At 40.9% G+C, this 60,948-nt stretch overlaps 2 protein-coding genes and 1 pseudogene across 2 annotated transcripts; 2 read left to right on the top strand and 1 right to left on the bottom strand.

The window, feature by feature from the left end:
- Window positions 1-6,619: 6,619 nt before the first annotated feature.
- Window positions 6,620-12,039, top strand: LOC122010865 (DNA polymerase alpha catalytic subunit-like). The gene is made up of 8 exons (XM_042567334.1): window positions 6,620-6,631; window positions 6,830-6,904; window positions 9,016-9,180; window positions 9,289-9,372; window positions 9,571-9,645; window positions 10,801-10,865; window positions 11,527-11,617; window positions 11,719-12,039. The coding sequence occupies exons 1-8, from the start codon at window positions 6,620-6,622 to the stop codon at window positions 12,037-12,039; spliced, it is 888 nt and encodes a 295-aa protein (XP_042423268.1).
- Window positions 12,040-15,749: 3,710 nt separating this feature from the next.
- LOC122009183 (DNA polymerase alpha catalytic subunit-like) lies at window positions 15,750-31,825 on the top strand. Its single transcript, XM_042565235.1, has 24 exons — window positions 15,750-15,898; window positions 15,976-16,090; window positions 19,560-19,739; window positions 19,828-19,941; window positions 20,073-20,192; window positions 20,280-20,600; window positions 20,698-20,790; window positions 24,500-24,618; window positions 24,709-24,781; window positions 24,899-24,955; window positions 25,459-25,551; window positions 25,701-25,823; window positions 25,912-26,009; window positions 26,126-26,171; window positions 26,326-26,439; window positions 26,522-26,602; window positions 29,757-29,864; window positions 29,951-30,040; window positions 30,129-30,205; window positions 30,291-30,510; window positions 30,659-30,712; window positions 30,816-30,935; window positions 31,050-31,124; window positions 31,269-31,825. The coding sequence occupies exons 1-24, from the start codon at window positions 15,750-15,752 to the stop codon at window positions 31,416-31,418; spliced, it is 2,790 nt and encodes a 929-aa protein (XP_042421169.1). The 3' UTR covers window positions 31,419-31,825.
- On the bottom strand, window positions 28,028-28,203 carry LOC122013050 (annotated as a pseudogene).
- Window positions 31,826-60,948: the final 29,123 nt, after the last annotated feature.

Raw genomic sequence — 60,948 nt, 5'->3', positions numbered from 1 at the left:
GGATCCAACAATTTTAAGATGAATCTTTTCCGTGCAATCTTGATGGATTCATCATCGATGATTCTTGTTCCACCGATGTATGGTGAAAAATCAGAGAAGTTTACAAGTATCAATTTCAAGAGGTGATAGTAAAAGATGTTTTACCTAACCATGTTGAACCTTGTGAGGTTCTTACGTGAAGATGTCCTCTCGATATCTCAAGGTGAGATTGATAAAGGAAAGAGGACGGTATATGATGCTTGGGGGCATAATGACTTATTATGTTAAAATTATGTCCTCACTAGCTTAGACAACACGTTATACAATGTGTATAATTCAATGTCAATTGTAAAGGAATTATGAGAATTTCTCGAAAGGAAGTACAAAACAGAAGATGTCGGACTGAAGAAATTCATCATCAGCAAATTCTTAGATTTTAAGATGATTGATTTTAAAATTGTGACAACTCAAGTCCAAGAGTTGCAGTTAATCCTACATAATCTGTATGTCGAGGGCATGACAATGAATGAGTCCTTTAAAGTTGCCGCGATAATTGAGAAACTTCCACCTTTGTGGAGGGAATTCAAAAATTATCTAAAGCGCAAGTGAAAGGATATGAGGCTTGAGAATCTGATTATAAGATTGTGAATTGAAGAAGACAATTACAAGCAATCAGAATCAACAAAAATGCTTATATTTACAAGGCAAATTGATGGAATCAAACGCTGGCAAGAAGAGAAAGTATCTCAGCAGAGGGCAAAGTTAAGGGAGGGCCAAGAAGTTCCAAGGAACATATCATAATTGTGGCAAACTGAATCACAAGGTCAAAGACTGTTGACGTCCAAAGAAAGTCAATCAAGTGCAAATGATTGAAGATAAGTCAATGCCAATAGACATTTTAGAATTAGACTTGCCTGCCCGTTGTATTTGAAGCTAACTTGGTGGACAATCCAAGGTAGTGGTGGGTCGATACTAGTGCCACACGACACATTTGCTCTGATAAAGTCTAGTTTTCAACTTATACCCCTATTAATGGGAGAAAACTAATCATGGGTAATTTTGCAACTTCCAATATTGTTGGTCTTGGAAAGGTGGTACTGAAGATGACGTCAAGCAAAGAAGTGATACTAATCGATGTGCTTTATGTTCTCGACATCCGAAAGAATCTAGTGTAGGGTCGGCTCTTGTCAAAGCTAGTTTCAGACTAGTGTTTGAGCCAAATACGCATAGGCAGAGAGGGTTTATGGAGATCGATCTATTTAAAATGTATATAATGGTTGTACACCGTGAATTCAATGACAATAGAATTATAAATTTTGCTTATTTTGTTGAGTGTTATAATTGATGGTATGCTAGACTTGGATATGTAAATTATAACACTGTGCGACGACTTGTGAATTTAAATTTATTGCCAACATTTAATGTTGAAGGGGAGCTTTGGCGCAATGGTAAAGTTGTTGCCATGTGATCAAAAGGTCACGGGTTCGAATCCTGGAAATAGCCTCTTGCAAAAAGCAGGGTAAGGCTGCGTACAATGGATCCTTCCCCGGGACCTCGCATGGCGGGAGCTTCGTGCACCGGGCTGCCCTTTGTCAACATTTAATGTTGATCCAACATATAAATGTGAAATGTGTTGAAGCTAAAATGACAAAATTATCTTTCATTTAGTGGAAAGAAGCACGACCTCTCTAAAATTAATTTACAGTGACATATGTGATTTAAAATTTGTGCAAATTAGAGGCAAAAAGTACTTTGTTATTTTTATTGATGATTGCATTAGATATTGTTATGTGTATCTATTGAAAGGCAAAGATGAAACCTTAGGCTACGTTTGGTTGGGTATAATGTAATCGAGCTTGGAATGTAATGTAATCTTGATTACATTACTACGCTTGGTAATGTAACATATGTAATCTTTGATTACAAGGGTGATTATATTCTTTTGTTTGGTGTTCATTTTTTTTTTATAAGGAATGTAATTCGTATTATTATAAAATGACAAAAATATCCCGCGACTTCTACCGGTGGCCGTTGCACTTCTGTCGAAGCTTGTGGCAGCCATCGACAACCAGTGGCCGGCAACTGTCGGCCGCTGCCACCGGCAACCGTCGCCAGCGGGCAACTAGGGCAAGAGGCGGGCGGCGGCAGACGGCGGTGGCGGACTAGGGGTATATTCGACATTCAAATTTTGGTTAAACGATGGTCTCGTAATGTAATCGGATTACATAGTATTTGTTTTGTAATCCAGATTACAAAATTTTACTACCTTTTGTAATCGAGATTACATTACATTATAAGTTTAAAAGTAAACCAAATAAAATAATCAGGCTTGTAATGTAATCTTGATTACATTACAAGACACATCACATCCTACCAAACGCCACCTTAGAAGCATTAAAAAATTATAAGAATGAAATTAAGAATCAACTTGATCAACGAATTAAAAGAATTCGAAGTGATCGAGGAGGAGAATATGATGGTTCATTTGATGAATTTTGTACAGAATATGACATTATTCATCAAACTATAGCCCCTTACTCTCCTCATTCAAATGAGATTGCCGATCGTAAAATTCAAATTTTTAAAGAAATGATGAATGCTATGTTGTTAAGTTCGGGCTTGTCCCAAAATTTATGGGGGGAAGCTATTTTATTGGCAAGTTGTGTCTAAATAAAATCCCTCACAAAAGGAAAAACAAAACTTCTTATGAGTTATGGAACAGTCATAAGCCTTCTTATAAATATTTAAAAGTGTGGGGGTGTTTGGCTAAAGTGGAAGTACCTAAGCGAAAGCAAACCCAAATATGATCAAAGACTATCAATTGCATTTTTATTGGATATGTCAATAATAGTAGTGCATATTAAGTTTTGGTACACAAATCAACAGTTCTTTATGTATATGTTGGAACAATAATTGAATTAAGGAATGTTATTTTTTTGAAAATATCTTTTCTTGCAAAGATAGGAAAGAAGAAAGTTCAAATAAAATAATTTATGTAATTACGAATATGGATAATTTTGAAAATAATGAAGAACCAAGACACACTAAGAGGGCTAAAATAGTAAATTCATTTGGTCTTGATTTGACTTATATGTTGGAAATTGAACCAAGGACAATAAGTGAAATTTTATCAAGTCCCAAGGCTCCCTTTTGGAAAGAAGCCATCAATAGTGAAATAAATTCCATCATGCAAAATCATATTTGGGAATTGGTGAATATTCCATATAGAATCAAGCCTTTAGGATATAAATGGATTCTAAAGAAGAAATATAAGGCATGAAACTATTGAAAAGTATAAGGCAAGACTAGTGTCAAAGGGATTCAAACAAAAGGAATGTGTTGACTTCTTTGATACCTATTTACCAATAACAAGGATCACATACATCCGAGTATTCATTGCTATTGCTGCAATACATAACCTTGAGATACATCAAATCGATGTGAAACAACCTTTCTAAATGGTGAATTAGAAGAAGAAATATATATAGAGCAATTTGAAGAATTTGTGGTTCTAAAAAATAAGGTGTGTAGATTCGTGAAATCACTATACGGGCTAAAACAAGCATCGAAAGTGACATGAGAAATTTGACAAAATTATGATGTCAAATGAATTTAAAATAAACGAGTGCAATATATATATATATATATATATATATATATCAAAGGTACACTTGACTCGTTTGTCATTATCTGAATGATATGCTCATCATGAGTAATAATCATGATATATCATTACTACTAAGAAGATGTTGACCCAAAATTTTGATACAAAAGATATGGGTATAGTAAACGTTATACTCGGAATTAAGATCGATAAGATATTAGATGGAATTATCCTTTCACATTCTTATTATATTGAGACAGTACTAAGGAAATTTAATAAATATGATCTTTCTCTTGTAGAAACACCGATGGACTTAAGCTTGCATTTGGCTAAGAATCATAGTGAACCTGTATCCCAATTAGAATATTCGAGAATAATTGGCATTTGATGTATATCAGTAACTGCACACGTTCGGATATTGTATATGCGGCCAATAAATTAAGTGGATTTACAATTAATCTAAATGATGAAATATTGGAAGGCATTAACAAGGGTTCTTAAATATATAAGATATATTGAGTATGAATTACATTATACGAGATATCGAGTAGTATTAGAAGGCTATTGTGATTCAAATTGAATATCTGATATAAGACTTTAAATCCATCAATGGATATGTATTTACCATTGGTGTTGGAGCAATGCCATGGAAATTCACAAAACAAATGTGCATAGCTCGATCAACCATGGAATTTGAGCTTATAGCGTTAGATAAAGTCGTAGAAGAAGCTTAATGACTTCGTAATCTCTTAGAAGATATCTCATGTTGGGAAAAGCTAGCGCTTGTCGTGATAATACATTGTGATAATCAATCGGTAATTGCTAAGACACAAAATATCATGTATAATGGTAAGTCACAACATATTTGTCGATGACATAATATTATTAGGCAATTGATCTCTAACAGAGTTATCTCTTTCAATTATGTCAAATCGAAAGATAACTTGATGGATATGTTTACAAAAGGTTTGAATAGAGATCAAATATACTGCACATCAAGAGGAATGAAATTAAACATCTACAAATAAGAAAATTCATAGTAGCAACCCAGTCTTATTGATTGGAGATCCTAAGATCTTTGTTCAATGGGACAACGAAATTATGAAAGTTCGTATAAGTATTTGGATGAGTTCTTTTCTTATTCCTAGGATGGAAAAGTGCTATCTACAATATGGAGTGAGGTTAGGTTATAAACTTTTAATGACTCTTATACTTGAAAAACAAAGTATGGTAGCATACTCTTTATTGGAGGTCACCTATATAAGTGTGAAGATGAGTCACTTCAATGAAATACTTATGAATCTAAGATGTTGTCCATGGCCAAAACGGACAAAACATTGAGAACTATAAAGAAGTGAGAAATGTTATTGTGTAGGTACTATTGTTTTGGTTTACATGAACGACTAAGTAGTTCAAGACATTACGTTCACTAAGCAGTCTAGTAAATTTGATGATACTCTACTATAGAAGGTTTACAACCACAAGCTGCCTCTCTTGATGCAATAATCTTTCGATTGAACTCTCTTTAGGTGATAACATGCATGAATTAATTTTTATTCATGTGGGGGACTATTGGAATTTAATGTGAATGAGAATTTAAATCTAGATCGTTGGATCAAAATTGACAAATCTTGTTCACTTAACTTGAAAGGTTTAAGTGCCTCTTCATTGGTTCAATCTGAACCATTGATTTCAAAAACGAAGACATCTAATGAACAGGTATTGTGTCTATTGGGAAGGGATGCAATCTAGACCATCCAATTCAAGTTGGATGGATGAGATATAATTGAACCAAGAGGTTATTATACCCTTTTGTTTGGTATAAAAAAGATCCCTCACATTCTTATTTTTCATTCAATTTAAAGCAAAGCAAGCATTGCATTCCATATTTGCATTTGAAGAGTTCAAGAAACTTCTTCAGTTCGGAGGTCTTGCAATTTGCAGTGCTGCTATTGCAAGATAAAGTTGTTGTATCTTGGGAGACGATTGTTGTGTTTTGTGAGCATCATGTGTAGGGTAAATTTGTCTTAAAGAGATAGAGTCCAACTCTAGTCTCGACTTCGCCAAAGCGATGTTATATCGTCATTTTGCCTATGCTTAGATTGCACCACTACTAGACCCAGCAAAAAATCATAAAGCCACTTTCAGTTTCTTGAATGTCCACATTTGTGGTTGAATAGGGTGCATATACCACTGCCTACATTGTTTGGCTCTGCATATTGATTTCACCCATGGTTTATCCCTCTTTCTCAGCTCACTCTGAAATGGAGGTCCATATGCCAAAAATATGCAGCTTCCTAGGCCCCTTTTTAAGACTTTGATAACTAAAGAGGTTATTGGAAAGGTCAACCAAGTGTCTGAGGTTTCCAGCACTATGTGTCTAATGACAATTTTTCTTAAAATCTAATAGTATAATTTCTACTTGCTATAGTGATGTATGCCTCACAGGAAAAATCTGTTAGTTAAAGATAATACTTATAATGTTTGAAAAATTGTCTGGCTTTCTTCTCACACATTTCTCTAGTGTTGTTTGTCCTAGATTTTTTTTAACACTTATTCCACATGGTCATGATATCTATGTTTTATATTTTTGATTCCTTAGCTATACGTCAAGTGACATTTCAATTTTGCTTATAGCAATACTGTAAATTTTGGTGCTAATTGTGTACATTTTTTTTTTATGAATTCAAGGTTAAAGCAGGCAGTGGTTATCATAGTTGTTGCATCATTGTGAAAAACATGCAAAGATGTGTTTATGCCATTCCAAAGGATTCTGTTTTTGACAGCATAAACATAGCTGGGAGAAATTCTCCTAAGTCTCAAATGTCAGAATCAACTCTTGGAGGAACTCTGCAAGTAAATTTGTCCATCTAAACATGGCTCTTGACTGCCATAACATTTTTTTCTATTGCATTGAGATCTATAAAGTTATTCAAGTTGTTCGTATTCATACTTGTTTCACAGGATATGGCATCAGAATTGAAGAATGAAATAGCACAACAATTGCTTAATATAAATGTGTCAACTTTTAGCATGATGCCAGTTAAGGTGCGTAGAACTTTAACATTTTATTTACATATCTATTATGACAAATAGAGACAATTAAAGTGGGTGCTTTACCACTTATATTTACACATGGGCCCTTTGCCCATAACAATGCTTATATTCCTTTTAGCTGAAGAGATAATTTACTTAGATTTGCATAGTCTTAATTGATGATAATTGATCCTTTCTGAAAATTTTCAGCGGAACTACGCATTTGAACGATTAGATATTCCTTCAGGGGAGCAGTATGTTCTTAAGATCAACTACCCATTTAAGGTACAATTTTTCCTTAAAGGTACTTAAGTAGAAATGCTTGTTTACTTTTATCTGCCTCTTTCTGTATCTCAAGTTAGTCGCCCTTTATCCATCAAAAAGAATACAATTTGAGGCTCAAAAACTCTTTATTTCTATCTGATAGTCAGTTCTCCTTGATTTTGATTATTTTGATTGTTTGCAGTATTTTTTTTGTCTGCATAATTAACTTATTTCATATCAGATATCTCATGTTGGGAAAAGCTAGCGCCTATCGTGATAATACATTGTGATAATCAATCGGTAATTGCTAAGACACAAAATATCATGTATAATGGTAAGTCACAACATATTTGTCGATGACACAATATTATTAGGCAATTGATCTCTAACGGAGTTATCTCTTTCAATTATGTCAAATCGAAAGATAACTTGATGGATCTGTTTACAAAAGGTTTGAACAGAGATCAAATATACTGCATATCAAGAGGAATGAAATTAAACATCTACAAACAAGAAATTCATAGTAGCAACCCAGTCTTATTGATTGGAGATCCTAAGATCTTTCTTCAATGGGACAACGAAATTATGAAAGTTCGTATAAGTATTTAGATGAGTTCTTTTCTCATTCCTAGGATGGAAAAGAGCTATCTACAATATGGAGTGAGGTTAGGTTATAAACTTTTAATGACTCTTATACTTGAAAAACAAAGTATGGTAGCATACTCTTTATTGGAGGTCACCTATATAAGTGTGAAGATGAGCCACTTCAATGAAATACTTATGAATCTAAGATGTTGTCCATGGCCAAAACGGACAAAACATTGAGAACTATAAAGAAGTGAGAAATGTTATTGTGTAGGTACTATTGTTTTGGTTTACATGAACGACTGAGTAGTTCAAGACATTACGTTCACTAAGCAGTCTAGTAAATTTGATGATACTCTATTATGGAAGGTTTACAACCACAAGTTGCCTCTCTTGATGCAATAATCTTTCGATTAAACTCTCTTTAGGTGATAACATGCATGAATTAATTTTTATTCATGTGGGGGACTATTGGAATTTAATGTGAATGAGAATTTAAATCTAGATCGTTGGATCAAAATTGACAAATCTTGTTCACCTAACTTGAAAGGTTTAAGTGTCTCTTCATTGGTTCAATCTGAACCATTGATTTCAAAAACGAAGACATCTAATGAACAGGTATTGTGTCTATTGGGAAGGGATGCAATCTAGACCATCCAATTCAAGTTGGATGGATGAGATATAATTGAACCAAGAGGTTCTTATACCCTTTTGTTTGGTATAAAAAAGATCCCTCACATTCTCATTTTTCATTCAATTTAAAGCAAAGCAAGCATTACATTCCATATTTGCATTTGGAGAGTTCAAGAAACTTCTTCAGTTCGGAGGTCTTGCAATTTGCGGTGCTGCTATTGCAAGATAAAGTTGTTGTATCTTTGGGAGATGGTTGTTGTGTTTTGTGAGCATCATGTGTGGGGCAAATTTGTCTTAAAGAGATAGAGTCCAACTCTAGTCTCGACTTCGCCAAAGCGATGTTATATCGTCATTTTGCCTACGCTCAGATTGCACCACTACTAGACCCAGCAAAAAATCATAAAGCCACTTTCAGTTTCTTGAATGCCCACATTTGTGGTTGCATAGGGTGCATATACCACTGCCTACATTGTTTGGCTCTGCATATTGATTTCACCCATGGTTTATCCCTCTTTCTCAGCTCACTCTGAAATGGAGGTCCATATGCCAAAAATATGCAGCTTCCTAGGCCCCTTTTTAAGACTTTGATAACTAAAGAGGTCATTGGAAAGGTCAACCAAGTGTCTGAGGTTTCCAGCACTATGTGTCTAATGACAATTTTTCTTAAAATCTAATAGTATAATTTCTACTTGCTATAGTGATGTATGCCTCACAGGAAAAATCTGTTAGTTAAAGATAATACTTATAATGTTTGAAAAATTGTCTGGCTTTCTTCTCACACATTTCTCTAGTGTTGTTTGTCCTAGATTTTTTTTAACACTTATTCCACATGGTCATGTGACATTTCAATTTGGCTTATAGCAATACTGTAAATTTTGGTGCTAATTGTGTACATTTTTTTTTATGAATTCAAGGTTAAAGCAGGCAGTGGTTATCATAGTTGTTGCATCATTGTGAAAAACATGCAAAGATGTGTTTATGCCATTCCAAAGGATTCTGTTTTTGACAGCATAAACATAGCTGGGAGAAATTCTCCTAAGTCTCAAATGTCAGAATCAACTCTTGGAGGAACTCTGCAAGTAAATTTGTCCATCTAAACATGGCTCTTGACTGCCATAGCATTTTTTTCTATTGCATTGAGATCTATAAAGTTATTCAAGTTGTTCGTATTCATACTTGTTTCACAGGATATGGCATCAGAATTGAAGAATGAAATAGCACAACAATTGCTTAATATAAATGTGTCAACTTATAGCATGATGCCAGTTAAGGTGCGTAGAACTTTAACATTTTATTTACATATCTATTATGACAAATAGAGACAATTAAAGTGGGTGCTTTACCACTTATATTTACACATGGGCCCTTTGCCCATAACAATGCTTATATTCCTTTTAGCTGAAGAGATAATTTACTTAGATTTGCATAGTCTTAATTGATGATAATTGATCCTCTCTGAAAATTTTCAGCGAAACTACGCATTTGAACGATCAGATATTCCTTCGGGGGAGCAGTATGTTCTTAAGATCAACTACCCATTTAAGGTACAATTTTTCCTTAAAGGTACTTAAGTAGAAATGCTTGTTTACTTTTATCTGCCTCTTTCTGTATCTCAAGTTAGTCACCCTTTATCCAACAAAAAGAATACAATTTGAGGCTCAAAAACTCTTTATTTCTATCTGATAGTCAGTTCTCCTTGATTTTGATTATTTTGATTGTTTGCAGTATTTTTTTGTCTGCATAATTAACTTATTTCATATCATTTGTCTCTACCGATATAACCAAGCAATTACTATGTTGGCTAATGCATAGATAAATCTAGCCCAATCAAGCAGCCACAAATGCAAGAAATAATGAACACATTATGTACATGTTTATTTATAAGGACTATGTTTCAAAGTTACTTCGTAATCTCTCTATTTAGGATTGTTGACCATTCATATCTAGCACACAATTAAGAAAGAGCTGAAAACACATTGAATTTGGGACTATCAAATACATGTTTTTTCAGAATCATCTCTAATTGTTCCTAACTATTCAACATTTAGATTTCCTAGGGTGTTGTGGTGTTGATTCTTTACATAAGATGTGTATATTTTGTAGATAAAGATGTTCCTTATTTCCTTCTAGTCCTATTTTCTTATTGTTATTCTAATAAATATTGAGTGGTTTACATATTGATGCAAACTATAAATTCCAAATCCTTCTCACATTTCGATCATAAACGGAACTACGGTTCACCGCAGGGTATTTTTCCTCTAGTGAGAAGCGGGTCTAAGAATATTGCCGGGATGGGTCTCATTGAGCGCTTTCTGATTTACTCTGGTAGCCCGTGTGAAATTTTCGTGGGGCCAAGTTTGTTACCTTCACAATTAGTCGGTTCGAAGAGTTGGATATATGGTGCCAACTAAAAAAAATAAAAAACATTAAATGAAAATTTTTCATCTTTACTAACTCTTAGGATGTCTTTGATGAGCGCTTAAAAGGTTTCTTACTATCATCCTTTTGATTATAAATGTTGCCCCAAGATATAAAACATATGGCTGGTGAGAACATGACTTGGTTTAATCTTTAAGAGGTACTGTAATGTTTGTATTTTGCTCTAACTATTCTATCTGAAAATTAGATAATATGCCAAAATCACTTATTTTGTGGACTCCACTTCACATGCTGATTTCAATCTTTCAAATCAATAACAGGATCCACCACTTCCAGCTGATCTTAGAGGGAAAAAGTTTCTTGCATTGCTTGGAACACACACAAGGTAAACAATTGAATTGCCTTGAGAGAATTGCGGCCATAAAAGAAACATCAAGATTAACTTATCTTTCACATGTGTTTAGATTTGAAAATTGATACTAAAAGGCACTACTCCTAAGAAATAAATGCTTCTAGGTTTCACATATGTATCATTGTCGTGCTTTATTATTCTCTTGCATGAGTTGATTTAATTGACAAACTAAGGTTAGATGTTGCAGCTTACCAATGGTTATTGAGTGAATGCTGGAGTGGTCAAGTTCATTCATTTTTCTAGCTTCACACTGGTGCGAGTTTGCATGAAATCATTTTCAACTTAGTTTTTTTTGGTGTATGTTAGGCTGCATCTAACAAAACATAATACATGGTAATGCAACTTATATCATTTACTAGACTTATACTTGAGTAATTAGAACAAGAATCTTTTTTCTCTCTAGTATGAGTCACAGGTTTCGCTCTGTGATTGATAAAAATTTGATGTAAACTCTGAAAGTAGGTGATTGTGGAGTGTTTAATAAGCGTATTGCCAAGGGTTTTTAATGATTTTTCATCCAAACTTTTATTTTTCTTAATGCAATAGGTATATTGGACAAAACTATAATATTTGGGTTTTTGCACATTAAGGTTATTTTATAAATTGTAAATTAATTAGCATTGTTATCCTGCAGTTCCTTGGAGTTGTTTATCATCAAAAGGAAGATCAAGGGACCATCTTGGTTGTCGATTTCCAAATTTATGATATGTCCTGCTGGTCAACGGGTGTACCCTCATTTCCATTTTTAATGTTTATTCAGTGTGATTCTGTCTTGATTAAGATCAATTTAATGCGACAAGTTACCATTATATTTGCCGTGAAACAGGTGAGCTGGTGCAAGTTTGAAATAATTGTTGATTGTCCCAAAGATATACGTATCTCCACTTCAAAGACACTGTTAGATCCTCCTGTTGTTGTTACAGCAATAAATTTGGAAACTGTTATCAAAGAAAAGAATAATGGAAATGAAATAGTGACAGCTTCAATTGTCTGCTGTCACAAGGCAAAGGTATGGAAATGCTTTGATAAACAAGCTGACAAGTCAAAGGAATTCTTTCCACCAGTATACTTATTGGCAAGGTTTAAATTAGTTATTTTTGTACTTCCATGGCAAGGTTTTGTTCCTCAATCAGGGCAGGATTGGTAGGTATTGAACTGTCCTTTACTGTGTCATTTAACACACTTCAATGCATTTCAAAATGAATCAAAGTGGCCACTATAAATTTAGATGTGTTTTACTCATTTATTTTCCTTCCACTGAGATTATTTAGTTCTAAAATTAAGACTGAAAATAAGTTAATTGAATTTTGATTTTGTTATATCGAGTTCAAATATAAAGGGGTTGCATTAAGTTGTCAGCCAATATTAAAACTATAACAAATGTTTAATGAATGGATCCATTAAACTATTGTACTAATATTAGGTTGTTCCCTAAAATGAACGCGTTGAAGGGTCTGATTGTAACGTCTTGGCAAGGACGGTTACATCTCCAGAACTTGGGTGTAGTGCTAAATATGTAAGAGTTCGCATTGCAGGATCGGACTATAAATATGTAATGAAGTTGTAAAAGTAATTAGAAAGGGGATAGAATTATAGCCCTTAAGATAATAGTGGCGATAAAAACTATAAACATAATTATCGTATATGTACCGCAACTAGTGTCAGAATGAAAAATGAGGAATACGAGAGGATACATGAGAGTTATGGGTTTAGAACGAGAAATGAAGAAGGGAAAATTATATTAGATTTTACGATAGCATATGACCTTATATTAACTAATACATTTTTTAAGAAAATAGAACACTTAATCACCTTCAAAAGTGGGAATAATAAATCGCAAATTGATTTTTTTATAGTTAGAAAGAAGGATATAAAGATTTGTAAAGATTACAAGGTTATCCCTGGATAAAGTTTAACTTCCCAACATAGGTTAGTGGTGTTGATATATGTCTCAAACATAGTATCAATAGAAAGAAAATATATATGACTTCTAGTATTAAGTGGTGGAAGTTAAAGGATGGAAAGTAAAATATATTTAAGGAGAAGTTAGAAGTATAAGTATTAGGTGAAATATATGGTGACTATAATATGACATGAAATAAGATGGTATCAAAGTTAAAAATAGTAGCTAAGAGGGTATTCGGTGAGTTAAAAAGACATGCACCATTAAGTAAGGAATTTTAATAGTGGAATGAGAAAGTACAGAGAAAGTGAAGGAAAAACGAATAGTTTATAAGAATTATATATTTATAAGAATGAGGAAAAAATTTTAAAATATACAATAGCTAAGAAAGAGGCTAAGAAAGTAGTGAATGAAGCAAAAAATGTCACTTTTGAACGATCTTATCAAATATTGGATAGAAAAGAAGGGAAAAGAGACATTTATAGAATGACTAAAATGAGAGAAAGGAAGACAAAAAGATCTTATTCAAATAAAATATATTAAAGATGAATATAATAGGGTACTAGTAAACGATTAAAAAATAAAAGAGAGGTGGAAGAGGTATTTTCATCAATTTTTTATTGAAGGTTTAGGTGACCAACTTAACTTAGGTAATTCAAGTAGGTCAAATAACTCCTGGAGTTTATCCCACCATGCGTCTAACACCTGTGTACCTGTATTTACCTTCCTCCATATTCATGGGGTCAACACTAGGGGTGCCGTTAAGGTAACGGATTTATCTTTTTTTTAAGTAGGTTAAATAAGTATAGAATTTAAATTTTTATCTTATTAGATGATATTTTGATAGAGGTATGGAAGTGCCTAGGAAAACAAAATATTAAATGACTTACAAAATTATTTAACATGATATTGAAGAACGAAAAAAATGTTTGATCAATGAAGGGTAAGTACTCTAGTTCTCTTAGATAAGAATAAGGGAGACACAAAATTGTGCAAACTATAGAAGTATTATATGTGAAACTTTGGAAAAAAGTAAAAGTAAAAAAATTAAGAAAGGAGACCTTGGTGACTGAAAATTAATTTGGGTTCATGCTTAGAAGGTCGACAATAGAAGTTATACATATAATTAGACAACTAATTGAAAAATATCGGGAGTAAAATCAAGATCTACACATGGTCTTCATTAACTTAAAAAAAGTTTATGACAGAGTCTCAAGAGAAATTACATGGAGAATTTTAGAAAAAAGAGGTGTTAGCGTAACATATATTGAACTAATTAAGGATATGTATGAGGATGTAATAACCAGACTAAAAACTTAGGTAGAGTAATTGAAATATTTTCAATAAAGATAGAATTACATCAAGGATCAACTCTAAGTCCTTATTTTTTTACGCTAATTATGGATGAACTCACTACACATTCAAAACACATGATTGTGGTGTATGTTGTTTACAAATGTTGTTGTTTTGGTAGATAAAACACGTGAAAAAGTAAATGCTAAATTAGAATCTTGGCGGAAAATACTGACAATGAAAAGTTTTAAGCTTACTAGAATAAAGACAACATATATGGAATTTAAATTTAGCAATATTAGACGTAATAAGATAATTGTTAAGATAAGAAATGACAAGTTGCTCGGAACCTAGAACTTTAAATATTTAGGATCATTTTTGCAAAATGTTGGAGGGATTGAGAGAGATGTCTCATATAGAATACAAGCAGGATGGTTAAAATAGAGAAATACGTCGGGTGTTTTATGTGATCATAAAATATTTCTAAAATTTAAAGGAAAGTTCTACAAAACTGCAGTTAGATTTGTTATGTTATATGGAGTTGAATGTTGAGATATGACTCGAGCATATAAGTAGAAGATGAGAGTTGCGGAGATGAGGATGTTAAGTTGGATGTGTGGACATACGAGGATAGACAAAATAAGAAATGAGAGCATTAGAGAGAAAGTTGGAGTTACATCTATTATGGAAAAATTTCGAGAGACACGTTTAAGATGGTACGGGCATGTATTTAGACAATCAATAAATGCTCTAATTAGGTGATCTAAAATTATGACAAATACATATATCAAACGAGAAAGAGAAAAACTAAAAAAGACTTGGTTAGCAACAATAAACAAAATAAAATTTATTTAAGCATAGATGATGATATAGTAGGAGATAGAGCTTAATGATATAAAAGGATCCATATGGACGACCCCATTAGATGGGATAATGCTTAGTTGTTGTTGTTGTGTTGTTATATCATACCACTCTCAACACTCTTCAACATGTGATGAAGTGCGTCAAGATGAATTGAGGAGTTTTACTCTTTAATTCCCTTTCACTTAGTTTTTTTAAAATTTTTAAATGATTAGTCAATTGAATTAAAAATTATGTTGTACTATAGCCTGTCTACAATTGTTACGCTTTGACACACATTAAAGTATGTCGAGATTAATTTATTTAGATTAGTTTAAATCCTTTAATTTCCTTCAATTTATTTTGTTTACTTCTAAAAATAATATTATATCAATTGAATTAAAAATTTTGAAATATAAGTTACAAAAGCGCAACAAATCTCTTGACTAAGTATTGATAGTGAGATATAGTTATTTCAAGGCACACTTTGATGCATACTAAAGGGTGTTGAAGTGGGTGTCTGCTCGATATGATACTCAAAACTAGAAACATCAAGTTTCAGTAGTTGACAGGAAACAACTGAATGGTACCTTTTGGCCGTTTTAGGTGGCATAACATAAATTATTTCAAAGCATGCTTATTTTAATGACTAGTTTTTGATATATATGTTCATTATGACATTTCTCAGCTGGGGCATAGCAAGTTGCCATTTTTCTCAGCATTTATTGTTGTTATTATTGTTCCTAGCTTTATTTGCCTTTGGTTTATTTGGTGCGGTTCTCAAAGGTATTGCTTGAAATCATATACAGATTAACAGTCCTATGGTGCCATCTGAATGGAAGAAGAGGGGAGTGCTTACTCATTTTTCCATTGTCCGCAAAGTAGGAGGCATATCTTTGAAGGATCTGGAAAAGGAAGTTGCTGAAAGAAATTCAAAGGCTGGGACAAGTACATTGGCATTAGAAAGCAGGTAAACTGTTGATTTCTCATCTGTTTTCCCTCTGTACTGCAAACTCACTGATGATTTCCTATTTCTACCTTTTTTAGTGAACGGGCATTACTGAACCGTTTGATGATTGAACTGAATAAATTGGATAGTGATGTTCTTGTTGGACACAATATATCTGGGTTTGACCTTGATGTTCTTCTACGCAGGGCTCAGGTTTGGTTTAAATTTAATTTATAAATGTTTATGGAGTATCAACGTATACTGTTTTAGACTCAGGCCTTTTTATCTTTGATATGTTTTTATTCTTGTGGCAATGCTACTCAATTTATAATGCCTCATTGAAGCTGTAGTTTCTGGAGCTTTTTCTTTCAGACAAGAAAACTGCTATGTGCTTCTATAATCTCTATTCTGTACACTTGAATGCTTGATATGTAATTATGTTATGTCTTGAGGGTATACTTGTTCGCAAGATCAGACATTACCCACTTGTGGCAATATAGGAAATAATTGATTCAGAACCAATTAAAACCAACACAAATACCAATGTAATATAAACTCACTAAATTTTTAAATGCTAATGTGTATATGTATGCATTTGCATGTGAATAGACTAATCTAAACCAGATAAAAGTTACACTATTATCACACCACTCAGATTTGATGAGGGAAGATAACCATAATAGAGGCAGTGGAAAAGAAATCAAACAATTCGAAAAGAGAATCCAACTCGAGTGGGACCGTCATAACCTACACATCCTCTGCCTGCTAATTTGGAAGTCAAAGGAAAAGCAAGAGCATGAACTACATAGTATAGGTAGATCCAAGGAAGCTCAAAAATATCACTTACTAACAAAAGTAAGTGCACTAATATAATCATCTGCTAACAAACGCATAATCAATAACATATCCTTTCACTAATCATTCAACTAGATATAGTCAATAAATTGGGAGTATATACAATACATCCAAAAAATCACCTGCATAAAATAAACACATGACGAGCATATAACAAAACTCCACACAATAATATGTTGCTACGAATGAGTCTTGTGGACAATCAGGGTATCCACTATCTGCGGACAACAACATGCTACCACTATCTAGTCTAGTGGGCAGACAGGATGAGCTAGCTATCTAGCTTCTCAGCGATTGACTATGGGCGACAATACATGCTACCACTATCTGATCTAGTGGATAGTTAGAGCATATAAATGTCACTGTCTGTGGGTTACAATACATGCTACTACGACTTAGTCTAGTGGGTAGACAAGACGTGTAGCTATCTAACTACGAACCGTAGACGATAACACACTACCACTACCTGATCTAGTGGGCAGTCTAGATGTAAATGTATACATGACTATAATAACCAATCAAGTAGTAATGATCCATTCAAGAATAGTGCTCTACAAGCTACACTATGGTCTGGTAATATCATACATATATAAACAATCTAAGCATGAATAACAATGAGATTACATAGATGTGAAAATTGATTTAAAATAAGAACAAGCGACTAAGTATCAAATTCAATAAATAATATAGAGTGGAGTTAAGGTAAGCATATAACTAATGTGTAATCAAATACTCATGCACTAAGGTCAAAGATCTAAGGAGGTCAAAGAAGGAACTACTCATCTCTATTGTAGATCATCCTAACCGTCTTCAAGTCAGATGGTCTACTTCGATCTTGAATCTTACAAGTATAGGATACGAAGCAAAACTAAGTATCAGAATACTCCTAGTAACCATGAACAATTAGATTAATCATTTAGTTAAATCAACCCATGAATTAACTACTTTATTATCTCATCAATTAGTTAACATAACAATTAATTGACCAAGGTAATAAACTTTAAATACTTAGATTTAATAATTTATCAACCTATAAGATCATTACTTATTAATTAACAGATTAATCTATATTAATCAAACCAACCTTAATTATATAATTAAATCAATTTATTCTATCGGTTGTTCTATCTATTAATTGAATTAATCAATCAATTATTATTAAACTTTAATAAAATCTTATCCAAGCCAACTAAATTAATTAACTGGTTGATCTTAATTAATCTAACACCTTAGGCTAAATTAATCAATAACTTAGTTTAATTAAACTAACGTTACCTCTACACATCAATAACAACAACAACAACCAAGGATTATTCCATTATATGTGGTCGGCTATATGGATCCTTTTACGCTATTGAACTTTATCTCTTATTATATTATCATCTATACTTAATAAATTTTACCTTATTTTATTGTTGCTAACCATGTCTTTTTTAGTTTTCCTCTTACTCGTTTAATATGTGTGTTTGTCATAGTCATATCGCCTAATTGGAGTATTTATCTGTCCATCCTTGTATGTCTACACATCCATCTTAACATCCTCATCTCTGCAACTCTTATCTTCTACTCATGTGCTCAAGTCATAGCTCAACATTCAGTTTCATATAGTATAGTAAGTTTAACTGTGGTTTTATAAAACTTTTCTTTAAATTTTAGTGGTATTTTACGATCACATAAAACATCCGACTCACTCCATTTTAACCATCCTGTTTGTATTTTATGTAAGATATCTCTCTCAATCCCTTCATTGTTTTGTAAAAATGATCGTAAATATTTTAAACTCTTAATTTTGGACAACTCGTCATCTCCTATCTTAACAATTGTTTTATTACGTCTAATATTACTAAACTTTAATTCCATATATTGTATCTTTATTCTATTAAGTCTAAAACTTTTCTCTTCTAGTGTTTCTCGCTAAGATTCTAGTTTATCATTTACTCTTTCACGTGTTTCATCTATCAAAACAATATCATCTGCAAATAACATGCGCTACGGTATTGTGCCTTGAATGTGTATAGTGAGTTTGTTCATAATTAGTGTAAAAAGATAGGGACTTGGAGCTGATCCTTGATGTAACTCTATCCTTATTGTACACATCAATGGCTACCAGACAAGGAATGAAGGCCCACGGTTATAGTGTGGCACGAAGAGGAGAAGCTATGATGACTGGAGGTGGATAGTCTAGAGAAAGCAGTGGTGCGGCGAGTCTTGCACTGATGAAGGCATGATGCAAGTACGATGGTGGTGGCGTTGAGGCGGTTTGTGACGGTGGCAACATCAAGCACGACCGCACAAGCGAGCGGCGACAGTGGCGCATGATCAAGGGTGGAGGTTCGGTGTCTGGCGAGCAGTAGTAGCAATATGTGCGAGTGATAGCAGCGATAAAAAAATGCAGCCCGGTGCACGAAGTTCCTGCCATGTTGGGTCATGGAGAAGGATCCATTATACGCAGTCTTACCCTACTTTTTTGCAAGTGGCTGTTTTCAGGATTCGAACCCGTGACTTTTTGATTATAAAGCAACAACTTTACCGAGCGATAGCAGCGATATCTAATAAAATTCTATTTACTCTTATACACTCATATTTATTTATTTTACATTTTATTAACCTATTATTATTAGTTATATTATTACTTAGAGTTAAATTAAATCAAAATTCTTAATCTATTTAGTTTATATCATCCTAAATGTACACACACACACACACACACACACACACACACACACATATATATATATATATATATATATTCATGATATAACAAATTATGTTTGGTTGTATATTATCCCGAGTAAATGTAATGTCAGTCAACCACTTACTGATGCAGGTTTGTAAGGTACCAAGCGCAACGTGGTCCAAGATTGGCCGCCTGAAGCTATATTCAATGCCTAAATTGACAAAAGGAAGTGGTTTCTATGGATCTGGAGCTACTCCTGGAATTATGTCTTGCATTGCAGGTCGTCTCCTATGTGATACCTATTTGTGCTCAAGAGACCTCCTGAGAGAGGTATGTTGAAATCACAGTGCTGGTGCTCTATAATTCATTTCATATGAATTCAAGACTTGTTCAATTTCTGATGAAAACTAACTTCTAGGTAAGTTACTCCTTGACTCAACTTGCAAAAACACAACTAAACAAAGATAGGAAGGAGATTTCTCTGCATGATATTCCTTCTATGTTTCAGTCCACAAAAATGCTACTAGAACTGGCAAGTTGCCCCCCATCTACCTCACTTCATTTCATACTTTTCTCTTACTTAATACTTATGTAATCACACTTAAAGTCTCTGCTTGCTGTTTCAAAGTGCAAAAAATTTAATGAGAAATATGATATTATTAGGTTGAGTATTGTGAGACTGATGCCTGGCTTTCTCTGGAACTGATGTTTCATCTTAGTGTTCTCCCCCTCACTCGACAACTGACAAATATCAGTGGAAATCTTTGGGGAAAAACTCTTCAGGTGGTCTTCTGATTTTAGTCAATGTTTAATGAATCATTGTTAGCCCCAAGTAGAATAGTTTCTAAGGTTCTGTATCTGTCTCCACAGGGTGCCAGAGCACAAAGGGTGGAGTACCTCTTGTTACATGCATTTCATGCAAAAAAGTACATCACACCAGACAAAATCTCTTCATGCACTAAAGAGCTTAATACAACAAAGAGAAAATCAATCAACTGTCAAGATATAAATGAAGATGATGCAAGAAAGGACCATGAATCTATAGATATTGATGTACTTCACATTGATCAAAGCAAAGGGAAAAAAGGTCCTGCCTATGCTGGTGGTTTGGTTTTGGAGCCGAAAAAGGGTTTATATGACAAGCTTATACTGCTTCTTGACTTCAACAGCCTTTATCCTTCAATACTTCAGGTATTTCACTGTAAGCTTGAATGCACCTTTCTTTCTTTCTTTTTTAAATACCATGTACTTCCAGCTTTTGCTAATGCAAATTTCAATATGTATACAGGAATATAATATATGCTTTACAACAGTTGAGCGATCTCCTGAAGGCCTTACTCCTAATCTTCCATCTTCTAAAATTCCTGGGGTGTTACCTGAGGTAAATGACAGATTGCTTTAGGTTTCTAACCACTTTTCTTTAAATGTTCCTACAACACTTGGTGTTTAGCTATTTGAATATTCAAAGAAGAAATTTTACTACAAGAATCCTTTGTCTCCTTGCATATTAGATATTTAGCTCTACAAGGAGCTCAATGTTCGCAAAAAAAAGGTCGTGTTCGGCCTCCAATAGTTATGATTTTATGATTTGTTCTTTTAATTGTCATTTGACTCATTTCTCATCCATTCTCTCCTAGACAATGGTCATTTGTGTTCTTTCTTTCCATTTAAGATTAAGAGGGTGTGTGTTCTTATTGTATTTGTTGGTCACACGTTGGTCGGCTAGAAGGGGGGTTGAATAACCCTGCCCAAATTAAAAGCAAAACCCTTCTCGGATTTTTAAAATAACACTTGCAAAAAATTAAATAAAGAACTAAAAGGTAGAGGCACAGGAATTTTTACTTGGTTACAATCGGGGAGGTTGTTAATCCAATGAATGAATCGCGCTAGTATCTCCTTTAGGCGGAGAAGCCTCTTACAGCAATGACGTACAAGAAATGAGAAGATAAACTAGACAAGAGAAGCGCACAAGTGTAGAATTTGCAATTGCTTGTTCTGTTTAGCTTTTTGGACCAAGGCTATATTTATAGCCTTAGTCGGGGCGCCTGGAAGTGTTCCAGGCGCTTAGAAGAGGATAAAACTTTATCCCTTTCGCTTAGATCGTGTTTGACCGTGATCTGGATAAAATCCAAGTCCCGGTGCTCGGAAGGGTTCCGGGCGCCCCAGACCAAGAAAGTCAACAGCATTGATTTTTCCGGTCTGGGCCCTCTGCTCCGGTTTAGCTCGTCTCGGTCCGGGTCTTCTGCTCCGGCTCCGCTTGCTTGGGTGATCTCGGCCATCCAGAATAGGGCTCACCCGAATCCAACTTCTGACCTTATTGAGCAGGCTCCTGCTTCTCGTCCCTCGGAATCGTCGTGTGCTTCCTTCTCATCCGCCAGCATACTCATCCGCATCTCTTCGTCCCTCGGACGCACCGAGCCCGTTGGCTCTCTCCCGTGCCAATCTTCTCGCTAGCTGCATCTCTTGCTCTCCGAGCAATCTTCCGCTCCGGCTTTTCGTCCCTCGGAAACACCGCACACTTCCTTCTTGTCCGTCGGTGTACTCTTCCGTAGCGCCTCGTCCCTCAGACGCAACAAGCTCGTCTATGCCGTCATTTTCACTAGCTGCGCCTTCTGCTCGACTTCCTGTGCTCCTAAGTTCTTGCACATTTAGACACAGGGTTAAAACACCACAGGATCTAACTTAACTTGTTTGATCACATCAAAACAACCCTGGGGTTCCAATAGTATTAGTATGAATTCTCAAATTATTTAATGGGGATTATAATGTGTTGAATCATTTTCTGTCATTCCTGTTAGTATGTTATAAATCCAAATGACATGGATCATGTGGCCCTACTTGTTCGCTGATTAAAAAATTCCTCTATAATGTTTACTTCCTATCTCAACATGATCATTAGTAGAATAAAACTAATCATTAGCATGACAACACTCTCAGATCAGATTGTCGATTAGTAGAGAACAAATCAGCACATGGTGAATTATATTTCACAATGATGGGCAAATTTGACATATCGAGATCAAAAAGCAATATCCTACAGGGCTTGTGGAGCCAAGCTAGTCATATTGTTGTAACTTTTAAAACAACTCTAGGTTTAAATGTATTAGGCCAAAGGATTGATAGACCATGTTTTCATGCTTCATGTTCATACTGAAAATCAGAAATTAATTATGCTTTTATCCTTTGGTTCCACAAAATTGTTATTCTTGTTGAGAACCTTTTAGAATAACCAAATTGATTGTGACACTTATTCACAATCATTTGGGGATGTACCTAGGGATGACAATGGGTCGGATTTAAACCTAGTCCTGTATTAAGCCCGCCTCATTCAGGATGGGTTTAAACCCGGTTAAACGGGTTACGGGGCGGATTTAAAACCATTGATCAGGTTTAGAAGCGGGTTCAGGACGGGTTACGGGTTACGGGTTTCAATGAACCCATCTCGTATATAATAATAATAATAATAATAATAATAATAATAATAATAATAATAATAATAATAATAATAATAATGTTTTATATTTATATTATATAATATAAAATATACAATAATAATAACTTATTGTTAACTTGTCTTTATTTTTTAAGCTTAGCGGATTGGCGGGTCTAGCCCACTATGGACCTGTTGGGGTTTGAGTGGGGTCGAGGCGGGGCGGGTTGAAAAATTAGGCGGGGTGAGTCTGGGTTCGGGTCCATTTTTTTCTAGCAGGATGGATTTAGGCCGAGTTTGGCCAATCCCAGAACTCGCCTCGTTGCCATCCCTAGATGTACCTTGCCTTGAATGTGTAGGAGGGCACAATATTTACTTAAAAATTAGCTTCAGTTGACTTAGATCTTGATTCTTGATGGTAGTATCAATGCGCAAGTCAAAATTTGAAGGTTGAAGAGAGGATAGATCCCTTGTGAATTTCACTCACATAAGGGTAGTTGATTCTAGGAAAACCAATTCTAGAAGTTCAGTTTCACCATGATGATTATTGGCGCGCTAAATGGAATTCATACTTTTTACCTTTATGTTAAACTATGTGAAGGTAATCTATCTCGAGGTATCCAATATTCGCTTTTGGAGTGATATCAAGGTGTTTACTCAAACGTGATACCTACTTTTTTTTTTGGTAACCTTACTAAAGTGATCACTTTCTTAGGAAGACTTTGTCACGGTGCCCCACAGTCCTCTAGGTGCTATCCCCTACTTCGTGATACCGAATTTTGGCAAATCCATTAAGTTGTGTGATAGCCAATAGTGCCCTCGAGAGGTCTTGGACTACTTTTGTGAATAAGCCCAATCTCAATTTTTATGGGTTGAAAAATTAGGTTCACTTTTTGGTCCTTCCCTGCATTTTTGTGATATGAGAATGCACGCTAGTGTCATAATCATGTATGCACAATAAAGTCATGGTCACGAGATAACATAACATGCAATAAAAAAACAATGAATTAATTAAAAAAGCATCAATAGTGCATCGGACTACTCTCTAGTTCTATAATTTAAAGATTCACTCCATGGAGATGGAGTTACAACCAAAAAACGAGAAAGAAGACATTCTACAACCCAAAATCAAGGAGAAAAAGAGAAGAGAATGCTCAGTTGTGAGCTGGTCGTCATCTTCGGAAGGATCTCCAAGCTTGACAGTGGACGGAATCTCCGACGGTTCCTTGGAAATGACACTTCTCTAGGGTTCCTTGTCACAAGGAAACCCCTTTGATGCCTCAAAACAAGCCCCATATGTCCTTTTATAGCCGTCAAAGCCTCCATAACCTTCCAAATTTGATTCGGCTTTCCAAAAGTGTCAAGGCGCTGCCACCGTACCACAGCCATGTGGAAAAACATGGTCAGGCCATGTCGGCTACTAGAAGTCTCCTCGGTGAGCACCAGAAAAAAAACACGGTTGTGCTTAAAAGCACAATCATACTGTGTTTCCCTCGGGAAGTCTGGCTGTTGTTCCGTTTCATGCCAACTCTTCAAATGATGCAGAACTTAGTATTTTTCTGTATTACATGCTCTGGTGAGCAGAACTTAATATTTTTGTGCATAAATTTCTGCAAGCTGCTGCTGTTTTTATTTACTTGTTCTGATATTATCTTTTCAGTTGATGAGGGACTTGGTTGAGAGAAGAAGAATGGTTAGATCATGGCTTAAGACTGCTTCTCGTCTGAAAGTTCAGCAACTTGATATTCAACAGCAAGCACTGAAACTTACTGCCAACAGGTCCAGTGGCTTTAAAATGTCAAACTAGATGCTTGTTGCTCAGGTTGCATTCTTCCTATGTCTAACCTTTCTTTAAATGATTCAATTCAGCATGTATGGTTGCTTGGGCTTTTCTAACTCTAGATTTTATGCCAAACCACTTGCCGAGCTGATAACGCTGCAAGTAAGATTGTCTTTGTTTGATTTTTGAACATAAACTCTTTTATAGAAGTTCCAAACATATGCCATGTTGGCTGCAAAACCTCTTATCCAATTTCTACTCCATATATATATTGTGCAGGGGAGAGAAATCTTGCAAAGTACTGTTGATGTAGTCCAGAACAACTTGAACTTGGAGGTATGGCTGTTTCATTTAGTTGTAGTCAGTAATGCTGTATTGTTAAATGATTATTTGAGAAGTGTTGTTATGTGATTCTGCATTTGTGATTATTCACATTGCTTGGCTTCCCAGTCTTTCCTTCTTACTTCCAGTCAGATTGTCCTCTAATACCCTCAATATTAGAACCCCTTAAAGTTCAAACTACTTCACCCGAACAATTATTTGAGTCTTTCCAACCTCTCCCAATCAAAGATAACTCCCATTGCTCTTTACTGTGGTATTCACCCACTTCCTGAATGCAAATATCTTTCCAGAACCATCAATCAAATCTTTGAAGACCCTTGAAATTCATATTACTTTTTCACCTGAACAATAATGACCCTCCCATCCTTTTGCCTGGAAAGATAACAATATTGAACGAATTTCCATATTGCTTTTCACCGTGGTATTATTCACTTTACTTTCAGAAATATAATTTTCTTTTGTATGCAATTATGTAAAGGTTTATGCATGATTTACAGGTGATCTATGGGGATACAGACTCAATCATGATTTACAGTGGGCTGGATGACATAAATAAGGCAAGGGCAATTGCTGGCAGAGTGATCCAAGAGGTTAGGCTTGTCCAAGTTTACATAGTTCATCTCCAGATCTCCTTCAGTAGTTCTGTAATGCGATTATCTTTATAAGCTAGTTATGAGTAATCAAACCATTGCGAGTACTGATTGCTAATGTTAATTTCTTGATTCTTGTCCTTCCACAGGTTAACAAGAAATATCGCTGCCTAGAGATTGATCTTGATGGCTTGTACAGGAGAATGCTTCTATTGAAAAAAAAGAAATATGCTGGTGTCAAAGTGCTTGTCAAGGATGGAATGCCATATGAGGTCAAGCTTGATACGCTTAGTCTTTTTTTTTTCTTGATTCTGTATCATTCCAAGGCCATGCTGATTTAATTTTGCATGAACAAGGCAGGTGATTGAATGCAAGGGCCTTGATATGGTTCGCCGTGATTGGAGTTTGCTTTCAAAAGAAATCGGAGATTATTGTCTCAGACAAATTTTATCTGGAGGGTGATATGACACTTTTCATCTTTTCTATCAAAAAATATCTTTGGTATTATAGTTTCAACTGTATCTTCCAAGTTTAACTTGTATTTTTTGAACCATTTGATTTTTTATCATTACAGAACTTGTGAAAATGTTGTGGAGTCTATTCATAGTTCTCTCATGAAGGTACCCAATAGATGTACAAGATAGATCAGGCTCATTATTGCCGGGGATTGTAAACTGGCATACATATTTTTTGAGCACGCTGGTTCATTGTTTTATCTGATTTCAAAATTGTTTGAAATTAGTCTGACTTTGGCATTTATGTCTCTATAAACAGGTGCAAGAAGACATGAGAAATGGTGAAGTAGCACTTGAGAAGTATGTTATCACAAAAACATTGACAAAGCCGCCAAAAGATTATCCAGATGCCAAAAGCCAACCACATGTGCAGGTTAGACTTTCTTTTGGAGTGTATTTGTTTTGAAAAGTTTATTTGGTACTGATTCACTAGTTTACTTGAATATCATCTTTAGGTGGCTTTAAGATTGAAGAAAAATGGCCACACGGGATGCTCTGCTGGCGATACAGTTCCTTATATCATCTGCTGTGAGCAGGTATAGGCTAATGTTACATGTGTCATGTTTATGTTGTGGTAAATGGAAAATTGACTTGACCATAAGGATGATAACTTCAGATCAACAGTAATGCTGATGCCAAATCCTAATTTGCAATCAGATTAATGATAACTTTCTCAGAATAAATATGGATTTTCTTAACATATGTATCATTTAAAATTGTAATATTAGAGTTGTATATGTGATTGTATACTTCGAAATTAATCATGATTGGGAACAATTTAAATTAAGTGATCAATTCATAAATATTTGGCATAGATCCTTTTAAAAAAGGGCAGCTCCATGCACGAAGCTCCCATTAATGCAGGGTCTCTAGGAAGTGTTTATTGTACATAGTCTCACTTTGTATTGTAAGAGGTTGTTTTCACGACTCAAATCTATGATCACTAGGTCACGACATCAATTTTACCGTTAGACTATATTAATGAAATTAAAATTTGTTTTTATATTTTTTAAAATCAATTAAAATTTCTTAATTAGAATATTAATGTGTGAAAAATATAAATATAAAAAATGTCTAGTATCTATGTAATGATAAACAGAATGTTATTCCTAGCTATGTGCATGGTTTAAAGTGCCGTGCCGAAACGGCCGAAACGTCTGGTTCCGCTTAGCGACCGACACCGGCACGACCTCGGCACCAGACCCACGACAAGTGCGACGTGTTGCGTGACCCCATGGTCACAGCAAAGGGGCCGCTCGACCCTGCAACAGTAGCGGAGAGGTCGCATAACCCTTCTGCTGCCGTCGTGAAGGCATCATGCGACCTTGCGGTCACTGCAGAGGGGTCACACAACCAACATGGTCGCGCCGAAGGAGTCATGCAAGTGCCGGCTTGCGAGTGGTGTCGGATTTCAGATTTTTTTTAATTAAACTTAGGTTAATTTTTTTAATCAACTCCTAGTTATGGTGGAGATAATCTAAAGAGAGTTTATTAAACTCTAATAAAATTATATAATCAATTTTATATTTTATTTATTTTAATTTAAAAATTATAATAAAATTTTTATTTATTTATTTATCTATTTTCATATCTTTTCCTTTTTTTTTAAAGATTATTTTTTATCTTGTTTATTTTTTAATATTTTAGTTTTTAATTAATATATTTTATATTTAAAAAATATCGAAACTATATCGGCACGATACGGTACCGAAATCGTATCGTTCCAGTTCAGGACCGAAACCTCGGCACGGGTCGAAATTTTAAACCTTGGCTATGTGTTCATCTATATATATATATATATATATATATATATATATAGTTTCCATTCCTATATTGTTATTAATATTTCAGACTTTTTAGTCACTTTTAATTATGACTAGCCATCGCGCACACGCGTTGCATGTGTAATATAATACTTGAATACGTGTAAATTAGTACCCCAACCCATAACTTGGACTTGGAAAAGGTACGCTAGGCCCATGCAATAGTGCAACGCAAAGGCGATGTTTGAAAATTCCAACAAGCTATTATAATGGACTCTCCCTTATAAAAAATTAATTTAATTTTTATATTAGATATTAAATTGATAAGAACAAATACTATACTTGATCTTAGTCAAAAGAGGCATAAATTGGACTTGGTAACGGTGCGTCAGGCCCATGGGCGATAATCGAGAACCTCAGTAGCAAGCTATTATAATGGGCTCTCACTCATATATAAAAAATTAATTTAATATCACACTTGTTCTTAGCCAAAAAGTCGAGAAAAGTATGCTTTCTAATTCGTCGACCCAAGATATTTATAGAAGTTTCTTCACGTGCGGTATTGCCCATCCTAAGATGTGGGACTAAAGAGAACCATGACAGTGTACATTTTCTAATTGATTTATTAAAAAAAATTCTCAATAATATCCCGTAGCTGAGTTTCAAATTCTAGATCCCTAATTGATTAATGAGAAAAATTTTCAATAATACACTATAGTTGAGTCTCGAACTCTAGATCCCTAATTGATTAATGGAAAAATTACTAATAATACGTTGTAGTTGAGTTTTGAACTCTAGATCCCTGATTTATTAATGACAAAAATTTCCAATAATATACTGCAACTGAGTCTCGAACTTTAGATCCCTAATTGATGGGTCTATTGAAATTACTAATAAACTTTGAAATTATTTTCACTGTGAAAAGAAAAAAGGATATTAACGTAATTTAATTTTGGGCTTTACCAAATTAATTGAGAGTTAGTTAGTAAAGGGTGTAGATTCTTAATCAAATAGTAAGATTAAGTAGAGTTTTATACTTTTATTCATCGTCCCACGGCTCACACAGCAAAAACCCTAATTGATTATCTAATCTAATTATTTCTTTGCTTTTTATTCTCTACTCAATATATGGAATTATTCTGCATGGTAGTTTTTTAATTTCCTTTTTGATAACCTTACACATCCTTAGTAGCATTTTACATTTCATCTTTGCCACACTAACTTTTGTTTGTGCTTTTCTAAACTCTCAACATTAAAAAGGGCAATTCGGTGCATGAAGCTTCCACTAATATGGGTCCCGGGGAAGGGTCGAAGCACATTGGGTCTATTGTACGTAGTCTAACTCTACATTGCTAGAGGCTATTTTTGCGACTTGAACAACTTTATCGTTGTGCCAAGACCCCTCTTCTAGGGCCCATAAATAGGCTAATTGCACTATGATTTTGTAAATTTTCCTTTAAATCTAAGAAGCACACAACCATCACACCAGATTATCTTATCCGTTCTAACATTTTTTTATTCATTCTAACTACTAATCTTTTAGCACATTAAGTTGCCTTATATTCTCTGTGATTTCCTTGTTTTAAGTAGATATTGGATTATTTAAGATTCTTAGAGGGAAAATTATTAAACACCTTTGATTTCTAATTTTTCATGAGTTTAAATTGCATACAATTTTTGCCACTCTATTATTACCAAATTGAAGTTTTAAAGATTCTAATTAATCCATATTAATTTTGTTGATATATCCACAAGTTTGTAATCATGGTGAAGAAAGGATAATCTGTAAGTGTTCATCATCTATTACCAAAATAAATAAAATTGTTATGATATTTAATTATCCAAAGATATGAAGGAAAGGATAATCTGCAAGTGTTCATCATCATCTATCTTGACGTCATACTAATTTTGTCTATTGTCTTTTTAGGAAAACTTCTCCAGTTCTACTGGAATAGCTCAAAGAGCTAGGCATCCTGACGAACTGAAAAAGGATGGTGGTTGGATGATTGATATTGACTATTACTTATCACAACAGGCTTGCTACCATTTCTCCAAAAACCAAAAGAAGTTTAGCATTTGAAGTTGTATTCTATGTGATAAATTGATGGCTTCTTTTGACAGATTCATCCTGTTGTCTCGCGGTTGTGTGCTTCAATTCAGGGTACTAGCCCAGCACGTTTAGCTGATTGTCTAGGACTTGATTCAGCTAAGGTGCAACTTCTAAAACCAAATGGGTCTTTCAAAGTGTTTTCTATGTCTTTGCTTCTTGACAGACCATTTCATATCTTATTATGTACAGTTCCAATTTAAAGAACCTGAGTCTGTCGGCCAAGATCCTTCTAGCGTGCTCTCATCCATAATAGATGTTGAAGAGAGGTAGGTAGTTTATATGAAGGGAGCACAAAGTAGCATCAATTAACTGTTAACTATATTATCAAGTATCAATGTCAAATACTTGCAGGTATCGTGGCTGTGAGCCTCTCAGGTTGTCATGCTCCAGTTGTTCCAGCACCTTCGATTGTCCTCCTATTTCAAGTTTACTATCTTCAATTCACAAGAAGCCATCTGATTCTCAAGCAGAAGAGCAATCAGATCCTAATTTCTGGCAAAGGATGCGTTGCCCAAGGTGCCCTGACCATATTGAAGTGTGCAAGTTTTCTCCTGCCATGTTAGCTAATCAGGTTCGACTAGTGTACTAGTGCAATGTTTTTCTTTTATGTAGTGATCTAGTAGTTAGATCTGTTACGTAAACATTTTGATTACCAGGAGAGTTCGTCCTTTGCTAAATTGTTTCACAAGATGAATTTTCTACTGTATCTTTTTCTGCAGGTGAAAAGGCAAGCTGACAATTTCATTTACCTATATTATAAAGGATTGATGATGGTAAAATACAAAGTGTTTCAGTTTTTCAATACTCATGAAAATATAATGTTTGACGTCCTTCGCTAGCCTTCAAGTGTATAAATGACTACCTTGATTTTCTCAGTGCGATGATGAAATATGCAAGTATACCACACGCAGTGTGAATCTTCAGGTAATTGGCGACTCTGAAAGAGGAACAGTTTGCCCAAATTACCCACACTGCAATGGCCATCTCATAAGACAGGTATGACCATTGCAATTTTACAATATCATGGTTTAAATCTTTACTCGGATTAATTAATCTGCATAACTCAACTGCTAGAATGCTAAAAGCTGTTGTCTAATTTTCACTAAGCAGTACACAGAGAAAGACCTATACAAGCAACTATCCTTTTTTTGCCATGTCTTGGATGCTTCTAATTTTGCCGAGAAGGTTAGTGTTCCACTATATGCACTTTGACTTCATGGTATCAAATTGTGCAGCTATCTACCTATGAGTAATGAAGCTCCTAGGTGTTCACGCTTTTTTCTTTTCAAAAACAACATACAATTATTTATGGGAATGCTATGGCTGCAGCTGGACCAAAATGTTAAGCTATCTATTGAGAAAGAGCTTGCTGTTATCCATCCAGCAGTAAGTCTGGCAAAATCGGTGATCCAGAAGATCCGTGACCGGAGTTCATATGGATGGGTGCAACTTAAGGACCTGTGCATCTCAGTTCAGTAGATCTGGGAAAATGGTAATGTCAATCTCTATGATTGGCCACCTTTAATGACCGTTACTTCTAACTGGATCATGATATTCAATCTCTGACCGCTTAAGAATCATTGCCAAAAAAAAAGCTCTCAGGAAGAAGTTTGCTACAAGTTGACACAGTGGTTCTTGAAGCATGTCAGAACAATGGTAAATATAAATCATAAATTATTTGGATGAGCTCAGCCATTCGTTCTTCAAGATTTCACTCTTCTGCAATACGATTCTTCCAGCTTGTATGTTAGTCTGCTAATATTCAATTTATTTATTCTGCAATTTGTTTGAACAAAGGATAAACTAATCCATATGACTGTTTTAAATTTGGTGAAATGTATAGTGATATTTTTATATTGTGAATGAACAGAAACTAGTGCTCAATATGTTTGGTTAGTGAAGTTGCTTATGTCTAAGGCAAATCAACAGTCTGTCCTACTGCAATCCATCCGTCCCAGGATTGAATTGTTTTTAACCAAAAGCAAGGAAAATTACATTATGGTTTTTCATCATTCCACATGTTTTGATCTGTTTCTATTACTAATTTTGATTTCTTGAGCTATGCCGTCTTATTGTGGTTTGGCTCCTTGAGACTTTAGGTTTGTCCCCAGAGTTAAGAGGTCCAAAATTCCATTATCTTTACATTGAAATGTGGATGGTGGGATGGAAAAAAAATAATAAAAAAGGGAGATATGCAATGAATTTGGTGTGGGGAAGGATAAATCTTCATTGGTTGATGTGAGCTTATGACTAGACTTTACAATTGTGAGGTTGTTCTGACCTTGCGCTCGCGGCTAGGCATGACCTTTTACTACACTTTATAAGTGATAGACTTTACTACACATGGATCTTGACGAACTTGTGACTTGACGTGATTGAGTTTTAATGACAACTTGGTAAAACCAAGGCAACATGCTTAATTGATTCGAGGTTGAATGAAGTTTGAAGAAGATTACATAGGCTTGCGAGGAACCTCAAGATAAGAAGCATTGAAGTGATGTTGGAGCAACCAGTAGAGCTTGACTTTGCACGATCAACTTGGTTGACTTTGTGGTTCGAGGTCAATTAGAGATCATAGAAGATAGTATGTGACATCCCAGGAATGAACATTAAGGTGCAATATCAGTGGTATATGAAAGAACACAAATTGCATAAGAGAAGATTGTCGGATGATACATGGAGCGAGCCATCAACTTGGTACATCTAAGTGATATGAGGACCTAGTTGGAGATGAAGTCAAGCTTTGGAAGGTACATTCTTATATGAGTTGTGAGACTTTTACCCTTGGGAGAGGACATGTATATGATGATCTTAGCCAAGGCTCCAATCAAATAGAGATGATTCTAGTCAATTGGTGAACTGTGTCTATTAAGGAGTTGATTTAGTCTTGACCGTTCAAAAACAAAATATTTTTATTTGGAGTCCTATGGATTGAGCATTTGACTAATTTAGAATCTAGTCGACTAATGAGCTAAGTCAATTAATGCGGGATGGTTTACAAATAAAATATTTTTGTTCAGAGTCTAGTCATCTAGGTAGTCAGTTGGTGTTACAATAAGAAAGCTCGGAGGAGTTATTGATTTGACACTTTAACATTGCAATAGTCAGATGGCTTAGGAGTTATAGACTTATAGTGGATTAGTCAAGTAAGGCAACAATTACCCGGCTACAAGTGGAAATGATTAATAAAGATCTAGTTGGTTAATTGATGATACAACAACAAAATAATAAGTGAAGTTGAAGGAGATTGAAGGTTATAAAAGGACTTAAAGGAGTATTTGAAGATAAGAATGAGTGTTTTGAATTATGTTATATGCTCTTGTTAGTTATTGATATGCATTGAATTATTTTATTTTATTTTAGCTGCATAATATTATTTGTATGACCTTGATAATACATTAGAAAAAGCGAAAGAAATTTAATTTGCAACTTCATTTCTATTCAACCTTTCTAGCTAATTCCTCAAAGGTCCCAACATTTTATACTAGTTAAATGTGGAAGACTCATAGGGTGTGAGGCCTCTTGGGAGATTAAAGTCCTATCAAATTAAGGTTGCCTTGATATTAAGCAAACTATAAAATTTTGGAGGTGATACATCTCGGCAAGATAAAGCCTCTTGGAAAGAAAGTCTAATTGAGACGTGAGTTTACGAGTGTGACATATATTTTAGGTTTTGGGTAGATTTTGACTTAATTAATGACTCAATTTTAAATTACATGTATTCATTGATTTAGTCAATCAATTAAACATGCGACTTATGCTGAACAAAAAATATTTGTATTTGGATTAAATTTACAAGTAGTCCGCTAGATAGTTAAGTATTTCAATAGTAAGTATTTTTTTTTTTTTTACCTTAGGGTAATGGTTAGGTCATTCAACATATAATTAAAAAATTTAAGATTTGAATCTCAATTATTAAGGTGCATTGTAGGAATTTTAAAAGTGAGCCTAAGAATATTGATTGTCTGGATGAGCTTTTATGAGTACTTCCTTATTTATTCGAATAATCAGTAAAAAAATTTCATAGGACCGAATTGATTAGGCTAGTCATTCTCATAATTAGTTACATTGTGAAAGAAGTTTGTTGATATGACAGAAGAAGGTAGATGGCATCCAATGATTTACTTGATAAAGGAATGGCCATTCAACTTTGAATAAGAAGAGTCAACTGAAGTATCCATTGTTAGGTACAATAGTTGACTAGAAGTAGTTGTGTGATAGATTTGTTGCTAGACAAAAACATATGAGATCATGAAAATAGTCAACTGGGCTAAAGGAGAACAATATGTTGCTCATGGAATTTGAAAGCTATATAAGGAAGGAAGCAAGCAAGGGAAGCTTATGGAGGGTAATAAAATGTGATGAAAGCAAGAGAACTACGTGAAGTTGAAAAAAAAAAAAATAATCCAGTTAATTTCGTTAATTACCCTTGAGCGTGAAGCTTCATACTTATATTGCTTTTTCTTATTATATCCTTATTAACTTACATATTTTAGTATTTTATTATTATTATTATTATTGTAAACAAAATATTATAAGAGATTTCTCAGTCTCTCTTTGAAAAAAAATATTTTAAAATTTAATAAATAATTCATCAATAAGACCATGATATAAGATTTGAAGATTTCGAACCACATAAAATAAGAATATTAATCGTATCTATTTTATATTTATGTATATGCAACATAACTGACAACTATTATTTACTCCTCTGAATCGTAACGATAAATCTAACAAATTTAATTATACTTAAATTATGTAATTACACAGTGAAGTGTCTATATAAGTTGTTATTTTATAAGAAAATCTTACAATGAATTAATCACGACAAAGATGATGAGAAGAAATAAGGATGGAGCATGAAGGTAGGGTATTAGGATGTGCTTGGTTGGAGGGAATGGAAATGAGGAATGGGAAAGGGATTGAAAGTTAGTGTTTGGAATGTTAATATTTGGAATGGGAATGGTGGGGCCCACGGATTCAAACCCCCAAATATGGGGTTTGGCCATTACCAAGTAAAATGGGGGGAATGGGAATGGTGGGGTCCACGGATTCAAAACTCCTCATTCCCATTCTTACTTCAATGAATCCCATTCTTAATCCCATTCCCTTCCACAAACCAAGCACCCCCTTAGTTCTAGGGGTGTCAAAAATGAATCCGATCCGACGATCTAATCTGAGTCAACCTGAAAAAAATCAGGTTCGGATTGGGCATTTTCGGGTTCAGGTCGGGTTCGGGTTGGAGGGTTGGAGAGTAAAAAATTTTCGAGTTGGGTCGGGTCGGGTTCGGGTTGACCCGGATTGACTTAAATATAGCGTTTTGTGCGTTTTTTTGGAGTTAAATCAAATTTTATTTTAAAAATTTAGATGGTTTTATGTATATTTGTATGATAATGATGAAGTATTGAGATAAAAGTGAAGAATTATAGGGAAAATAGTCCAAAAAAGTCATTTTGAATAGGATTTTCGGGTTATATGGGTCGGGTTCGGGTTGATCGGGTTGGTCGGGTTTGGGTTTGGGTTCGGGTTAGGTGATTTGGGTTGAACTCGGGTTCGGGTCGGGTTCGGGTTGGGTTAAAAAAAAAAACTCAACCCGACTCAACCCGACCTGATCCACCCGAATTGACACCCCTAATTAGTTCAGTGTAGGTGCGGTAGCTTGTGCTACTTAGTGAGGTAGTGGCATGATAATCTCATGAGCGATTGCCCATACTAAAAGAGAGCTCCTTTCGTGTCGCCACATTCATCGTGGGAGCTCCGAAAGAGCTACGTAGATTCCCTTATTCGAGTTGGATGGTAGCTCCTTAAGAGTTTTTTTTTTAAATTTTTATATAATTTTATATCAACTATATGTTTTTTTAATATAATCCTGTCCGAAAGTCGATGAGATGGAAAGCTAGAGATGTGGCGCTCCCACTAACCACCTGTAAACTCCGCTCAAACCTGCAATACAAATTACGTTAGTGCCGAACCAGGGAAAAGGTCACCGGTGTTGGTCCTCCGACGCTCAAATTAGTCACCGGTGATGTAGTAGAAGGCGGAGCAAACAAGAATGAACAGTGTCTATCGCATATTACCTACCTCCGTCGATGCTTGGACCCCCCTTTATATAGAACCCCTGTAGCGCGTGTGCACGCTCCCCAAGGTGAGCACTATCACATTCCGCAAGTGTACGGAAATGTCGCAAGTAATATAAAAGATTATCGTATCCACAGAGACTGTTGATTAAGCACTAGTTAACTTCGCACGGCGAATTATCTAGACAATCTAAAGTTGTTAACAAACTCTAAAGAGAATAAAAAGAGAAATGAGAGAAAGAAAAGAGCGTGAATAAATGAAAGGGGAATAGATACTAGGATTTCGGTTTCTTTGTGATATTATTCAATGTAAATGATCTATCAAATCTTATTACTCAATTGTCTAACATTTGTAGAAGGTTGTCGGTGCTCTCTTGCAATAGACAACTGACTTAGGACTGAAATATGCACCTAAATGTGATCAATTGGATATGAATCTACGTTGTCCTTACACAGGATTGCACCTATTACTATGCTTCCCTCGGATATCAACATAGGAATTCATAACTTCTCAACCATTAAGATACAAAGACTAAACAAACAATTTATCCTACCCTCTTGAATAATCCATTTCCCCTTTTCAAGATTATCCCTCAAACGTCCTTACACGGGCTTGCACCTGTCACGTGGATCCCTCGAAAAATCGAGTGAGAAATAATCTCTACGAGATCTATAGACATTCAAACATTCAATCAAGCATGGTCATTAAGCCAAATCACAACATTCTACACAAGATCAAATAGATACAAACAAGACAATATCATAGAAATAGGAAATTGGCAAATCCACAAGAGTTTTACATCATCATCACATCACAAATACTTCCTACATCCTAGATCTAGAGATCTACTCCATTGCAAGATAATTACAATCAAGAGACAAGAAATAAAGCAATCTACAACTCAAAACATAAGGAGAAGAGAAGAGAAGAGAAAGCTTATCCATGTAGCACAGGTCTTCTTAGATGCAATCCTTGCTCCGGAGGTGGACGGATCGACGAACGATGGAAGATCCCGGGGTTCCCCCAAGGGGGAGAACCCTTCCCCAAGCAATGGGGAAGAAGCCCCAAGCTAAAGATCAACCAAAAGATCTGAGAAAAGGGGAAGAAAACCCCTTTTATAGGCTTGGCACGGGCGCCACACGGCCTCGTGGCACGGCCGTGTGAGGCTCACACGGCCTGCACCACTTCCTTCTCTACCAACCTCACACGGCCGAGTGAGGTTGGCACAGCCGTGGCCTGCTCTACCACTGCCCCCTTGCATGGCCGTGTAGATCTACACGGCTTGCACTACCTCCAGTTCTGGTACCCTTACACGGCCGTGTCTGGGACATGGTCATATTCTTCTCCTTCTCTGTCAAAGTTACACGATCGTGTGGATTCACACGGCCATGCCATTCTTCTCCTCTGGAAACCTTACACGGTCGTGTGGCTCACACGTCCATGGGTCATGTGCCTCACACGGTCGTGTGCAGGTCACACCCCCTTGCATGCCCCTTGCACACCCCCTTGCATGCCCCTTGTCATAGCTCTAAATTTCAATGCTTCATTTCATCGTCCTTTACACCATCAAGATGGGGCTTTCTCTGGTTGAAGTCTTCATCAAAGTTGTAGATCTTGAAGTTATCTACAAATTGGTATAAAGAACAGCCCAAAACTCCAACCAAGCACAAAGTTATGATCATTTTACTTTTGGTCTACTGTGTAGGAAATCTCACACAGGCCACAGCCTTCACACGGCCCCAACATGACCCCTACACGGCCTTGACATGCCCATGTGGTCTCCACACGGTCATAACTTGGAAGAACTTCGTTTTTGCATGCCCGTGACAATCTGGAAGATCTAAACTTCATTTAAGCTCCGTTTTTGTTCCAAATCACGTCCTATCAATCAAAACAAGCAAAAAGTAGATATCCAAACAAAATATAATGGAAGTATGACATTACAATGAAATAGGGTGCAATAAACATAGATTATGCTAATAAAATACAAGTAGATGTGCGTCAAAGTATGCATAAAAGTGTATATAATCTACGCACATCAAGCACGCTTCCCAAAAATTTTCCTGAAAAGACTTGTCAGTAAAATATCTCTGACACGGTACCTTAACGGGCCGAGCATATCTCTGAAGTGACAGTGGAAGCTTCCACCATACGATCTTCTAGTTGTCGATGCCCGATGTCGGCGGCACCAACTCCCAAAAGGATATTGTCGATGGATATCAGAGGGAGTGTACTACTAGGTCAAGCGTGGTAGCCGCTCAAGATAGGGGTGTCAAAAATGAACCCGACCCGACGACCCAACCCGAGTCGACCCGAAAAAAATCAGGTTCGGGTTAGGCATTTTCGGATTTGGGTTGGGCATTTTCGGGTTCGGGTCGGGTTCGGGTTGGAGGGTTGAAGAGTAAAAAATTTTCGGGTTGGGTCGGGTCGGGTTCGGGTTGACCCGGGTTGACTTAAATATAGGATTTTGTGGGGTTTTTTTAGGGTTAAATCAAATTTTATTTTAAAAATTTAGATGTTTTTATGTATATTTGTATGATAATGATGAAGTATTGAGATAAAAGTGAAGAATTATAGGGAAAATAGCCCCAAAAAATCGTTTTGAATAGGATTTTCGGGTTATATGGGTCAGGTTCGGGTTGATCGGGTTCGGGTTTAGGTGATTTGGGTTGAACTCGGATTCGGGTTCGGGTCGGGTTCGGGTTCGGGTTGGGTTAAAAAAAAAAAACTCAACCCGACCCAACCCGACCCGACCCATCCGAATTGACACCCCTAGCTCAAGACCTGCTGTCTAACCGAGCGGGGTAGCCGCTTGAGACCTACTGCCTTGCCAAGCGGGGTAGCCGCTTGACCAAAGTTCCACTCTGACAATGTCAAGTCGGTTGTTTGAGCGTCGGTCGTTTGATAACTCCCCGTGTCGAAAGCGGGATCAGACCGGGACCTTCTCCCCTCGGTCGGGGCATGCTCGCCCGACCGGCCGATGCTATCTGCGCGTTGACCGCCTTGACTTTGACCTCCACCATGGCCGCTATCCTCCGCGGGTGGGGCTCCTCCTTATCACCGCATCGCATGCCTCCCCCTCAAGTCTAGTCTAAGGAAGCTACAAGCCCGACTGATTAGACAAAAATTGTCTATGAAGCTTGCCACATGATTGGCTTCGACACTCGATCAGGATAACATCGCGCAATAGACGGCTATGTGACCGCTCTCTGTCGGTCGGCCTGTTGAAGCTTGTCATTCGGCAGTAGGTCTGTTCCCTTAAGTCGATCGGCACAACGAACATTTATACTTGTGAAATCTTTTCTTGGACTGTCTTGGGCGAGAGCGATCCAAGATTATGTCACCCATATTTCTAGGAAATCGTGCAAATCCCTGTGCATTATGGTTGAGTGTGCCCCATGCCCTCATTAAATGATGACCCGTGGTGAGGCGTCATGTGTCACGCCCACTGCTGCCGCACGCTTGATGTGACAGACGGATATCCTCTAGCGATGTGACCTTTGGCGTTTCAAATTCAACGGCCCGATTTTTGCCTGGGTTTCCGCGGCCTAGATCGGACGACTCCGGTCAGCCGACCCCTAGGTTTATAAACCCGGGCTTGTCGCCGCCTTTGTGCACTCTCATCTTTGTGCTCTCCGGCAACTGCGTCTCTGTGCTCCGGCAATACTCTTCTTTTCTTGCTCCTCCGACGACCTTCCAGTAAGCCTCCTTCCAATCGTCCTCTTCCTTCTGGTTTTTCAGCGTTTCTTTGTGTTCCGGCAGTACTCTGTCAGTAGTCTCGCATCCTTTCACTGCTTGTTTTTTGCGATGACGAGTTCCTCACAACCACCTATCGACGTCCCTGGGCTTTGGCCTTTGGTACACCTATACTGAGTCCAGGTTTGACGCCGACGATGCTGAGAGTTTGACCACCGCCTTTAAGTTTCTTTTTGGATACAAAATTGTTCTCCTTTTGGTTCCGATCGGCCAAACTCTCCGTCGCCTGACTGTCTTACCTTCTTTAGGAATAGTTTACCATCGGTTTGCGGTTTCCTATTCATCCCTTCTTTCCCGCCATTTGTAAATACTTTCACATCTCGCTTCATCAATTAGTGTTGAACTCCTTTCGGCTGCTGTTCAGGGTAGTTGTTCTATTCCGCCTGCACGACATTCCTCTCACTCCCCGGATCTTCCACTATTTTTATTATCCGAAATTATCCGAGCCGGGGATTTTTCTTTTCCAAGCCCGAGTGGGCTTAGTTTTTTTTGACAAAATATCGACCTCCAACAAATATTGGAGGAAATACTTCTTTTTTGTATGCCTTCCCAAACGGCCAGACTTTCCGACCAACTCGCAGCTCGAAGTGACGAATCAGCCTCCATTGAAATAGCATAAGAGTCGATCGGACTACCTCAACGCAGCTTCGATGTTGGCCGGTCATAAATATGAGATCCACAAGTTGCTACTGGAGGGTGTCCTCTACATCTTCGGCTTGAGTTCGATCTACACCGGCTTCCGTCCAGCTTATGTATGCAACTTCTTTACTCCTTCCTTTGATTCTAACTGATTTTTCTTCCTCTTTTGCAGCCGAAGTCATGGTACGTGCACGTCTCATCGGCAAGGCTAAGCTTGCGGACGCTGCGATCAATGCAACAGGTGTGGAGGAATTGGAGAGCCATGGCCTGCAGCCGGTCGACTCTCAAGAGGACCCCCAAGAAGAGAGCGAAGCAGCTCCAGTCTTGATGAGTGGTGGAGCGGCTGGTGGATCACAACCTACATCTGAATGACATCCGGTCGTTCAAGTCGAGGGGACGTCAAGCTCGGCCTCCTCAGGAGAGTCACTAATCAGGCGCAAGAGGTGTCAGGCGGAGCCTTCATCATTCTCCGCATCCTCGATAATGCGGTATGCCGAGCGGGTTGAAACTTCGACCCCCACTCCCGCTCAAGAGATTGTTACCCCTGAGTCGTCCGATTGGACGCCATCATTATTTGGCATGCTAGAAGGTACTCTCTGCGCACCGCTAGTGGCCTTCATGCCACCGACCTCCAAGGTCAAAAAGTCCGATATTCGCCCGGTGTCTTCGTCTCGGCCATCTGGCCGAGCGACCTTAGCCATTTAGCCCTGAGCGGACAACACCATATAACGACAATTCTTCATCTGCCGACTGAACAATGGCGTGAGTCGGCTAGAGCTGCATCTCGAGTCCCCCGAGCACCAGATAATTATCCAGGGGCCACTCGCCCAGATATGGGCTGACGCCCGAGCTCGCGCAACGATGGTGCCTCTGGGGGTGCTTGTGGATTGCCACACCCAGATGTCGACTGGGATAAGTGTTGTATTCTTCTTAATCTATTTCCGCTTAGCGCTTATATTTTCCTTATTCGCATTATTGGTAGAGAGCCTGGCCATGTGCTAGAGGCTCGTATTTTTGGAGAAGGAAGTCAGGAAGCTGAAGGCCCCGACGGCCAATCCTCCGCCTCTCAGGAGCAGACAAATGCTGAGGCGATGAAGTTGAAGGCCGATTTAGCGAAGAGCACTGCGCTACTCGAGGTCTAGTGGGGGAAAAGCGCGGAGCATGCCTCTCTGCTGATTTGGCTTAATAAGCAAGTCACCACCTTAAACACCAAGATCGAGTCAACTAATGTGAGGAAGCTCTGGGCTATCAAAGACCTCGACCTAAAGAATAAAGAGGCCCGAGCCCTCACTAAGAAGCTCAAAGAGGTCAAAGATTTTTTGGTCGACGAACGGAATAATCGGTCGGCCGAAGAAACTGCCCTTCGAGACCAACTCGCCATGAAGAATAATGAGCTAGCCACTGCGAAGGACGAGCTGGAGGCCTCCCGAACAGCTCTGAAGACCTATCAAGATGCTGAGTCTAGCTGATTCGAGGCTATGAAGAGGAACTACATCCGCTCGGACGCTTTTAATGACAAGGTCGTCGATCAGGCTCTTCGCCTGTTTGATCTTGTAATTGACGGGATGCTCAACCAGCGTAGGGAAGGCGGTAACCTCCCCACCGCTCTGACAAGTAAGGTCATCAATCGGGACAAGTCGACCGAATCGCTGCCCGATGATGCCTTAGATTACCTTGAGTGAGGTTGAGAGTTCCTCTATAAAATTTTGAAGTTTCAATGAATACTTGCCCGTTTGGGCAAGCTCTATCTTCTTCTAGTATCTATTTTCTCAAATCATCTTTCAAACATTGCATAAACTCATGGCATCATGGCTCCTCCGGTCGGCAACGACTAGTCTTATCTAGCCGATCGATCCACTTTGTTTTTAGAGTTGCTCATTATGATTCTATGACCCTCCGATCGGCGATGAATATTTTGAAGAATAATCCCGAACGGTCGTCGTACTTCGAAGACTTGGATCTTTTTGAGTAGCTCGTATTCATGGTTGGTCGTTCATCGCTCTCGGATTATAAGACCAGCGCTTGCCTGCTCATCGAGTCAAGGGTTTAAGGTCACCGCTCGACCGTCGAGGAAGATGAGGGTTTAAGGTCGTTGCTCGACCGTTGATGTAGACCAGGGTTTAAGATCATTGCTCGACTGCTGATGTAGACCAGGGTTTAAGTTCGTCGCTCAATCGTTGAAGAATATGAGGGTTTAAGGTCGCCGCTCAACCATTGACGAAGATGAGGGTTTAAGGTCACTGCTCAACCGTTGGGGAAGACACGTCTCAAGAGTGGCATTCTTCGCTTTTATTCATATTTTGCTCTGTATTCAAGAGTCATACAAAAATACATGTATTCACTCGCGCACCTCTCAAGTTGCCTTCCCCCCTCATCCTCCAAGTAGTAAACGCCCGAACGGAGCTTTTGCAAGATCTCGAAAGGTCTCGCCCATGGTGCTTCGAGCTTGGTGACATCGCCAACCGGCTTTACTTTCTTCCATATGAGATCGCCAACCTGGAAGGACATCAGGATCACCCTCCGGTTGTAGTTTTGCTTCATCCATTGTTGGTATGTCGTTAGTCGAACAGCTACTTTCGCCCACGTTTCGTCCACCAAGTCAAGCTCCATGAGCCTCCGTTCGGCGTTTCCCTCATCGTAGTACTGCACCCGATCGGATTCTACTCCGACCTCCATAGGGTCGACTGCTTTGCCATCGTATACCAAGTGGAAGGGGGTTACCGATTACACCGGTCGCCTCCTTCGGGGTCGTGCGAAGGGCCCACAACACACTGGGGAGCTCGTTGACCCAGCTGCCTCCGACGTGGTCGGGTCGAGCGTGTAGAACTCTGATGATCTCCCGATTGGCGACTTTGGCTTGTCCGTTGCCTTGGGGGTAGGCCACAGAGATAAAGGTCTGTTGGATGCCATAGCCCTCGCACCACTCTCTGAGCCCCTGACCGGCGAATTGCCTCCCATTATCTGATACGAGCTGGCGTGGGATGTCGAACCGGCATATGATGTTCTGTCAAACATACTTAATGACCATATGTTCGGTTATTCTTGCAAGTGGCTCAGCTTCCACCCACTTCGAGAAGTAGATGACCACGACAAGAAAAAATTTCCGCTGACCGATCGCCATGGGAAATGGTCCAGCGATATCCATGCCCCATTGATGGAACGGGCAAGATACTGTGGACGCCTTCATTGCCTCGGTTGGTCAGTGCGGAAGGTTGTGATACTTTTGGCAAGACAAGCAAGTTGTCACCGTCCGAGCGGCATCTTCTTGAAGGATCGGCTAAAAATATCCGGCGAGCAGTATCTTACGAGCTAACGCACGGCCGCCCGGATGGTCTCTGTAGGAACCTTGGTGCACCTCCCACATAATGTATTCGACATCTTCCGATCCGATGCATTTAAGTAAAGGCCTCGAGAAGGCTCTCTTATAAAGCAGGTCCCCGACCAAAGTGAACCATCCGGCTCTCTTTTTCAGCAAGCGAGCTTCTTCCTAATCGGCAGGTGTAACTCCCGACTATAGAAACTCTGTCAAAACCGTTCTCCAGTCATTCGGGAAGGTAATCCCTTCCATTCAATCAATATGAGTAACTAGCGAGACATGTTCGATCGACCGTCCTATGACAATTGGTGATAACAAACTGATTAATTTTGCCAACTCATCTACTTCCTGATTCTCCGATCGGGGGATCTTTTGTATGATGACTTCCTGAAAGTTTGTCTTCAGTTTCTCGAAGGCTTCTGCATAGAGCTTGAGTCGAGAATTACTTATCTCGAATGTCCCGGATAACTACTGAGCGGCCAACTAAGAGTCCGAGTGGATGAGGACTTGAATGACTCCCACATGCGGGGCAGCCTGTAGGTCGATTATCAATGCCTCATATTCTAGTTCATTATTAGTGGCTCTGTAGTCAAGTCGAATGGAGAGTTGCATCCGGTCTTCCCATGGTGAGATGAGCAATATGTTGATTCCGCTATCTTGCCGAGTGGATGAGCCGTCAACATATATCTTCCACGTTGCCTCCGATTCATCATTCTGGACCTCTATGACGAAATCCGCCAGGGCCTGAGCCTTGATTACCGCTCGGGGTTGATATTGTATGTTGAATTTGCTCAGCTCAGTCGTCCATTTGATCAGTCTTCTTGGCACCTCGGGGTTGAGAAGAACCCGTCCCAAGGAGCGTTAGTCAGCACGATGATTGAGTGTGCGAGGATATATGGACGAAGCCTCCGAGCGGCGAGAATTAAAGCATAGGCTAATTTTTCCAGACCGGTCTAGCGAGACTCTGCATCTTTCAATATATGGCTTAAAAAGTATACAGGCTATTGCTCTTGGTCATTCTGCCTAACTAGAGTCGACCCAACCACATAGTCGTTAGATGATAAATAGATCCAGAGCGGCTTACCAACAATGGGCTTGGCTAATAAGGCAAGGAGTTAAGATAATCCTTAAGCTCTTCCAATGCCCGATCACACTCGGTGTCCCAATGGAATTTTGTAGCTTGGCAAAGCACTTTGAAGAATGACAGACTCCAGTTGGATGACTTAGATATGAATCTGAACAGTGTCATGATCCGATCGGTCAGCCGTTGAGCTTCCTTCAAGTTCCGAGGTGGCGGCATGTCTTGCAACACTTTGACTTTGCTTGGATTGACTTCAATGGTCCGTTCGGTGATGATGTAACCCAGGAAGCGACCACTCTTTGCGCCAAATAGACACTTGCTCAGGTTCAACTTTATTCCATAATCTTTCAGCGTTCGACAGGTCTCCTCGATATCTACGCATAGGTCAGCAGCTCAGAGGGATTTTATTAATATGTCGTCGATGTATACCTCCATATTACGGTCGATCTGCCGTCGAAACACCTTGTTCATCAGCCTCTGGTAAGTGGCTCTGGCATTCTTGAGTTTAAACAACATGACGTTGTAGTAGTACGTTCTGTCGGTCGTAATGAAGTTGACTTTCTCCTTGTCTTCTCGAGTGAGCAACACTTGGTGATGTTGGAGCAATCTGAGTACCCTAGGTTTTGATGTTTGGACAAAGGTTTAAGTTAGGTTTATTGTTGTATTTGATATGCATTGTGAGTATGCAGGATATAGGTACAACAAGGAAAGTCCAAGGGTGATTTTGGCAAAGGAGGAAAGTCCAAGGATGAGTCTTGGCGATGCAAGTCCAAGCATGTAGTCTTGACAACGTAAGTCCAAGTGTGACTTGGTAATGGATGATGTCCCGCAGGCACGACCTCTTGGCAAAGGAAGACCCGACAACAATGACAAGGCCGATGGAAGCTCCAGAAGGCAAGACGTGAAGGATGGGGAGGCATCCGAGGGACGCAAGGTTGATGGAGAAGGCTAGGTCTAGGTTGGTCGGGCGAGGACGAGTGTTGAGTGAATGTACTCGTGGGTTAAATCTTAGGATTAGGGTGTTACTAGAGTGTTACTGTAACATTACTGTAGCAGTCGATTGGTGTTTTTATTAGTTGATTGGTAGCCGACTGTTGGCTTGTAATGGTCGAATTTCACTTAGGACCAGTCAACTGGTGGCGAGGAAAATAGTAAATGTTTTCCTCCCAAGATCTATTTAATAGAGCTCGGGGTGCTTGGCCAAGGTTGACGAAATAGACTTAGTTAAAGCGTATTAGAGTTTCCCAAGTCATCGTGTGATCAGTGTACTTGTATTCAAGAATTTGTGGCAAGATTTGTCCACTGACAAGGAGTTATAGGAGCTAGCTGGAGGCTTTTTGGGGAGTCATCCACTGACGGATAGGGATCGTCTACCTTACGGACAGCCGTGGAGTAGGAGTTTTATCTCCGAACCACGTTAAATCTACGTGTTAGGTTTGCTTTCTCTTGTTGGTATTTATTTTTGTATTCCGCTGTGTGCATTAACCATTGTAGGAAGCGACATTTCGGGTGAGACGTTATTCACTCCCCCCTCTAGCGAACGTCAAGGTCCTAACAGGTGATACCCTTGGTATGCGTCGAGTATGCAGATCAGCTCGCAGCCCACCGTTGTGTCCACCATCTGGTCCATCCTGGGTAACAGATAGTAGTCTTTTGGGCACGCCTTGTTCAAATCATGGAAGTCGATGCAGATCCGTCTTTTATTGCTCGGCTTGGAGACTAACACGACATTGACTAGCCAGCTCGGTAATTGAACTTCCTTAATATGGTCGGCCTCCAGTAACTTCTCTATCTCCACCCGGATAATCAAATTTTGCTCTACGCTAAAGTCCCTCTTTCTTTGCTTCACCGGTCGAGTGTTGATGTCATTTTGTATGTCACTAGGTGCTTCAAATTAATAAAGATAGGGATCTCAAATAAACTAAAAAAATACGTGTAATAAAGAGTCTCAAGTAGTATTTTTTTTCAAGGATAAGTAGTAGATGTGTTCGAATTAGATTCTAAAATTCTTTTTGGGTTTTTGTCTTGAAAATGAAACTCATGCTTTTAACTAGAATTCTATCCAAATATTCATTGGCAATTCGTCCCAAGTGAATCAAGCATTAAAATTCAATTCTTATCAACATTCAAACCTGATCAATAAACTAAACATTATAAATCTTATTCAAGTAGCATAATTTCGAAAAATCCAATCTGGAAAAAACATTAAACTAGAGTTAAGACTAACTAAGTATAAGATGCAGACTTATTCAAATGGATTCAAATCACCAAACCTAACTCATTTAAATTGCTCAACAAAAGAAAGTAACAAAAGGGAACTGCAGAATTAAAACTAAGCTACAACCACTGAAATTCAATCTTACTGCTAAAACTATCCCTGAATTACATTGACAACAAGTATCCCTTAAATTCAAGATTTCATTCAACCAAATCTAAACAAATCAGCATGGATTCAATTCAAATCTACAATCTATAACAGACAACAAAAATTGAACCAATTGCATCTTCAACTCAATAAAGACAACTAACATGAATGGAAATTAAGTCTGATCTAAGCTGGAATTAGGCTTGATGTGTGTTCGTGTAGGAAAAACAAACAAAAGATGCACAAATGAATCTAAAATCTAGGTTAAGAAACAATCACAAACTCTAAATCTCATATCTGCTGCCCTCTCTCTGTCACGAAACAGAGGAACCAGTGGAAACGCCCTTCAAGCTCTCAACAGATCTGATCAATCTTCCCAGCTCAATGACAAGATGCACGAAGCTCCTGGAATCGTCCTTGAAGCTCGTGATCTGGATGTGTGAGGAAAAAATGAATGAAATCGAGAGGCACTGTAGAAATCGATTGATTGAATCGATCCAACGACAACTCACAGAGATGGCGTCAGAATGAATGCAAAAGTTCCTGGAATCGTCCTTCAAGCCACTGCAAGTGAGTCGAAACCACAGATCTGGGGAACACCCTCGAATCTGCGTTTCACGCGGATCGTAGAAGTGAAAATCGCGACCTAGGGAGCGCCCATTGATCGCTTGTTGTCCTTCGATTGGTGTTCACCAGAACGACTAGATTCATCATTGAAGATGGAAACAATATCAGAAACTTGGAGTGTGAATGGAGCTTGTGTCTCTGTAGATCGCGGAGGAGAAGTTGGCATGATGAACAGTAGCGCAAGCCACTGTTCATCGTGCCGTAGCTGCATTTTTCAACTCAAAATCATATCGGGTTCACTACTTTGGTTTGGGTCAGGCACTTTGTCCGGTTTAGGTGCATCAACAGCCGATTTGATCCACCAAGTTCAACAGTGCATTAGCGCGGGTTGAATCCATGTTCAAGCTAGCTAACTCGAATGCATCCCAATGTGATCAATGAGCCCAAATCTTCACCTAAAACCAAGATTAACAAAAATATGTGAGGCACAAATCATGAATAAGAAGTATCTAATTAATTAACTCAAAATATACCTTGAATAACAAAATCCCATTCCAAAGTCAATTACTTAAATCCAATAACCCCAAAAGTCCATCAATTCGAATCAAAATATAACACCAATTTAACCAATCATCAAGCGTCCAGTCGGACATAAAGCTCATGTGAAGATATACTCAAGGAGATACCAGGAAGCTCATGTGTCGACCATGCGAACACATCATGGTTTTGTCTCAGGCAAGGAACCAACTCTGCCTTCTTCTCCACCTCCAGGTCAGCGGCGATAAATGTTGTTACTTCCGTTTGGCTGGGGTGGATCTGAACCTCCTCCTTTCTTCGTACACCAATGTAGGAGGCTTTTCAGTGATTGCGTTCACCTCCAAGTGCGGATTCTTCCGAGCGCATCTCGCTTCGATCTTGACCATCTTGACGTAGCATCGCCGAGCGATCAACTGATCGCCTTTGACTCCGCTCATCCAGTCATCCACCGAGAACTTGATCTTTTGGCAATAGGTAGACACCACCACCCAGAACTCATCAAGGGTCAGTCAACACAAGATGACATTGTAGGCCGACGGTGCGTCCACCATGATGAAGTTAGTGGTCCTGGTTCTCCACAATGGCTCTTTCCCGAGCAAGATGGCCAATCGAGCCCATCTGAGCGGCAGTACCTCGTTGCCGGTGAAGCCGTATAGTGGGATTGTATTGGGCAGTAACTCATTTTGATCGATTTGTAATTGATCGAATGCCTTCTTGAAGATGATGTTCACCGAACTCCTTATATCAACGAAAGTTCGGTCAATATTGTAATTAGCAATTATCACCTGGATGATCAGCGCATCGTCATGAGAGATCTCCACTCCCTCCAAATTGTTGGGGTCGAAGCTGATCTTGGGCCATTCGGCTTTCTCCCTACTGCATCCCACGGCGTGGATCTCCAGTCGCCTAGCATACGACTTCCTGGCTCTGTTGGAGTTGTCACCAGTCGACCCACCAGTGATCAGGCCTATTTCTCCTCGGGTGGCATTGCTTCTATTTTCTTCTTCCCGAGCAGAGAGTCTATTTCACTCGGCCGGGACTCGGGCAGGATCAGCTCTATCCATCCCCTGGTGTTGACTGTGTCGTTTGGGCATTCTTCTTTCGTCCTCTCGTTGCACGGCCGATCGTTGTATATGTCGTCGATTGGGAGTTGGAGATTGGCGGAAGTATCCCCTCGGCGCTAGTCGGCTATCAATCAGTGTCATATCGTAGCTGATCCTGTCCGAATGCCGAATCAACGGACGCTGGGCACGTGGCGCTTCCGGCTGCTGGCGTGGATTTTCGACTGGTTGCACGAACCTCCGGCGAACCTGCACAGAAGTCGGGCCGGGAAGGGGCTCTCGGCGGCGACCCTCCGACGCTCAAGTCAGGTAAGCAGATGGTGGAAAAAGTAGCTCCAAAGGCCTTGAACGCGTACCTCCGGCGAAGTATGAGGCTCGTTATATAGGATGGTGAAAAGGTTCTTGTGCGTCCACCGAGGCACATACATGTCCGTAGCCCATACTTCGGTATGTGTCTGTCAGAACGCTTACCTGACGCCATACTGCTATAGTCCAATCACGTCTTCGATGGGACAGCAGAACACCTCGTTGTCAGACTTGGAGTATGGCATAGCCATAAGACTTGACGGCTGTCAGAAGATGTTCCTGTTCTCCTTTACCCACCGCCGGTCGGGACGTCTATCCGTCCGGCTGAACGGGGGAGTTCACGCGCCGGCCGGACGGATCTCATCTCATGCGCAGTCCGGGCGGCACTCTCCTCAAGTCCGGACTGCCATTTGAGCGATATGCTAGGGAGAATTTCGGTAGGGTGCTATGTAAGAACTGTTAGCAGTACATCACCTTCTCTTAGGCCTTCCGCTCGGCTCTTTGCTACTGTTCCATTGAGCGTCGGAACCCCAACTTTAGTCGGGGCGCCTATTGCCTCAGCTATTCACCGGTCGGTCTGCCTATCCGGTCGGCCACTTGGCCTTTTAACTCCAGCGTGGTATGGACCCCTCAGAATGGGGGTCCCCTGTTCTAACCGCCGGATCACTTACCTCCCCCTCAAGTCTAGTCGAAGGAGGCGAAGTCCGACTGACTGGACTGCCGATCTGATTGAGTAACGACCGCTACATAAGTCCTCTCGGCCAGGTTTAGGAGTGCTCATCCGTTCGACTGTATCTTGTCCGTGCCTTGTATTCTTCTGGACTCCATGACCAATGCTCTCCTCTACTGCCCATCAAGTGTGCTGCGCACAGTAAGGGGCGCTCATTAAATGCGACCAGTGTTCTGCTGACACGTGGCGATCGTGCGTTTGTCAGAGTATGGCGGTGACGTAACTTCCGACGGGACATCCGCCGTTTGAAATGAACGGCTGGATGATGACCTCGTTATCGACGACCTGGATCAGACGGTGTAAATTGATCGCGGCCGCCCTTATAAAGCTCCCGACCCCAGCTCTTCGCCGCATTTCGACCTTATCGTCTCCAGCCATCCCTCTGTTCCTTTTTTCCGGCGACCTTGCGTTTCAGCTCTCCGACGACTCTACAGCCCCCTTCAATCATCTTCTTTGCCCGTACGGATTCCTTTTCCTTGCCGCCTCTCCTTTTTTCTCTCTATTAGCTATTTCTTTCCTCATCCCGCATTCTTTCCCTGTTTTTATTTCTCCCTCCTTCCATCGCGCATCCCTCCCTAGCCTTATACCATGACCAATACCTCACAGCCGACCGGCGGTGCTCCGGGTCTTTGGTATTCGACCATGGAAAGTCGGTTCGACGAGGAGGACGCGTTGCGTCTCGCTCGGACTTACGACATTCCTTCTGACCACCAAATAGTATTAGCCACACCAGTCGATCGGCCTCATGAAACGCCGTCCGGCACAGTTCTTTTTTTCCGAGACCAATTTTTGGCCGGGCTACGTTTTCCACCCCACAAGTTCTTCTTACAAGTCTGCAATTATTTTCGCATTCCGCTCGGCCAAGTAGTCCCTAACTCTATTAGGCTGTTGAGCGGAGTGATAGTCCTTTTTAAACTGAACAACATCCCCCTTGACCCTAAGATTTTTCACTACTTTTTTTATCCCAAGCAAGCCGAGTGGGGTACCTTTATTTTCCAGTCTAGGATAGGTTTCGTCCTTTTTGATAATATGCCGAGCTCCAACAAACATTGGAAGGAGCACTTTTTCTATGTGCGTTTTCCCGAGCTGCCAACTTTTCGTACCAAGTGGCAGACGGCAATGCCGGCGCAACCGGAGCTCGGCAAATTTAGAGGCGATGCGGCCTACCTTCATGCGGCCGAGCGGTTGGTGGGTCAGCGCTATCACATTGACAAGCTGCTCCTTCCAGGAGTAATGTATATATTTGGCCTATCTTCTACCCCGGCCGATCTGCCCTGCAGCATGAGTAAGCGATTCTCATCCCTCCTTTTTCTTTTGTTCTAATTGATTTAATCTTTGTTTCTGCAGCTGAAGTTATGTGGTGCGCTAAGGCGACCGAGAAGCTCAAATTGAAAGCCGCTCAGATTGAGGCGGTGAAGAACAAGGAGGTCGCCGAGCGGGGCCTTGATCCAGCCGATCCGACCGGTAAATTAGGTGAGGGGACTCAGGATGCCCCTGAAGCCTTAGCAGCCGCTACCTCCCACGACGAGGCAGTGGGCGGCACAGAACCTTCTACCCAAGCCGAGGTGGAAGACCGTTCGGCCGATGATGTTCCCCTGCTCACTCGGAAGCGCAAACGACCAGAGCCGGCATCTGCATCAACTGCCTTGGATGAGCCACAGCCCGAGCGGAGCGCGGATGCTCCGATGATATCGGGGACCATTTCTCTAGAGAGTACCCCGACCCCACATGACTCTCCGAGGGCAAGCTATGAGGTGCCGCCGTCCAGCCCTTCAAGAACTCTGCGTCGTATCAGGCGTTTGGGCGAGCTTCCCTCCTCGTCCACCGGTGGGCCATCCGGTAAGGCCGATGCTTCTCAGAGCGAGCTGAGCGGCCAGAATTTAATTAAAACTGTCCTGCGCCTCCCCTCAGAGGAATACATGGCTGCTGCTGATCGGCCAGTGGTCCCCGAGCAGCAGATCACCTTGATGGGCCCTCTTGCAAAAGCTTGGGAGGACGCTCGGCGCCGAATAAAAGCGATGACTCCCGAGCAGCTCAGCGACAACAACCTTCAACAGGCCACCGGGGTATGCTCCTTTTCTTTGTTCGTGTATTTGAATTAAGTTTTTAACCTGTTCACTTTTGCTCGTAGAACTGGGTGGAGCATATTGCTGTTAGCAATCGGTTGGCTGAGCTGGAGGATGAATTGAAAAAACTTAAAGCCGCAGGGGACAACCGACAGTCGACGGTCGCTCTAGAGAAGGCCAAAAAATTACTGGAAGCCGAACGAAAACGAGATTCCGATCTGGCGAGCGAGGTCGCTCGGCTTGAAGCGGTGGTCAAACAACGAGATAAGGAGATCAAGATGGCGACCACCCGGAAGCGCCAGGCCATCGATGACATGGACTGAATGAAGGTGGAGATCAGAGGGCTAGAGCAACGCATCAAGGATCTGGATGCCCTTCTGGCCACCGAGAAGGAGGGCCGCTCGGCCGATTTACTCAAATTTGAATGGGATTTAAAGGATCTCCAGGCCGCCAACGATGCTTCCCAAGCCGCGCTTAAAGAGTATCAGGATGGGGAGTCGGCTCGTTCTGACGAAGTGAGGCAGGCGTTTGTCCGCTCGGACGACTTCGGGGAGAAGTTCACCGACAAGATTTCCCTCACCTTCGAAGAAGCGATTAAGGCGGCGGTAGATTATTTGAAGACTAAAGGCCACCTTCCCGCCGAGCTGACCATCCCCCTAGAGGATCTGGCTAATGTGATGGGCGCCATTCCTGATGCCCTTTTTGATTTTGACGCATGAGGAGTGTATTTTATCCACTTTTTTGTATCTTCGCCGTTCGGCAAGACTGATTTTCGCTGTAACTTCTTTTGTTTGCCTAGTATTTGGCGTAAATAGACCATCTTTCTGTTCTCGTCACCTTTGTTTTGGGAAGAAAATTTTCTTTCGTCATGTGTGAAGTGTTCTTCAAAACTCCTCCGCTCGGCTTCACGCTCTAACATGGACCCAAGCCGCCTGCCTTCAATAACGTCTTTCGCCACGCAATTAAGCAGCCGCTCGGCGCACGAACGTCACTCGTTCACTTGCTCGCAATTTTAATTTTGATTAACCATCTCTTGCTTCGTGCCTTACCTCAAAGGGGTTTTCGCTAGATTTTCGCAATGCGAGCCGCTCGGACGTTTATAGACGCCGGCTCGTCTCTCGATATTTAACGTCGGAGCTCGACGGTCTTCCGCTCGGACGTTTATAGACGCTGGCTCGTCTCTCGATATTTAACGTCGGAGCTCGACGGTCTTCCGCTCGGACATTTATAGACGCCAGCTCGTCTCTCGATATTTAACGCCGAGCTCGACCGCCTTCCGCCGGACGCTTATAGACGCCGCCTCTCGATATTTAACGCCTGAGCTCGACGGTCTTCCGCCGGACATTTATAGACGCCTGCTCCTCGATATTTAACGCCGGAGCTCGATGGTCTTCCGCCCGGACGTTTATAGACGCCGCTCGTCTCGATATTTAACGCCGGAGCTCGACGGTCTTCCGCTTCGGACGCTTATAGACGCCGGCTCGTCTCGATATTTAACGTCGGAGCTCGACGGTCTTCCGCCGGACGTTTATAGACGCCGCTCGCCTCGATATTTAATATCGAGCTCGACGGTCTTCCGCCGCCGCTTATAGACGCCACTCGTCTCGATATTTAACGCCGGAGCTCGACGGTCTTCCGCCGGACGTTTATAGACGCCAGCTCGCCTCTCGATATTTAATGCCTGAGCTCGACGGTCTTCCGCCGGACGCTTATAGACGCCGGCCCGTCTCGATATTTAACGCCTGAGCTCGACGGTCTTCCGCCGACCGCTTATAGACGCCAGCTCGTCTCGATATTTAACGTCGGAGCTCGGCGGTCTTCCACTCAAACATTTATAGACGCCGGCTCGTCTCTCATATTTAGCCCTGAGCTCGACGGTCTTCCGCCGGACGCTTTAGACGCCGGCTCGTCTCTCGATATTTAACGTCGGAGCTCGGCGGTCTTCCGCTTGGACGGTTTATAGACGCCGGCTCGCTCTCGATATTTAATATCGGAGCTCGACGGTCTTCCGCTCGGCGTTTATAGACGCCGGCTCGTCTCGATATTTAACGCCGGAGCTCGACGGTCTTCCGCTCGGACGTTTATAGACGCCGTCGCAATAACGATCGGCCAGCACCGCCTTCGGCTAACTTCGACACTGCCGATCGGCGAAACCCTTGGCCATCCTTTGAATTAATTTTGCTTCCTGCATTACAAGGACACGGGCGACTAGCATATACACAAAAATGAGTTACATTCGTGCACCTTTCATCCAGCTCGATAAGACTGGAGATGATTTGCACTCCACGGTCGATCTAGCTGCCGCCCGTCTTCATCCTCCAAGTAGTAAGCGCCCGAGCGGAGTTTTTCAATAACCTTGAAGGGACCCGCCCAAGGAGCCTCTAGCTTGTCGACGTCGCCGACCGGCTTGACTTTCTTCCAGACAAGATCGTCAACCTGGAATGATCTGGGGATTACGCGGCGGTTGTAATTTTGCTTCATCCGCTGCCGGTACGCCATCAACCGAACGGACACCTTGGCTCGCTCCTCGTCGACCAAATCCAGCTCCATGTTCCTCCGTTAGGCGTTGCCATCATCATAGCTCTGGATCCGGACGGACTCAACGCCGACATCAACCGGAATGACCGCCTCGCCGCCATACACCAAATGGAACGGTGTGACGCCCGTCCCTTCCTTCGGCGTCGTTCGGATGGCCCATAAGACGCCCGGCACTTCATCCGGCCAACTTCCTCCCAAATGGTCGAGCCGAGTGTGCAAAATACGAAGAATTTCCCGATTAGCTACTTCAGCTTGACCATTGCTTTGGGGGTATGCTACGGACGTGAAGTGTTGCTCGATGCCATAGCTTTTGCACCAATCTTCGAGCAACTTTCCCGTGAATTGCCGCCCATTATCGGAGATAAGTCGACGGGGGATGCCGAACCGACAGATGATGTGTTGCCAGATGAATTTTTTGACCATCTGTTCGGTGATCTTTGCTAGCGGCTCAGCCTCCACCCACTTTGAAAAATAGTCGACTGCCACTAGCAAAAATTTCCTCTGCCCGGTCGCCATCGGAAATGGACCAATAATATCCATTCCCCATTGATCGAACGGACATGAAACGGTTGATGCCTTCATTTCCTCTGCCTGTCGGTGGGAGAAGTTGTGATACTTCTGGCCCGAAAGGCACGTAGATACTGTCCGAGCGGCGTCTGCTTGTAAGGTTGGCCAAAAGTACCCGGCCAAGAGGACCTTCTTGGCCAACGATCGTCCGCCCGGATGCCCCCCGCACGATCCTTGATGTACTTCTTGGAGTATGTAAGCTGAGTCCTCCGAGCTCACGCATTTCAACAGCGGGCGTGAGAAAGCCTTTTTGTAAAGCTGATCGCCGATGAGTGTGAACCGACCGGCTCTCCTCCTTAGCAGCTGGGCTTCATACTCATTGGATGGTGTGGCGCCCGAGCGGAGGAACTCCATGATGGGTGTCCGCCAGTCGCTTGGAAATGTGAGGCCTTCCATCCGGTCGACGTGCGCCACCAACAGTACTTTTTCAATTGGCTGCTGAATGGCGACCGACGTTATTGAGCTCGCGAGTTTGGCTAACTCATCGGCTGCTTGATTTTCTGCTCTAGGTATCTTCTGGACAATAACTTCTCTAAAATCGACTTTGAGCTTCTCGAAGGCTTCAGCGTAGAGCTTGAGCCGAGCACTATTGATTTCGAAGGTACCAGAAAGCTGCTGAGCGGCCAACTGCGAATCCGAGTGAAACGTTACCCGACCGGCTCCCACATGCCGAGCTGCCTGCAAGCCGGCTATGAGAGCCTCATACTCCGGACGGATAAGTGCATCTTCTCTTCTTGAGGGGAGAGTAACAATATTCCAATCCCGCTTCCGAGCCGAGTGGATGACCCATCCACATATATTCTCCACATAGCTTCCGGCTCCGGCCTTTGCACCTCAGTCACAAAATCGGCCAAGGATTGCTCTTTGATCGCTCGAGCGGGGCTGGTATTGGATATCAAATCCACTTAACTCCGTCGTCCATTTGATGAGCCGTCCGGATGCCTCTGGATTTAGTAGAACACGTCCGAGCGGGCTATTGGTTTTGACAATGATCGTATGCGCCAGGAAGTATGGACGAAGGCGCCGAGCGGCGAGGACCAGAGCGAAAGCCAGCTTCTCGAGCCCAGTGTAGCGAGATTCAGCATCTTTTAAAATGTGACTAAGGAAATACACAGGCTCTTCTCCGCTCGACCTCACTAAAGCCGAGCCGATTGCATGCTCGGTTGAAGACAAGTACATATAAAGTGGCTCACCCGCAGTCGGCTTGGCTAATACCGGGAGAGAGTCCATATATGCCTTCAAGTCTTCAAACGCCCGATCGCATTCTTCATCCCAGTGAAACTTAGTGGCCTTGCGCAAGATTTTGAAGAAAGGGAGGCACCGGTCGGCCGTTTTGGAGATGAATCTGGACAAAGCAGTTATCCGACCGGTCAAACGCTGCACTTCCCTTGTATTTCTTGGAGACGGCATGTCTTGTAGAGCTTTCACCTTGCTGGGATTTGCTTCAATTCCCCGCTCGGTCACTATATACCCCAGAAAGCGCCCTCGTTTTGCTCTGAACAGGCACTTCTGGGGATTTAGCTTGACTCCATATTTGCGCAGCGTTCGGAAGGTTTCCTCCATGTCTTTGAAGAGATCGGTCGCTCGGATGGATTTGATGAGAATGTCGTCCACATACACTTCCAGATTTCGCCCAATCTGCTCTCTGAATACTTTATTCATCAAACGCTGATATGTGGCTCCCGCATTCTTCAACCCGAACGGCATCACATTATAGCAGTAGGTGCCGTCGGCTGTGACGAAGCTGACTTTTTCTTGATCTTCACGGGCGAGCGGCACTTGATCGTCGAGCATACATATTAATTCACAGCCGGCCGTAGAGTCCACCAGCTGATCTATCCGGGGCAGGGGATAAAAGTCTTTCGGGCAAGCTTTGTTGAGATCCCTGAAATCTATGCATACTCTCCATTTGTTGCCCGGCTTGGAGACCAATACTACGTTCGCCAGCCAGCTCGGGAACTGCACCTCGCGTATATGGCCGGCTTCCAGAAGCTTCTCCACCTCCGCCCGGATGATGGCATTCTGCTCGGCGCTGAAATCTCTTTTTCTCTGCTTTACCGGCCGAGCGTCCGGTCGGACATGTAACTCGTGCTGCGCTATGCTCGGCGAAATTCCGGGCAGCTCATGTGTCAACCAGACGAAGACATCATGATTTCTTCGGAGGCATTGGATCAGCTCTTCTTTCTGCTTCTCCTCCAGATCGGACGCGATGAAGGTCGTGGCCTCTGATCGGGTCGGGTGTATCTGCACTTCCTCTTTTTCTTCATAAACTAAAGAGGGAGGTCTTTCAGTTATGGCGTTTACCTCGATCCGGGGCGATTTCCGAGCGGAACTTGCTTCTACTCGGACCATTTCAATGTAGCATCGCCGAGCTGCCAGTTGGTCTCCCCGTACCTCTCTCACTTTGTCTTCGACGGGGAATTTGATCTTCTGGTGGAAGGTGGAGACGGCCGCCCGGAACTCGCTGAGCGCCGGTCGTCCTAAAATGACGTTGTAGGAAGAAGGAGAGTCGACCACCACGAAGTTCGCTGTCCTCGTCCTCCTGAGCGGCTCCTCTCCCAGCGAGATAGCCAGTCGGATTTGCCTGACCGGCAGAACTTCATTGCCCGTAAACCCGTAGAGCGGGGTCGTCATGGGCATCAGCTCAACTCGGTCAATTTGTAGTTGATCGAACGCCTTCTTAAATATGATGTTGACCGAGCTTCCTGTGTCAATAAATACGCGGTGAATAGTGTAGTTGGCTATTACCGCTTTGATGAGCAGAGCGTCGTCGTGGGGCACTTCAACTCCTTCCAAGTCCCCGGGCCCGAAATTGATTTCGGGTCCTTCCGCTCGTTCTCGGCTACAGCCGACTGCATGGATCTGGAGCTGCCGGACGCTCGCCTTTCTGGCTCGGTTGGAGTCTCCTCCGGTTTGACCACCAGCTATGATGTTGATCTCGCCTCGGGAAGTATTGCTTCTATTTTCCTCTTCCCGAGTGGACGGTCGGGACCATTCTCTGGATGCTCGGCGATTCTCTTACCTTGGAGAACGATGCCGATCGGGAGTCTGTGGCTGTCGCCTATCAGCTCGCGTCCGATCGGCTTCATTAGTTCTCTGTCGCCTGTCGAGTGAGGGAGACCGTCGTCCGGCATTCCGGGGCACGGGATGAGTCTCAAAGGGAAGACTTCGGCAATCCCTTGTGTTGTGTGTATCCGTCCGGTGGAAGGAGCAGAACATCGGGGTCCATTTCTTCCTTGGCTTGGGCCGGGCGGTAGCTACCTCTTGTACATGGGACCTGGCGTGGGGGGATCGGATTGCTTCAGCCCTTGGTCCTCTGGGCGGCTGATGAGCGGCGTGCGGTTTCCGCTCGGCAGGAGGAGCCCGCTCGGTTGGAGTTTCTTTTTTCCTAGCCGCTTGCGCTTCTTCCACGTTGATGTATTCGTTCGCCCGGTGTAGCATGTGATCATAGTCTCGGGGCGGCTTTCGGATGAGCGATCGGAAGAAATCCCCATCCACTAGGCCTTGTGTGAAGGCATTCATCATAGTTTCCGAGGTGGCCGTTGGAATGTCCATCGCCACTTTGTTGAACCGCTGGATGTAAGCTCGAAGCGATTCACGGGCTTCTTGCTTGATGGCGAACAGGCTCACGCTCGTTTTCTGGTAGCGTCGACTGCTCGCAAAATGGTGGAGGAAGGCCATTCGGAAGTCCTTGAAGCTGGTGATGGATCCGTCCGGCAACCTCCGAAACCACCGTTGAGTCGATCCCGAGAGGGTGGTGAGGAAAACCCGACACTTCACCCCATCTGTGTATTGATGCAGGGTTGCCGTGTTATCAAACTTACCCAGATGATCATCTGGGTCAGTTGTCCCATTATACTCGCCGATCGTCGGAGGCACGTAGTGCTTCGGCAGAGGATCTCGTAGAATAGCCTCTGAAAATTGGCGATTAATTCTCTCGGGCGATGCGTCCGCTCGGGGGGCTTTCCCCTTTTCGGTCATCTCGTCTAGGCATTTCGTCCGAAGAAGATCCCCGATCTCTATGAGTTGCTGCGGCTTCAGGAGTGCGAAATAGGGCCCGATGAAATGCAACGGTGGCCGGCGGTGCTTTCGCTCGACGGCCAGAAGCTGACGTTGCTTGCTGCTCCGGCCGCTCGGCTGTAGCTTTCTGTTTTTGCTCCACATGCTTGGCGGCCCTTATCTCGATCAGAGCATCGAGTTCCTCGTTCAAAAGCGTCACCATGTGTTGTCGTCCAGCCTCGTCCATTGTTTCCGCTCGGATACAGGAACGTTCCCACAGACGGCGCCAATTTGATCATGTCCGAATGCCGAATCAACGGACGCTGGGCACGTGGCGCTTCCGGCTGCTGGCGTGGATTTTCGACTGGTCGCACGAACCTCCGACGAACTTGCACAGAAGTCGGACCAGGAAGGGGCTCCCGGCGGCGACCCTCCGACGCTCAAGTCAGGTAAGCAGATGGTGGAAAAAGTAGCTCCAAAGGCCTTGAACGCGTACCTCCGGCGAAGTATGATGCTCGTTATATAGGATGGTGAAAAGGTTCCTGTGCGTCCACCGAGGCACATACATGTCCGTAGCCCATACTTCGGTATGTGTCTGTCAGAACGCTTACCTGACGCCATACTACTACAGTCCAATCACGTCTTCGATGGGACAGCAGAACACCTCGTTGTCAGACTTGGAGTATGGCCTAGCCATAGGACTTGACGGCTGTCAGAAGATGTTCCTGTTCTCCTTTACCCACCGCCGGTCGGGACGTCTGTCCGTCCGGCTGAACGGGGAGTTCACGCGCCTACCGGACGGTACTCATCTCATGTGCAGTCCGGGCGGCACTCTCCTCACGTCCGGACTGCCGTTTGCAGCGATATGCTGGGGAGAATTTCGGTAGGGTGCTATGTAAGAACTGTTAGCAGTACATCACCTTCTCTTAGGCCTTCCGCTCGGCTCTTTGCTACTGTTCCATTGAGCGTCGGAACCCCAACTTTAGTCGGGGTGCCTATTGCCTCAGCTATTCACCGGTCGGTCTGCCTATCCGGTCGGCCACTTGGCCTTTTGACTCCAGCGTGGCATGGACCCCTCAGAATGGGGGTCCCCTGTTCTAACCGCCGGATCAGTAGCAATTGTGCATGTTGTGCGTCGCCGATTGGTGAAAGGAGCAGAACATTGGCGTCCATATATTGTCTTTTGTCGTCTTTTGCCGACTGGAGGCCACATGTTGCACGACATGTGTCCTAGTTGTTGGATCGCGGTGGCCAACTAGAAGGGGGTTGAATAGCCTGCAAATAATAAAAAGAAACCCTTCTCGAACTTCTTAAACTAACACTTGTATAATAATTAAATAAATAGAAAGTAAAAGTAGAGACACAAGGATATTTACTTGGTTACAATCGGGGAGGTTGTTAAT

This window comes from Zingiber officinale, chromosome 8A (genome assembly GCF_018446385.1).
Source record: "Zingiber officinale cultivar Zhangliang chromosome 8A, Zo_v1.1, whole genome shotgun sequence".
In the NCBI taxonomy this organism is placed as follows: domain Eukaryota; kingdom Viridiplantae; phylum Streptophyta; class Magnoliopsida; order Zingiberales; family Zingiberaceae; genus Zingiber; species Zingiber officinale.
Note: the sequence above shows the minus strand (reverse complement) of the source record. Positions and strands in the feature narration are given on the sequence as shown.

What these genes read in the sequence shown, in the direction of transcription:
- LOC122009183 (XM_042565235.1), top strand. Translation starts at nt 15,750, where the DNA reads ATGGTGCCATCTGAATGGAAGAAGAGGGGAGTGCTTACTCATTTTTCC. An exon ending in CAAAAATGCTACTAGAACTG is followed by an intron (nt 19,942 to 20,072) that starts GCAAGTTGCCCC and finishes TGATATTATTAG; the next exon opens with GTTGAGTATTGTGAGACTGA. An exon ending in ATGGCCATCTCATAAGACAG is followed by an intron (nt 30,936 to 31,049) that starts GTATGACCATTG and finishes TTCACTAAGCAG; the next exon opens with TACACAGAGAAAGACCTATA.
- LOC122010865 (XM_042567334.1), top strand. An exon ending in CTCTTGGAGGAACTCTGCAA is followed by an intron (nt 9,181 to 9,288) that starts GTAAATTTGTCC and finishes CTTGTTTCACAG; the next exon opens with GATATGGCATCAGAATTGAA. An exon ending in AGATCAACTACCCATTTAAG is followed by an intron (nt 9,646 to 10,800) that starts GTACAATTTTTC and finishes AATCAATAACAG; the next exon opens with GATCCACCACTTCCAGCTGA.